Raw genomic sequence first — 72,089 nt, forward strand, 5'->3', positions numbered from 1 at the left:
CATGTTGAAACTACACTAGGAATCGGTGTCACCATGATCTCATGTCCAACATGGAATCAAAATATTCATGGATTAGGACAAGTATACTGTTTACCTAAACACAGATGCAACAGTAGTTAGAAGATGCCAAGCTAAAAGTTGCAAGGTTGTTAAAGTTTGTTTGTTTTTTGTGCTAGTCCTTGGGCTTGGACTCGGGGCCTGAGCACTGTCCCTGGCTTCTTTTTGCTCAAGGCTGGCACTCTGCCACTTGAGCCACAGCGCCACTTTTGGCCATTTTCTATATATGTGGTGCTGAGGAATTGAACCCAGGGCTTCATGTAAAAGAGGCGAGCACTGTTACCACTAGGTCATATTACCAGCCCAAAGTTGGTAAAGTATTATGTATTAAAAGGCATAATTTAATTAAAATGTGAAAAAATGAAAACTAATAGAACACATCTTGAACAGGCTTCTTAACAAAAGCTAAAACTTACATTAAATGTGAGCACTGTTATGAGAGCAACACAAAAACGTAATCTTGAGACTTGAGCTAAAGCTATCTTTTAGTTAAAATCAAAGAAGAGAAAAACAGAATCACATATGTTTTGAGGAAATATCAACCCAAATAGGAGAGTCACATGTTTAATAAGAAATATCTACATTTATTTTTTAATGGTAGGAAGCTTCATCAGAGATTCACAATAGGTAGGTTAATCCATACAACTAAAAACCTTACATTACTTGCCTTGTTCTTTTGTGCTTTCCGTCAGTCATCCCTTGCCTCAAAAATGGTACCATCTTTGTAAACAATCTCTACTGTAATTTAAATGATTGTTTACTATCTGAATAAATGGGTTCTTTTGTCTGACTAAACATGAACTACATATCTGAAGCAAGCAATTGATACTAGCATATCTCCATTTGATAGATAGATAGATAGATAGATAGAGATGATAGACAAAAATAGATATAAATGCATATGTGTGTATATATGTATATATGTATATGTATATATACACACATATGGCCTTTTTCACATTTACTGACTAAAAGTTGGTATATAATTGGTCAGTATAATTTGGTCAATATTTTTGGTATATTAATAGTATAGAATCGGGAGAGGGAAAGGGCAAGAGGGATGGGGGAGGCGGGAGAAAATGAGGGAGGAGTTAACAAGTTGGATAAGAAATGTACTCACTGACTTACACATGAAACTGTAACCCCTATGTACATCACTTTACAACAAATGAATTAATTTTAAAAAGAGTATATAATGGCAAAGGGTCTCAGTAAGAGGAACAAAAAATGATATTGCCAGGAAATGTAATGAATGCAAGGCAGCTGTGGATTGGCCCATGTGTGAAGTGTACTGTGATGGCCACATGTCAGCTGCTAAAGAATTTTTCATAAAACTTCCCATGTCTATATTTATCTTCAGTATATACTCAAGAAGAATTTGCTAAATATATTAGCAATAGATAAATGCTTTGTGCAGAAATAGTCTATTTGCAGTATCTGTTAGAAAGGTAGGAAGGTGTTAAACAAACAGATTTCAATTGTGTTATAAACCAGGACTCTATTATGTGATGTTTTGTCATTTGTTCTGTTTTAATGGAGAGCAAAGTGACCTAAACTTCAGAAACTAGCAGTAAAATTTTGATACCTGTTCCATTTAGATAATATTAGATTATTGTTATGAAACACCATGGAAAACACTCAAGGGATTCTCACTTGAGCATAAAAGAATAAAAGATTAAAAATTGAATTTCAAAAAGAATTCATGTTAATGAAGCTTAGACATAGTTTTTGAAATTTGATCATTAAAGACATTTCAAATTTCTGTTTGTAACACCAAACAAACAACAAAAGATTACCCAATTTCAATTTCACAGTAAGCTATATGAATGCAAAGAGACATGTCTCATAGAGAAATAAAGAACACAGGGACTGGCTGTGCTTTATGATGGCTTTATGACAAATGGCACATTCATAGAGTGCAGTATCACAGACTAGAGAGAAGTCAGCTGCTTTTCTTTCTTGTGTCCTTGTTTTTCTATCTAATGTATATAAAAGCACAAATGTTTAAAAGTGGTGACTACAAAGCATTCAATACAGTGTATGTATTTACCAAGAAATAGTGTTTCAGATGAGAGAAATCTGATGTCCTTTTTAACGAGTATAGAATCTGAAGTAGGATATTTGTTTTATTCATGGAAGAATGTAAAATAATTCTTGTGTGACTCAGGGGATAGTGAGCTCATGGGATCTGAATCACACTTATTTACCAGTCAGATCCATTTCCAGGAAAGGAAAAGTTTTTGTTGGTAATTTAATGAAAATGCAAATAATTTCTTTGATGATGCCAGGATTTTGATAGTGAATATTAGCTGACTGCTATTGTGCTATGAGTTCTGTATCATTAAAAGGAATTGAATGTGGGTCCTAGCTTTATGAAGACGGCACTGGTTTCTGAGTAATACCTCATTCGCACACCTCCCTCTGATGTATTGCATTAGTAGATCATCAGAAGCAGTTGTCATTCCAGTGATTTATTAGTGTAATACATGAGAATGAGACTCACTGATGATGTATTTAGTACTCACAAGATGGAAGTGTCCAGAGGAAGAAGGGAGACCAGTGAGGAAGGTATTACAATTACAGTGTGAAACCAGGAAGCAAGAAGCACTTTGCCATCTTTTCCAGTGTACCAAGTTAGTGCATTGATGGCAAAGCCCCTTTTAGGACATTGTTACTGGTGTGATGAGAAAAGCATTATTATCTCTGCTCAAAATAATGGCCACTGGCTCAACTGAAAGATAATATCATTACATATCTTGTTTTGGTGAAAAAATTTTAGAATATATCAGTGTTTACATTGACAAAATAAAATACACAAAAAACAACTATACTGTGTACCTTAATGCTGGTTTCTGGAATTAAAAAAAAACACAAACACCTCTGTGAAGCAGTATTTTCTGAATGATACCCAAGCATATTATCATAGCAGCAGTTTTCCAAATGATGGTTCCTGCCAAAGGGGAAGCTATGCTAGTAGTGTCTACATACCACCAATCCATGGGCACAGGCTTCTGGCAGTGAGAAAGGCAGATATTTTAAGTAAAACATTAAACTTAGGTCTCACTGTCATACATTTTCTGCTAATAGAGCTTGCAACACCTACTATAAATGTAGATGAATTAGAGGCTCCCAGTGACCTCTATCTACCTCCTGCTGTGCTTTTTCTAAAAGGGTAAAAGACTGACTTTTAAATGTTTATAACATAGGGCTAAAAAGGCTTTTTTATGCAATGGAATAGCAGTTACTGTTCACCTCCTTACAGCAACTGATTGCATCATAAATAAAACAGTAGGGCTTGTCATCCCAGAGGTGGAATGGATGTATCCAGATAGCAGCCCAAAAGCACTGGGGAAGAATAGGGAATGTGCTTCCCAGGGCTGGTTCTGTGGATTGCCAGTAGTCTAAGCCTGCCACGTTGTACAGTTTGGAAAGGCTTAGAGAAGGGAAAGGTGAACAGGAAAGAAAGTAGAGATGAGAACGGATGCACAGCAAATGCTTTCCCAGGGCATAAGCAGCTGAGGCATTGTTTGAAAAAAGTTTGTCTCCTATCCAGGAAGGAAAAGGTGTAGTGGAGGGGAAGACATAATCAGAGAGAGAGCAAGATTCCCAGGCTGTACTAGTATACCTTGCACAAGTGAGGCTGGATGCTTTTCTTTTCTGCCTGGGACAACCACATTTGGAGTAGGTGACTAACTTTGGCGAGAAAAGGAGCATTGTTTTTAATGAGTAGAATTTTACTTAGTGGTATATTTTAAATACAAATGCTCATTTGTTAAATTTGGGGCATTTATTAGTAACAAAAGCAATTATTTCAGTAGACTCCTTTATCTGTTTATTTTTATTGTTATTATAAAGGTGATGTACAGAGGGGTAACAGTTACATGAGTCAGGAAATGAGTATATTTCTTTTTGGACGATATCACCCCTTTCCATGCTCTCTCGTAGATTTTCCTTCCCATTCCCATACACAAGTTGTATAGTGTCTAGTGAGTATTATTGTTGCATTTGTTCTCTCTTTATCCCTCCATTTCTCTGCTCACTTTACCCTCCCAAAAACATATAAGTGAACAAACAAGAGAAAAATAAAACAAATACAACAATGAAGAAAAAAGCCTCTTGTTTCTATTCCTTGGAGTTTATTTCTACAAATATGATTTTATATGATCAGATCAACAGATACCAATCATCCTTTGTTAAGCATCTAGTTTATCTTAATGCTTACATGTCACAGAAAAAAATGAATGCCTACTTTACATTGACAAGACAAATATTAGAGATGCTATATTTATTTTTTCTGATTTTTTTGCTGTTGTTCTTTTATTTAAAATTTTTAATATTACTTTCCACTGCCTTTAAATAGTTACACAAAGGAATTTCAATTCAGCATGTCAGTTTATGAATACAATGCATCTCGATCAGTGTCACTCCTTCCAACATCCTCCCATTACTCCTAAACCCAATCATGCCCTCAATTTCCCTAGTTTTATTTTTACATTTTAATATTATGACTTTATTCTCCCACTCTTTCTCCATTCCTCTAACATTTTTCTCTTTGATTTTTCCCCCCTGACACCTCAAGTTCCAAGTTCCTAGTATTTATTTTGTCAGATTTTAAGTTAGTTGTTCAAAGGAAGTATACCATTGGAATTCTCCCTTAAAATTAATTCTGAAAACAATTATTTAAAGTAATGTCTATTGAAATACACATTCATTTAAGCATCTGCCAATTTTCTGAAGTCCTAATCCCAATATTCAGTTATACATTAAACTTCTTAGAAATACTGCTGGATTTTACGGTTTATAAAAAGAAAAGCCCTTCACATCAAGCCCTTAATATCTAGAAATTAAGGTTTGACATATGTATAATATTATATATCTGAATTATTAGAATGTATTTTAGGCCCATAAAACACCAAAAGAAAGAGATGTTTAGAAGCAAACTCATGATGATTGCATTCCAATGAACCAGTAATTTTTTATGAACTAAAAATAACTTTTGAAGTTGGGACATGGTTTGAGTGTTACTGCATGTGCCTTGCAAATATAAGGTCCCAAGTTCAAATATGAAAAGTAGAAAATGTTTTTTTCACATTAATTGACTGTATTTTAACTAATTTTGGCATATGTATACAGATATTCTTATTTTCCCTGAAACATTTTTGTATAAAATATTTAATTATTTACTGGAGATTTTAAAATGTTACTTTGAATATTGAAGTAAATGTTTCTTACCGATTTCTATATTTTTAAAGAAAACATATTATCCTATTTACATAATTTTAAACAATAAGGCTAGAGATATCTGAAAGGCAAAGCCTAAGGATTTTTATCCACTTTAAGTAGAAACATGATTTAGTAATCATTTCAGGACTTCCCTTCCTTCTTCTTTCTTTCCTTATTCCTCTTCCCTCCTTCTCTCCCTCCATTCCTTTTCTTTTATCATTGCCTCTCTTTTATTTCCATATTTCTTGATTAATTCTTTTTTGTGGTTATAGGGAGCGTATTTAACAAGAAGAAAAGGTGGAGCAGGCAATAATAGAGAAAGACATTTTCAGAGACAGAAACATAGTACATCACCAGGTAATGACCACGAAACAATTTTAACCTAAAATTTTATATTTCTGCAGTAATCCATAGATACAATCATATTTTGATAACATTTTCTAGCCTTTATATATATAGGGATAATTATAATTGATGAGAAACAAGAACATAAATGAGCTATAAAATTAGTAGCAAGAAAATTCATCACTAGAAAAATGAAAGCTTTGTTAAAGGCTTTTTATAGTCAACTAGAAAAAAGAGAGGTTTGGGATCTGCAAAGGGGGTCTAAACTTAGTTTTGTTTAAAGCCTTGCGGTATTAAAACATTTATTATGATAAAAATGCAATGATATTTCTAGTATTTTAAGTAGTAAAATAAAAGAGATCTCTGAATGTTTCACATATTTTCAGTTATAGTAAATAGAGATTCATAACAGAAAAATATCTCCTGACATTTTGGGCTGTATGCTCTACTCCATAGCATGTAAGGAAGTATTAAATCTAAGCTTGTTTCTGACTTGTGTCATTGTATAAATTGTAAAAGAAACCAGGAAATTTAAAACTCTCATAAACATTGAAGAAGGTAAACATTAATCAAATTATTCCAAATGGAATGTGTGAATGTATTTCCCTTTGAAGTAAAAGCAAAGGAAATATACTGTATATCTCCCCAATATCTTATAAAGTAAAAATTGTTCAGCTATATAAACTTTTGTATCACCGAAGTAAGGGATAGTGTTGAGGTAAGTATGAGTGAGAAGTCTCCTTGTACTCATGAGAGACAAGTATGAAAAACTAGTTTAGCAAAATCTCAGCTTTCCCCCACACATAGAGCAATACAGAGAGCTCTTCTTTGAATAAGTTTATCAATAAGCCTTTTAGAAAAGATTTTCTAGAATTGTTATTATGCATCAGCTTGGACTGATTGATTGGTAATCACATTCCTTGGCTTAGTGAATTGTGATACTTTACTGACTTACATGGTTTGTATCTTTAAGTTCATCTGGTGGTTTTTCACGGGCTAAGTGGCTGTAACTCCAGGTTAACATGTAACATTTGGTATTATGGTAAAAATTACTCCCACATCTTCCATAACTTGTATTCCATAGTTCCTATGTCCTGTTCTTTATTCCCCAATCCTCTTCTCCCCTCCTGTACCACTCTCCCCTCCCCTCCCCCTCTCTTCCCTTCTCTCTCTGTCCTCCTCAACCCCTCTCTGTTTCTCTCTCTCTCTCTCTCTCTCTCTCTCTCTCTTTCTCTCTCTCTCTCTCTCACACACACACACACACACAGCCACTCTTTTTATGGAAGTCTAGGCTCCCATCTATTTTCAGCTATTTTAAAATTAATGTTATCTTTTCACTTGATGGTAATTGTCTTCATATTGCTTCCCTGTACTTCTCAGTCTGTCTTATCATCTCTTTCTAGAAATCACTATTTCTGTCACTTTTCACATGAGTTCTCTTTTTTCCATTGCTAACCTTCACCTTCACAGTAAAAGAAAAGAAAACAAAAACAAAAAGGAATTGTGCACCATAGCACAAATGGGATCTGAAATCATCAAGTACAAAATTAGCATTAAAAAACCATAAGACAACAAACAATAGAGCTTTATGTGATTTTTGTAACTGAGTGAAACTTGTTACTTTGGCAATGATTGTTTGTGCTTCATTAACATGAAAAATGGTTTTATAGACTATACCACACACAAAAGAAAGCATTTTTTATGAGAATTGTGCTTTGTTTAATGTTAGACACCATTGTATTTGCTTTCCTAATATAACAGTTCTAATTAGTACCTAGCACTCATCCTGCCTTTTTCAGCTTGAGTACTCTGAAGGTGACAATCGAGTCACAATTCCGTGGCACTCTTTGTCAGTATCTGTCAAAATATAGCTAAGCTTTTAGAAGTTGTGATCTAAATACTGGAGAGAAAAAACAGTTAACAGTCCAGAAACAGTATGTCCTAGGTAATTTTAAAGATTTTAAAGGTAATTTTAAGTTTGTACATTAGTCCTTGCTTTAAAATATAATACTATATTAATAGTACCCAATTAATGTACCCAATTAATAGTACCCAATTAAATGTAGATACAAGCCAAGAATGCAGAGAGCAAAGGTGCATGGTCTCCTTGATATATTATTTTTTTGGGGGGGAGGGAGATAACAGTAGAGACCAGGTGTGCAAAATAATAAACTTCTTTTCAAATGGTATTTTCACATTTGAGTCAGTGACTTTACATTATATATTTAAAACAAATCGATTACCAAACCAACATAAAAAGGTCTTATCAGAGGATCACAATAGCTCAACAGCTATGTACATAGGATTATATAAGATGAGGCTAAGCAAAATGAACTCCAAGAGAAGGAAACAGGAGGATTTTATTGTTGTCATTATGTTTAATGTACTTGGTGAATTTCCTTTGGTGTACCCCATGTGATTACTGTATATGATTTTGGCACACTGGATATTGTATATATGCTTACCTGAACCAGGGATAGGAAAGAAAAATGAAGAAGTGTGTAACAAATATGACAAGAAATGTACTCACTACCTTATTATGTAACTGTACCCCCTCTATACACCACCTTGTCAATAGAATTTAATTTAAAAAAGAAGTAAGTAGGTTTTTATTTGAACTGGTCTCTAACTAAAAGAGAATGGAAGCCAATTGTCATGTCTATAATCCTAACCAGGAGGCAGAGATTTACAGCACCACAATTCAAAGACAACCTAGGTAGAAACATCTGCTAGATTCCCCACCCCAAAATTAGACAGCAAAAATCTAACTGGAGGTGAGACTCAAATGGTAGAGTGCCAAGCAAGCAAGCTGTGAGCTTAAACCCTTAAACAAGAGAGAGAGAGACAGACAGAGAGAGAGAGAGAGAGAGAGAGAGACATATCAAAGCAAATATTTGAGAGGGGTTTTCCCAGCTATGGTGCAATCAATCCCATGTCCTTCCTGTGATATGATGAAAGACCACCACAGGTCTGTGGACAATTAAGCTTCTCTTGAGCCACTGTCATTCTGCCTCATCAAAAATATATTACACAGTAAGGCCTGTTATTCCAGGGCAAATTACATAAAACATGAACAGAAACTTTTCAACTCTTATCCCTGGGTGGATGTGTAGGAACTATGTGATCACTGTTCCTATGTTCTAGTTTTGATTCTTTATAATTGATAAATTGAAAATTATATTTTTGGCCCAAACATATGAATTTGCTTGTAGAGTCATTTAATTAACTTAGGATTTGGGGTCTAAAATTTGATAAATATGCTAATTTTGGAAATTAGATTTGTTTTTACATGAAAGGTATATAATAAGATAATCTAGAAGAGTCGATTAGTTGAATAACAGTCGCCACTGATTTAGGACAGCAATCCTCTATATAGTATTATTATTTCAGTTTACTTCTCATTAAAGGCTAATAAAAGTGGCTTAAGTGAATATCATGTTACACCATAGTAACAGGAAATAATGTAAAGTAGCTACATTAAATGTGCATGATACTTTATTATTTGGAGGTTTGGATTCAGAATCACCCAAGTGAAATATCCTATGCTCTTTTAAGCATACAATCTGTTACCTATGCTTTGGAGGGTTTAGGATTCAAGGTGTTTTCACATAAAAGTATTTCTGGTAAATGTCTGCTTCCCAAATACCCTTCAGGAGAAGAAATTTCTTTTTCATTTAAGTTTATATGAGTAAAGAAAAAAATCCCAATCTTCCCATGACAGTACCTCATGCAGAAAACTATGTGTTAGTCTGTCAAATTAAATTCACCTCAAATTCCTTCATTTGAATTAGTATTATAAGATATTTTATAATTAATATATGCATAATATCACATGTATATTTCATTTCATAGATGTGTGTGATAATAGCATAATGAAATTCACCAAAACCTTTTAAATGAGTGGGGAAAAGGAAGAAGGACTTAGAAAGATGGAGTAAATTTGATCAAAATACATTATACAAATGTTGTAAATATCACCATGAAGCCCATTTGCACAATTAATTTACATTGAAAATATTTTAAAATGTAAATTTCAACTAATTCTTGATTTAAAAGGATTTCCTCATTTCTTCCTTTAACATTTTCAACACAAATCCATACTGAATTTTTTAAAGCTATAGACAGCTTAAAATTAACAACTAAAATGTATTGTTGGACTTACCTATTTTGGATAGATAGAAAAGCAAATGTTTTGACAGACAACATAATTGATGTAGGGATAAAGATTTCATAGTTCAGAGAAATGTGATCTTGAGAGTCAGCCCACCACCCAACCAAGATAATTATAGATTCTAGCTGTTCAAATAGTTTTGTTTTTTTTTTTTTTGGCCAGTCCTGGGCCTTGGACTCAGGGCCTGAGCACTGTCCCTGGCTTCTTCCCGCTCAAGGCTAGCACTCTGCCACTTGAGCCACAGCGCCGCTTCTGGCCGTTTTCTGTATATGTGGTGCTGGGGAATCGAACCTAGGGCCTCGTGTATCTGAGGCAGGCACTCTTGCCACTAGGCTATATCCCCAGCCCTTCAAATAGTTTTAAGCTTCTGTTTGCAAGCATTCAGTGATTGATAACCTGCCTTTTATTTACAAGATGCTTTAAGCATAGATATATGTGGAACATTTTCTGACAAAGATTTTTTTTTTATGCTTTAGACACATTTATTCTAGTTGTATCCTTTGAGATAATAGGACAAATTTGCTCTTTTAAAAGGTCCTGTAAGTATGGTAAAGTATCATCCAACATTGTTATAAAATCATTTTCATCAAACTAGTGTTTCCAACATATATGATTTGGAGATACCTTTCTTCTGTGTGTTCTTTACTTTTCTACTTCTCAATGTGTATCTATCTCTGTGTTTGTGTGTTTCTGTCTCTCATTCTCTGTCTCTGTCTCTCTCACACACACACATATTCACTCACTTGCTCTTAGCTTCTTTCTATTACATATTCTTAGTTTTAATATGCATACCATGTTAGTAAGAGTACAAGGTGCTGAGCTATGCAATAAAACACAGTCTTGGTCCTGGTCATGTTGGCCAACCACTAATGGAAGCAGACAATTAAACAACCAAGTTGCTTATTTACAATTATGAGGGGAATAGTCTGTTAGGTGAGTGATAAAAAGGGACTTAATTTGATAGAATTAGGAAATAAATTTATAGGAAATTTTCCTAAAGAAAAAAATTGTTCTATGCCTGAATAATGCAAGAACTAACTGTAAAACTTTTAGTATGTGGAAAACTGTTTTGAAGTTTTGATATTGCAAATAGAAAAGTTGATCGAAGCCTACTAGTCACAGGACATAAAGAATCATGATCAAGCAAGGGCCTTATGGTATCTAAGAGTGCATTCTTACAGTGACTAATTTTGTGTCACAATGGGATGGATTTAGATTCACTACAGTGGAATACATTCCCAGGGAATCCATACTAATTTGAACATGTCATTTATGTGTTTTGAAAATTTCCATAAATGTAACAGAATTTCACATTTACTCTGGGAAGTTCCTCTCAAATTTAGATAATACAAGGGAATTCCATCAGGGATTTATAATACTGTATAATCCCATACTTAGTCTAATTCACCCTACAGTGAATCCTCTGGACTTCCAAGGTTCTCTAGAGAATAATGTCATAGTGTTAGCAGAATATATTCTACAAAAGTTAAAAAGAAAAACAAAGAGCTGCTTTACTTGAGTAGGTTTTCCTAACCAATTAAGAATATTGTTTTCTCCAATTTGGCATGTTAGTTTCACCTCCAGATGACATATTCATTAGTTTTTTTTTGGGGGGGGGTTTGTTTTGTTTTTTGATTTTTGATGACAAAAAGAATCAGTCATCTTATTTTATCTGGATAGTCCCACAAGCAAACATAAATGACATCAAACATCCACTTACTCTTGATTTTCAGTGATATTCAGACCTCATCATTGGTTCAATCCAACTGTGTGAGGGAGGGAGGGGATGGTGGTTTGCAACTGGGCAAATAATCAAAGAAAAAGAATGAGGATAGCCATCTGTATGGAAATTGGGAAACTGAAAAATTGGTCCCTTAACTGGGATTAGGAACAATACATGTTTTCCCCAGCTCTGCTTCTCTCCCAGAATCTCACATACATCAATAACAAAGACTTTTACTTCCTTCAACTGAACATGGAGAGAGAGAGATGCTTTAAAGTTGTCAGTGTCAGGAAGGGATTGTCCTGAATAGTTATAAACCTATTATTTAAAAGAACAGAATGAAAGCTTGTTTCCTGCAGTGAATTTAATACCTTTTCTGCCTTGTGTTACAGTGACAGTGCTGAAAAGTAGAATCACACACCAAAAAAAAAGAAAAACAGTTACATAGGAATGGACTTTTTAAGCCCCTCCCCAATCAAAAAGTAACCATTTCTTGTCTGATGATTGTGGAAAATATTTACCTGTCTATATAACCTTTAAAAGTGCAGTCAAAACCACTGTTTTATAAGCTTTCATTTTCTTTATAATTAATTGCTGTCTTTATGTGAGTTCTCCTAAAAGCCCTGTTTAACACCAGGTATGATAGGCATGCAGATAACAGAACACCTCTACAGTAGGCACTCTTTAAAATGCTCATACTGTGAAGATATGAGCCAAGAGAAACAAATAAAGATAGATTATGGAGCCTTATCACTGATTCCTAAAGTTGAATATTTGGTTAAATCTGAAATGTGGGTATAATTATAGAGAAGCCCTCACCAGCAATTTATGAGTGATAGTTGTTCCCCAACCTTGAATTAAAGAACTAAAATAACAAGCCAGAAAAGCTTAAAAGCTTTGTAGTTTAAAAATCTGCACCGTGTAGTACCACACATACAATGTTGATCTGAAAATGCATCAAGTATCAAGTACTTTGTAGCTAACGTTTTCTTGTGTTCATCAACTTTGCCATTGAGTTTGTCTGCTGTTAGAGCTAAGAGGATCTCCATTCATGCTGATGGCTTTCTACCTCACACACTAACATGCATTGACTTCTATTTTGAAGATTCTCTTGTTTAATCCAGAAACCAAAGTTGATCCCCAGAAGCAAGAACAGACATAGGCTGGTGAAAAATATCAAGATGAATTTCTTCTGAAGCTTGTCCTACTTAATTACGCAAAGGATCCCAGCATCACTGTGTCTAGTTACTCCTTGAAAGGACTTATCCATGATACTGATGTCCATTGTGTTGCTTTTCCCCTTTCCTGTTCCCTTCTTGGGTGCTACAGGCATCTTCTCCCAAATAACTGATTTATCTCAGGCTCTACTTGGTGAAGAGTCTAAGACCAAAAACCTGTTATAAAATAACTATAAAGGTTTCATCCATTCATTCACTAAATTTCAGTAAATATTTATTACTTCCTTGTGATTTTCTAGGTGCTAAGAACAATACAGGCTTCATTGTCTCCAGAAAGCTGACAACTAAGCAGAAAGGACACATAAAACGTTGGACATAATAAGTCCCTCTTCCTTATTATAGTTCGCCTTAAATGAAGAAACTCGTTGGACATATGCTACTCAGAAAATATTGAATGTTAATATTGAGAGTAAACATTTTTTTTGTCAAACTGATATACAGAGCGGTTACAGTTTCATAATTTAGGCATTGGATATATTTCTTGTACTATTAGTTACCTTCTCCCTCATTCCTCTCTCCTCTCTCCCCCTTTCAATTTCTCCCCATGAGTTGTTCAGTAGATTTACACTAAACAGTTTTGCAAGTATTGCTTTTGTAATCGTTTGTCGTTTTTACCCTGTGTCTCTCGATTTCAGTATTCCCTTACGGTTCCCTAGTTTTAATACCTGTATACATGGTTTGAATGTACTCAGATAAGATACAGAGATAGTGAAGGTACTACCATAGTAAGGGCATACAAGAAGATCATCAATAATAGAAGCTACGGTTTCACATGGCATGTTGAAAGTAATTACAACAGTGATATAACACTCATTTCCATAACATGGAGTTCATTTCATTTAGCATCATCTTTTGTGTTCATAAGAGTATTGGGCTCTTGTGATCATCTGCTGTGACTAGCCTAAACCTGGGCTAATTAGTCCCTATGAGGGAGACCATAGAGTCCATGTTTCTTTGGGTCTGGCTCACTTCACTTAGTATAATTTTTTCCAAGTCCTTCCATTTCTTCACAAATGGGGCAATGTCATTCTTTCTGATAGAGGCATAAAATTCCATTGTGTATATGTACCACATTTTCCTGATCCATTCATCTACTGAGGGGCATTTGGGTTGGTTCCAAATTCTAGCTATGACAAATTGTGCTGCGATAAACATTTTTATGCTGGTGGCTTTAGTGTGTTCTTGTTTGTGGTCTTTTGGGTAGATGCCCAAAAGTGGGGCTGCTGGGTCATAGGAGCTCTATGTTTAGCCTTCGGAGGAATCTCCATACTGCTTTCCAGAGTGACTGAACCAGTTTACATTCCCACCAACAATGAAGTAGGGTTCCCTTTTGGCCACATCCCCTCCAACATTTGTCATTGTTAGTTTTCTTTCTTTCTTTTTTTTTTTTTGTTTTTGGCCAGTCCTGGGCCTTTTACTCAGGGCCTGAGCAATGTCCCTGGCTTCTTCCCGCTCAAGGCTAGCACTCTGCCGCTTGAGCCACAGCGCCGCTTCTGGCCGTTTTCTGTATATGTGGTGCTGGGGAATCGAACCTAGGGCCTCGTGTATCCGAGGCAGGCACTCTTGCCACTAGGCTATATCCCCAGCCCATGGTTAGTTTTCTTGATATAGGACATTCTTACTGGGGTGAGATGGAGAGACTAAACATATTTTTAAAGTTACAATTACTGATTGAGTTCATAAGATGGAATCTTTAAAAAATAAATGGAATTCAGAAAGCTACACCAGGTACAATCATTCTCTGAGTTACAAGAAAACCAGGAGTTAAGCAAACAAACAAAAAAATCCCAAACAAAAATAAACCAAACACACAAACAAAAAACAACAACAACAACAAAAAAACACCTACTACAATATTAGGCTAAATACCCAGGATTGGTCTATGGTTTGCTTTTGGACTTCAGGCTGTGAAGGAAAAGGGATTTCATGAGTCCTTGGAACATAGTCATATGAACCCCGAAATGTTTTGCTTTTGTATATTTAACTTCTAATTTAAGGCTCAGTAAGCTATATGCATCTGTGACATGCCAAGAAGAGTATCACTATATATTAATTTGTCAAGGCTATCATAACAGAAGACTACGGGGTTGAACAACCGGAACTCATTATCTTACAGTTTTAGCATAAAAAGTCTGGTGTCATGGTCACCACAGGTACATTTCCCCTCTGAAGGCACTAAGGAAACATATGCCCTATGCCTCTTCCAACTTGTGGCTTGCTGGCATGTGCTGGCGTCCTTCCACAGCATGTTGTGTTTGTGTTTCTTTGATGGGATGCTTGTCACAAACAGTTTAAGGAGAAATGATTTATTTCAACTGACGTTTTCATAGACTTATGTTGGTAGTTCTTGGTTCTACTGCCCTAGGTCATGGAGAGACAGAAGGTGATAGAAATTGGAACATGGAGAGGAAGAGAAGAGACAGTTCACCTCATGGGAGACAGGCAGCCGAGGAGAAAGGGGGAAAAGGAGCAAGAGAGCACAGAGGAATAGACAGTGTCAGAGAGCACAGGCCAGTGATAACCATTAAACTGGTGCTCCCAGTAAACTACTTCTCCTAGGCTCTACCTCCTAAAATTTTCACAATACTAACAGTTGAGGATCAAGTTTTCAACACAAAAGCCATATTCCAGCCATAACACTTGGCCTGTAGATGCACAACCATCATATTTTTACATTCATCTTAAAATATAATGCTCCATAGTTTCCAAATTCTCCTATTCGTTAGAGCAACATGCACATTGGGTTAAAGAACTATCCTACTCTAGGATTGCTTGATCTTTCTTTCTTTCTTTCTCTTTCTTTCTTTCTTTCTTCCTTTCTTTCTTTCTTTCTTTCCTTCCTTCCTTCCTTCCTTCCTTCCTTCCTTCCTTCCTTCCTTCCTTCCTTCCTTCCTTCCTTCTTTCTATCTTTCTTTCTTTCTTTTTTCTTTCTTTTGACAGTCCTGGGGCTTGGACTCAGGGTCTGAGCACTGTCCCTGGCTTCTTTTTGCTCAAGGCTAGTGCTCTAACACTTGAGTCACAGCGCCACTTTGAGTTTTGACTGTTTATGTGGTGCTAAGAAATCGAACCTAGGACTTCATGCATGCCACCATTAAGCCACATTCCTGGCCTTGATCTTCCTTTTTTATATGAACTATTTTATTTTTTAACATCTTGATTTCCTAATAACATCACACTCTAGGGTACAAACAGTCAGCATGTCAACATATGAATACATGAGGAGAGGCACAATTTCACTGACATTACCTTTCTCTTCTGTGAACTCTGAGCTGAGAGAGGTCAAGGAAGATACTCTAGGGGAGGCGCTGCTCAACTCTGAAGATTTTACCATCTCAGCATTTCAGTACAATTTACATAGATTAAGGGCTTCATATTATCACATGTAATAAAAATAGACTGTAATTATCTTGCTTCTGAAAACTCAATTTAGATACTAAAGGAAACTACACATTTTATAAATACTCAACTAATAAAAATTTAGATGCTCAGTTAAAAATTGTCAAGAAAAATTAACCTAATTTTGGGATATTTGTATTATTATTACTCAAAAATTAATTTAATCTCATATTGTTACTGTTGAAGATTCATTTAAAAATAAATTCTCCTCGGGGCTGGGAATATGGCCTAGTGGCAAGAGTGCTTGCCTTGTATACATCAAGCCCTAGGTTCGATTCCTCAGCACCACATATATAGAAAATGACCAGAAGGGGCGCTGTGGCTCAAGTGGTAGAGTGCTAGCCTTGAGCAAAAGAAGCCAGGGACAGTGCTCAGGCCCTGTGTTCAAGCCCCAGGACTGGCAAATAAATAAATAAATAAATAAATTCTCTTCATGTATTCTACAATATTTGAAGTAAATATTAGTTAATAGATTCTAAGCTCTTAAATTTTATCACTAGTTCCCTAGAATTTAGAAAGACCATTTATTAAATTAATTTGAAATAAAACATGATGATATTAAGGATAAAGTATAAGTGACTATTTGGTAATAATGATAATCATGCTTTTTCTCCAAGACAGTTAAGAATAGGAAAAGGTATGTAGAAGAAGATAAAGAAGGTTAAATATAACATAAATGAACCTAAATTACTGAAGTATTTTTCATAAGGCTTACAAAGTATCTTGGTATAAATGATATTGCCAATGAAAATCAAAACACATTTTCTTGAATAATTTTTTCTTTAATTTTGTTGTACTGGAATTTGATCTCAAAATTTTATACTTTAATTCATCTTTCTTGTTCAGATTCCTCATGTACCACTTGCGCCATACCTCCAGCTGTGCTTTTTGGTAATTAAACAGAGATAGAATCTCAAGAAATTCTTTTACCCAGGCTGGCTTGGAAACATAATCTTCTAGATTCTACCCTCCTGAACAGCTAGGAAACAGGCAGGAGGCATTGGCATACAGGTGTAATCTTTCTTCTGAAAGTTACATATAAGTATGGAGCCTGTATTATAGATTGCTACTCAGAGAAATTCAGTTATATTCATTAAAATATTCTTTTTAAGCATTCATTTTCACTTAGGCAATATCTCAAAATAGACATAATGCAGATAATTAACAATGATTTGGGCAGCTGATTATTAGATATTGTGTAGCTTGTTACCTCCAGAGTTTCAGACTTCAGTGGCATATGCTCATTATAAGAAGAAAATAAGGGACTGGAATTTTATCTAAGTAGTTGTCCCATGTATGCAAGGACCTGAGTTCAATGCCAAGCACTGTAACAACATAAAAACTTCATTTATATAAAGGATAGGTTATCACAAGAATGCCCAACAAAACAACAACCCATCATATAGCATTTACTTCAGAGGTTACAATATTGCTGAACATGACTTCTTATGACCTAGAATTAATCCAAAAATTGATGCAAGAATCACTGTAAATAGAAAAAAAAGTAACAGAAACTTGTCTCCTTGAGGTTAACTGAGTTTTAGTGAAGTAGCCTGTGATGTCATCAAAGGGCAGCTTCCAGAACAAAGGTCTCAGAGTTTGCCTCACTCTTTAATCTTTTGATCTCTGCTCAATATATGAATGTAATTACTCAAGAGTAATAAAGAAAAGTCATTTTTCCCTTTAAAATTTAAGCTATTTAATTTTGGCTTGCTTTCATTTCTCTTCCTGTGGTAACAATTCATCTCACTTGCTAGTCCCAAGTTTTCAACTCAGCAATAAATACATACCTATAAGATTCTCTCCAAGATAAACAATTCTCTGTTGTTCAAAAAAAAGAAAACCTTTGGGCTGGGGATATGGCCTAGTGGCAAGAGAGCTTGCCTCCTATACATGAGGCCCTGGGTTCGATTCCCCAGCACCACATATACAGAAAACGGCCAGAAGTGGCACTGTGGCTCAAGTGGCAGAGTGCTAGCCTTAAGCAAAAAGGAAGCCAGGGACAGTGCTCAGGCCCTGAGTCCAAGGCCCAGGACTGGCCAAAAAAAAAAAAAAAAAGAAAGAAAAAGAAAACCTTTGTGAAATTTGCAGCCAAATAAAAAGTGGTTCTTACCCCAGTTTTATTTCTATTTCTTGAGGTGGCCAGATCAATTACTGAAGTTTAATTCAGCTTTAATAAATGGCACATAAAATTGCATTATTCTTTCTGTATTTAGTTTCCTTCTATGTAGTATTGATCTACACTTTGAATGGATGGTTGCTTTGGATTATGCTAGGGAAGAGACTGTAACTAGACTAATAAAATTTTTAAATTTTTTGATACATATTAGCCTATACATACACAACTTTTATAACTTTAAATTCCATATATCTCTAGTGAACATTCCATATGAAGTGAAACTTGCAAGTCTCCCTGGCAATCCTACCAATATAAGACTAGCTTGTCTGATACAAGTGAAAGAACTAGACATTATCTATTGTCTAATTACTGATTGTATCACTGGAATTCTGAGATAGTCTAAGGGAAGAGATAGAAATAGGGAAATGCTAATATCAAATGGAAAGATTCTGTGGCAAGGATGCCTTATCTACTGAAGAGGAGAGTGTGGAGATAGTGCTGAGCTCTACCATTCTCAGGAATAGGAGAGCCAAATGCAGTTCATATCAGACAGAAACTCTGAGGACTGGGTTAGAGGAGCCTGAAGCAAAAGTGGGCCTGCATGTGTAGACATAAAATTCAAAAGTTTCAACTAACAGCAGCAACAGCAGCAACAATAAAAATGTATTCAATGAATATATGACCAATATATTATACAATTACTGAAGATGAAAAGAATTAATTTTAATTAATCTCATTTTTAAAAATCACAATCTAGAATGTTGTCTGTACCCCATGTTGATGATTTTAGTACTCAGAAGTCTAAAATATGAGGATGGTATTGTGAAGCCAACTGGGGCAAGAAAGTTCTTGTGTCTCTTATCAGCAAATAGGCATCAGAAAGGAAAATATGAAGCTGCAGCTCAAGTGATTGAGCACTAGCCTTGAGCAAAAAACAAAAATTAGGTGGCTTGATTTTAAGCCCAGTGTGTACACATGCACACACATGCACACACGCATGCACACACACACACACACACACACACACACCATAATCTTAAAAGGGCAGATTCGAAAATACACTTGAAAGTCTAATGGTCAGATGGTCTTTTTCACAAAGTATTTCTATAAGTTATTCAAGAAATTATTAAAATATAACTAGTTTAACAAATAATTTTCAAGAGTTTATTGTATTTCAGAAATGTCATTTGCAATTGAAAAAATATTTTCCTGTCTTTCTCTGTTTCCTTGCTTATTGTTCATGTTTTAGGAGTTTTTTAATTAATTTGGAGTCCTAGAATATTTTCTCTTAACTCCAGTCTTTTTGTTCTTACATCCTTATCTCTGAATATTTCAGCTTCACCCTTTTGTATCATCTCAAATTTAACCTTCTTGCAGAAACCTCCCCTTACTTCCTGAGATGTATTGAATATCTCATTCCTTTATGCATATTCCATACCAGAAACATCCCTATGACCTTCCTAAACAGTAATTGCGGACATGTTTATTCTCAGTCCTATTATACCAGGATTACCTTATTTTTCTTTTTTACCCCCCTTTCCTAATGTTTTTCTTCTACTACAATGACCCAGTGCCAAATAATAGGATTTGTCAAGAGATCCCTTTGCTAAATGAGAACTTTCATAAAATTCTGGAATATAGTCATTCACTTTTACATAGGACGGTGTGGGGCACATAGAAAATTAGTATAAGAGTCGGGGGTTTTCTCCCATGCAACCTAATGAGTGAATTATCTGAGTTATCTGAAATCTCTAATACATAAATTAAACAATGAAAAACAAACTAGAATGTAGTCACGTTCACTAAAACATTAAAACATAGTTTTTGATGAATGTGTACCTGAAAAGAACCAATCAGGAAAGGAATTCATTGTCCTATTGGCAGTAACACATAAATGATCCATTCTATTCCTTTTAGTTGTAAGTTTAAATTAAGATGCTTGGAATCATGTGCTGTTAAATGTACTTTAAACATGAAATCCTATTAATGTAGAATTATGTATTTTTTTCTGTTTTTTAAAATCCCTGATTTGTGGTGAGATAAAATAACAATGTGTGATAATATTTTCATGAATTTCTATAGTGGCTCCTACCTGAACTCTCTGTCTTAATCCCCTTTTCTCTTTCTCCCTGGGGAGCCATTCTTCTAAAAGACATACTTCTTCAAGAGAAACAATTTCATTTAACGAAAGTCAGGGACTAATGCTATTACTATGTATATCCTTGTGCATTGATAACTAAAAAAATCAAATAGATAGATTTATAAACATTATTGCCATTTTACACTGTAGGAATCTTGCAATTTAGTCAAGATTCACATTTAATTCCCTACTTTATATTCAGATCTCAGTTGTATGTTTATCCTCATATCTATAAAAGCTATTTTGTACCAAAGAATTGTATTAATAATGAATTAGTCTGCCTCTATGCTTCATTACAACAACCCTTATTGTTATAGGTTGGAAAAAAGATGGGTTGCACCACGATTACATAAAGGAAACAACAGCATCATATTGTGTGGTTTGTTGCTCCACTGAAATTACATCCTGTATGTTACATGGAGGAAATTTTAAACATGTTTCAATGGTCAAAACCTTGTGATGAAAACAATATATGCAACTCACAGTGTCCTTTCTATACTTTTATAATATTCCTTTTTGTGACAATAAACTATTAACCTATTCTTTATACCTTAAAAATTCTACTCTGATTATTGTATATGTATGCTAAGAACCATGCTTGCACTGATAATGTATATTACTTTTTTCAAGACTGGACTTTATGTTCCAACATTGTGATAAATGATTAAACTCTTGAACATATGTATTTTTCTGCTACTGATAAAATGATACTTTATAAAAATATGATTTAGCAATATATACCTGGCTTTCAAAATATAAACATCAAACACAGAACACATATAATGCTATCCAAATCGCTCCACAAAATATTATTGTGAAAATATCAGTATAACTTCATACTAAAATGCACCAATAACTAGTCAAAGTTTAATTTTTAACTTGAAATTATATAAATACATACCCTTTGTTTAATCAACATGAATTCTATGTCACCATAGCAAGGAAATGTAGATTTTTAAAATATTTCTTGACATTTAAAACATCATCCCATTAAATGTCAAAATAGACATTTAAAATTGTTATTACTTAAATCTAAGAAATAAGACAAAGTAACTATATTTTAGCTCTAGCAATTGGTTAAAATATTTATCAATGTAAACATCTCTATATACATAAAGTACACATAAATTCTGAATATATACATACACATGCACATATGTAATATACATATATCTGAATATATTCCATTAACTTTAAATGCATATCAATTCCATAATATATGATATAAATAATTATTTTCCCAAGAATTTTTGAAATACCTTTAAGAGTTGATCACTCCCAATTTATTCTGTACCAAAGCTGATTATTAACTTAGTTTTAAATACATGCTATTATTTGGTTCAACTTTTAGCACAAAATGTGTGGTAGCACTTTCCCCCTCAAAGCTGAACTAGACTCACTGAAGAAAGTGTGAAAATAAGATTTCTGAGATAGTTGCAATTTGGAATTTATTGCTAATCAGAAGTGAAAATGTGCTCTCTATTATGAGAAGAATTATACCTAACACCCCAAATATGTGCATATTATAGTAGGACCAAATCACATTCCAACCCTTGAGCAGTTGGTTCCAATCCAGTCCATTTTGCAAAGGAGACTTCTAAGGATAATCCCCATCAGAGTGACTAAGAAGTCGGAGGCATTAGGGTGCATCAACCTTCTTCCTAGCTCTCTGAGTATCTCAGGGCTACAGATATGGGAGAATGATTGGTTAAACCTTGTATGGTTCCAGGGAAGTTTCCTGATTAGCCAAATTTGCTGGTGCAAAGGGCATGCTTCAGATTTTTAACTGTGACAGCAGCTAGCTGCATGCTACAAAGGACCTACGGAGTAATCACCAGCTCCTCTGTGAAGACCAAAAGGAAACCTCTTTATAGGAAGCCCGGAAGGGTTTCCTGCCTTAACACAACTAAGGTTGTGCAGTTGGAATAATTTTAGAGAAATTTATAAGGAAAACTTCATTATGAATCTCTCATACATGATGTCCCCAGCCCCTCCCCAGAAGCTTATCACTGTTTGTCAATGGCAACAGAAGGCATAATGCATTTTTATTAATATGGCTCTTTTTTTCCAAAGGGATTGTGGTAAAATACCATGATTAATTGAAGATTTCTTTTTACTTGTGATTTGCCTGATTGACACAAGTAACCCTTCTTAATTTCCCCAGATGCCTAAAGCAGCAGAAGCAATGGAATACAAGATGATGCATTATTTATTTTGATATTCATTGGTCATTTCCATCCTCATCACAAGTACTAATTTAATGAGGTCATATTACCATGCTACCCGCCAACCCTGACATTGGGCAATATTGAAAAAAATGATTAAACTCACCAGATTAAGCACTGCTACTCGTTTTCATGTCTAAATGATTAACACTCTTGCAAGCATTACACCACGCAGATGTACTCCTATTACCAATTGAATTGAAAAAAAATTAATAGAAAATAATGTCAAATAATTAGAAAAATCTCACCAAGTGCATCCTATCTTTAATGGCTTGCTTTTTGAAATAATTTTGAGCAAAGAGGGCTGGAACAATGGCATGCTTACAATTTTTTCACCTTGGTAAATTTTGGTCACTTATTTAATAACAGAGCCTACAATTTTATCATTTTTAAATAGATTTCAGCTTTATAAAAGGCAACTATGAGAATTTTGTGAACGACATTGTCAGATTTATTTTCTTAAAAATGAAAAAATGTACTAAACTGTTATTAATATTTACTAAAATATGATTTATAATATGTCTACTTGTGTTATAAATTCTAGACTTCCTCCACAAGCACAGACCTTCATTTTGAGATATATGTAACTACATGTTCATTATAAATATAAATAAAAAAATCTACAGACTTTCTACAGATATTTCCTTAAACATGATCAGGTTATGGTGAATTTTTCCAAGTGTAAAATTCATGTGAATAGTGACTACTTTGTTATCTTCAAATATATATAACAAAACATTTTCCACCAGCAATAAAGTACTATTCTTAGAAATTGTAGGACTATGTTGCTCATTAGAAATATTTAGATTTTGTATAGTTATGAGGCTAACATATGTAGATTCCAGTTTGTGTTTTTTTTTTTTTTTTTTGTGTGTGTGTGTGTGTGTGTGTGTGTGTGTGTGTGTGTTGCTTTGGAGGCTTACATTCAAGGTCTGGGTGCTGTACTTGAGCTTTTGTTCTCAAGGTTAGAACTCTACTTCTTGAGCCACAGCTCTACCTCCAGATATTTTGCTGATTCATTGAAGATAAGAGTCTCACAAACTTTCCTTCCTGGGCTGGCTTTGAACTGTGATCCTCAGATTTCAGCCTTCTGAATAGCTAGGGTTACACACATGAGTTACTGGCACCTGGTAGCTTCCAATATTTTAAATTATATCTGTCCTCCTTGTAACTCTCAGAACTATCTTTATTTTATATAATTTTATTCATTATTATTATTAGTGCTGATACTAGGAATTCACTTTTATTGGGCAGGTGCTCTCCTGCTTGAACCATACCCAGTCCATTTTGCTGTGACTGTTTTCAAGATAGTGTCTCACTTTTTGTCTAGAGAGCCTGGAATGTATTCATATTTATATATCCCGCTATTACTGGGTATGACAGACATGTACTACTAAGACCAGTTTTCTTTTCTTTTTCTTTTTTTCTGTTGAGATGGGATCATGACAACTTTCTGCCCATGCTGATTACCTCCTGAATAATTAAGCTTGCAGATGTGAGAAATGTGCATATGGCCTGAAAAAATGTCTTTAGAGTAATATCACTCTTTCTTATCAAGCATTAAATTGCCTCTCCATTAGTAGCATCATTTCTTACAACCGGGATATCTGAAAAAACAAACAAGTCTATGTCATTTTCAATGCCACTGCCATAGACAATGGCAAACCTTCTTTTGTCTACTTTTTCAATCTGAAAAAATGGTTCAAATATATGCCTCCTCTGTGACTCTTTATGAGACCTGCTATTATTTCGTTCCTTTCCCTTCAAGAGCTCAAAAGGACCTTGAACTCCACACCGAGGCATGACATAGTGGATGTGTGATAATTCACTGGGAACCGACATTGATTCTGATTTTTTCTAAAGCAGCTAAAAGTCCATATTTGTAGTACCAAAGATGCTAGTTGGCATAGAGAAACATGGGTAAGAAAAATGACAACATAGCACCAGTTATTTTAGTGTTGCCAGAATGAATTACTGGAGTGTTACTTCTGAAGGCTGTTTATAGAAAATTTGGGGAAGTTTATCACATGATCTCCCACAATAAATAAAACAAAGAAGCCTACCATCAATATATAAACTGGTAACCTACTGTTTCTTCATTCCTTAGAATATTGCATTCTTTCCCATTGGAGGAAGAATGTTTACACACAGGGCATAGGGCAGATAAGAGAAAATCTAGGCTGCCAATCACTGAGGAAGGACATGTCAGAAGGGACAGAGGGCCAGGAGTCTGGAGCCCTGAACTACACTGGGAAATGTACTGAATGCCATGAGTTGAAAGGCACAAGAAAAGTGCATGGCTTTTTTGCTCTCCCAGCAATGTGCTTTTGTTCTCTCTTAGGGAGCTAAATTAATCTAAGAGCAGCCTCAGCTTCTCATGCCTGCCTGTCTCACCAGACTTCATGCCACATAAACACTCCAGCTACATTTCTTTCTTATCACTATTTCTCCCCCTTCAAGCACAATCTTCAAGTATAGCAAGAGTTACATGTACGGGTTGACAAGTCATAAGAGATAATGAGTATTGAATGTCCTCTAAGTGCCAGGCACTGTTGAGACACTAAGGTCATTTCTGCAACTGCCAAGGGAAGTGGCTGCTCTCTTACTTTTCTTTTATTTTTAAATGTAGGTGAGTACTCTACCACTGTGCCAACTCCCTGAGACATTGTTTTAGTCCTATATTTTTCAGATACGTTTTCAAATTTTTTTGTCTAGAGCTGGCATCAGGTCATAATTTTTCCAAGCTCCGCTGCCTCCCATACAGCTTGGATTACAGGCATGATTCAATAAACCTGGCCTATTTGTATAGGAAAAGACTGAATAATATATTTGTGTGTGTATACATATTCAGTCATATACATATATTCAATGTTTGAATATATATTAAATACATATAAAAAGTGGAATATGTAGAGAATTGAACATATGCATCTGCAAATAATATGCAAATTAAATGATCTATATTTCAAGCATGTATGTGTTCTACTGTCTGAAGCTCCCAACCATGTTAGCTCTGCTGTGTCTGGCATTTTCACTCTGCACCAATGTACTGTAGGCAAGAACAGTTGCTTGTCCAAAAAACCTTCTGTTTTCCTTAAATCAGTGTATGTGCTGTCATGTCTACACAGCAATTGCCTTTCTGTTTTCCTTCCTAGTTACTTTCCAAAAGCTCCATTGCCTATACTGCCTAAAGCAAGGTGTATGATGTTTGGCTGTTTCTAATCTTGCCATTTTTTGGAGTAACAGAAAGTTGCCAAGTCCTGGAGTAAAAAGAGAGAGATCTGCTGCTTAAGATGGAATTATAGTCTTTTTGCTTCTTCTTGAACTAAAAGGATAGTGAGGTAAAATGAAGGATAGTGGCAATAATATACATGTAGAATTTACTCAGCATTCTGTTGCTCAACAAATACATCCTATCCACATCCTTAGTTCCATACATGATTCTAAACATTAGTATCTCATCCTGAAATCCAAGACATGATTTTTACTCTTAAGCATTAAATTCTGTACCAGTGTCTTAGTTTAGAATACCTGGGGTTTTGGAGCCACTCTCTGCCTTAATTGCTCACTGTATTCCTCGAATTTCCCATCTTTGCAGCCACTCTGTTACCCCAGACCAAGCTCTTGAAATTATAGTAAAACAGCAGTTTGAGGGGGTACAGTGACTATCCCTGCCTGGAATTGAGAGGCAACATGATTCACTAGTTTGCACACGCACTTGTTTGGGACATTGTCATTAGACGGGAAGGAAGACTTCCCTTAAACTTAAGGACTGTGTTTAACAATGAATGTCTTATAATACTGAAAATGAATATGTTTAATTGGATATTAGACCTTGCTTGTAAATAAACTATCCTTTCTAATATGTAAAATTTATATAAAGTTCTAAATGATTATAATGTATTCTAATTTATGTCTCACCACACAATTATAATAATTCTAACAAAAATCTAAACATTTTCCTACATTTTTACTTCATATTTACTTTATAGTATCTAGCTGCACAAAAAACTATTAAAATGATAGCTTTCTTCTCTTTCCTTTTTAAAATATCTTAAATTTATTTTAAAATTATTTTTAACTATTTGTACAGTGGATTGAAGTTGAAAATATTGATTTATGAGTACAACACGTACTTCTATTATCATTAAGTATTTGTACAAAGGAGTTACCATTTAACAAATGAGTTTATGAATACAATACATCACTCTCTCCCATCACTGTCAACCCTGTCCATACCTTCATTTTTCTAATTTTTTAGGATACATTAAATTTTATAACTGTATTCTGTCTTTGGGGTCATCTATTGTGCTGCAGAAATTTTCTACCTTATTTTTATTGTTCTGTGGTGTATTTGATCATTTTTGTGAATTCCTAGCTCTTTAGTGAAGACATTTTTCCAAGTCCTTCATTGACTATTTTATTGATTTGTTTATGCCTTGTTTTTTGTTTTCATGAGGATTTTTCTAATTATCTTTAAGTAGTTGTACAAAGGCTTTGCCATGTAACAAAGTAGTTTATGAATGCCATATATCTTGATCAGTGTCACCTCTTTCAACTTTCTAATCTATTCTTCCTCTGCCTTCCCTTTCTCTCACTCTTCTTGATTTTGTAGGACACACATTAGATTCTTGAGTGTATTATCCCCCTCTTTTCCTTTGCATTTGTTCACACATTTCCACTTGACTCCAGTCTACCCTTTCCATGTACCTGCTTCCCAGTGTTTTATTTTGCTGAACATTGATTTTTGCCTTTCTAATGAACTATACTATTTAAATTTCTTTTGTCTCCTTTAACTGTGTGGCTGTGTCTTCATTGAACTCCTTTGCATTCTTTGGAAATTCATTTAACTTTTAGTCTTCTCCATCAATTCTTCCATTACTCTCTGATTAGCCTCATTGCATTTACAAAATTACATGTATAATTTTTCTATCTTTTCTTCAAAAGTTCTTTGAACACAGTGTGCAATCTTTTCTTAACCATTCTTTTCTTTTGTTGTATGGTTTATTATCTTCCTGTTTTTTGTTTGTTTGTTGGTGGGTTTCTGTTTTGTTGTATGATTGTTGTTTGCTGGTGGGTGTTTTATTGTCCTAGTTTTTCATATTTCATGAATTTCTGCAGTGGGTCTTACCCATTTGAAGATCATTTTAGTACTGACTTTTGGATACCTGATATCTTCCTATAGACTAGATGGTTAATTGCTTGATAAGGTGTGTCTCTCTACTGGTGTAGGGTGTATGTCATCTCTAGTACTGTACCTTATCCTGATCTAGAGAAATTTAAATCTTACATATAGTAGGGTAACAGTGTCACTTTATCTACACCTCTAGTCTCATTATGTGTTCAAAAGATTATTTTTGAGGGGCGGGGGTAAAAGTTAGGGCTGTAGCAAAGTTCTTTGGTGTAGGAGGTATGAGTCAGAAAATATGAGATGGGTAGTGAAACTTGGAATAGAATGCACTCAGTATTATTGTAGAGAAGGTATAAAAGAAAAAAATAAAAATGAAAAATCTTAATCTCAGTTTGAATTTTCTGTAGGTATCTCGAGGATTCTCCACTCCTTCCTCCCCCACACACACTATGTTCTCTTTTCAAGATGCACATCCATTGTGAGGCTCATCTCTGTGGGACTGCCTTTGATGAGTTGCCGTTCCTGTATCTGCCTTGGATGGTGGAAGTGCTCTGTAGCTGTTCTTGCTGCCTGTATGGAGCTTAGGGTTGTGGCAGTCACCCACAGGCACCCATTGTCGTTCCACTTATCACTGCTTGTATGGGGCCCAGGTGGGAGTTGCTCTCTCATACTAGGCATCTCAGGCCCAGGTGAGCTTCTGGATTGGAATGACGTTCCACAGCCCTTCCTTCCTTCCTTCCCAGTGTTCCCATGGGAATCAGGGATGGGTTACTCACTATTGTTAGATATCTGTGTGTTCTTCCCATTCCTCTTCTGGAATAGTTTTTCCATGGTAGTGAAGCCGCTGGTTTGAAGTTTCTTTACTTCTTCTCTGCAGTCTTCAGATAATGGCAGTGGCCAACTGTTCCACTAGTCCTCAAATCCAAAGCTCTCTAATTTAGGGCTGTGAAGATGAGGCCAGTGACAAGGTGGGTAGGTACATGAGTCTTGGGAGAAGAAATATAAAAAAAAAAAATGAATAAATAAAAGAGAAGAGACATAAAATCACAGATCTTAGTCTAAACCAACCTGTGAAAAGCCATGGGTCATGATCCATTAAGTGGTATTTTTGTTTGCTTTTTCTCCTCTTCCAAAAGCTTATGATTTGATACATCTCGATTGCCCCTAAACTCTGAACTGCTTATAATTTGTCTAGAAACCTCTCTTGTTCTGAATTTCTTGGGTAAAGCCCCATACATCTAGATGACCAGAGGAAGTTGAGACTTTTCCCTGTCATTGTTCTGCCATCTTCCCAAATCCCTGTCAATCACAATGCTATCTTAAATTGCTTTGTGTTGTGGGGATAACTAGACTGTTAGTTACTTAACTGTTTCTTCAAAAAATTAACTATGATTTATCTTATTTCTGTTTTGATCTTATCTAGAATATTTATAATCATATTCATGGAAAGTTACTCTAGTGCATATTTACCTGTCAAATGAGTTGTCTTTCTAATATTTCATTTTTTCTTTTTAAAAATAATTATTTATTGTCAAAGTGATGTACTGAGGGGTTACAGTTTCATACATAAGGCCATGGCTACATTTCTTGTACTATTTGTTACCTCCTCCCTCATTCCCCCCTCCCCTCTCCTACTTCCCTTCTCCCATGAGTTGTTCAGTTGGTTTATATCAAATGGTTTTGCAAGTACTGCTTTTGGAGTTGTTTGTCTTTTTATCCTTTTTCTCTCGATTTTGATATTCCCTTTCACTTCCCTAGTTCTAATACCAGTATATACAGTATCCAGGGTACTCAGATGAGATACAGTGACAGTGCGGGACAACCGCAGGAAGGCAATACAAGAGGATCATCAACAAAAGAAGTTAAGGTTTCACATGTCGTGTTGAAAGTAATTACAACGTGATATAACACTCATTTCCATAACATGGAGTTCATTTTACTTATCATCTTATGTGTTCATAACGGTATAGCTGTTGGGCTCTTGTGATCCTCTGCTGTGACTAGCCTAAACCTGTGCTAATTATTCCCTATGAGGGAAACCATGGAGTCCATGTTTCTTTGGGTCTGGCTCAGTTCACTTAGTATAATTTTTTCCAAGTCCTTCCATTTCCTTACGAATGTGTCAATGTCATTCTTTTTGATAGAGGTATAAAATTCCACTATGTATATGTACCACATTTTCCTGTTCTGCTAATATTTAATTTGATATGTGTTTTAGAAAACTTTAATGAGGCTGTAGTAGTTTAAAATTCTGCTTCTAGTAGCAACTGGGACAAATTTTTGACATGACAAAGTTAGACATCATAGAAATATCAGACAAGCCAAACCTGAGAACCAATTCTTGTAATTCATTTTGGGTTTAAATTTGGTCTCATTGGCACTGATAAATCCTAAGTATTGGAGGAAATATGTATGCTTATTTGTGCTTGGAGAATGTCCGAGATTAAAAACATCTAATGGTACTTCAAAACATTCATAATTTGTATATCAAGAAATAAGAAAAAGTCAATCTAGGTACCAGTGACTCATACCAGTAATCCCAGTTACTTAGGTAACTGAGACCTGTAGGATGGCAGTTTAAGGCCATCTCAGATAAAGGTTCACAGACTTTATTTCTAATTAAACAACAAAATGCAGAGTCAGGGTAGCTTTTGGCATGAGGCAGCATACCAAACATGAGCAATAAAGCTACTAAGTCCTGAGTTCAAGCTACACTACCAGCCCCTAGCCCCTTGGGAAAAAAAGGTACTAGTGGCTCACTCCTGTAATCCTAACTAGTCAAGAGTTTGAAATCTGAGGATTACAGTTCAACTGCAGTTCAGGAAAATCTGTGAGATTCTTATCTCCAATTACCCAACAGAAAATGGAAGTGGTAAAGTGGCTCAAAGTGATAGAACACTCGCTTTGAACGGAAGGAAGGAAGAAAGGAAGGAAGGAAGGAAGGAAGGAAGGAAGGAAGGAAGGAAGGAAGGAAGGAAGGAAGGAAGGAAAGAAGGAAGGAAGGAAGGAAAAAAAGGAAGGGAAGAAAACTAAGATCTTATTTAGATTAAAAAACATGTAACAATTCAATTAATAAAATTGAACAACTTCGTTCAAAAAGAACAAGCCATGCTAAAAGTCAATAGGTAGAAAGAAACAAAATGTAGGTTGTGGCAGAATTTACAGAAATAAAGATACTCAAAGAGAACAATAAAAAGAATCAATGAAATGAAAGCTTAGTGTTCTGCAAATAATTTGGAGAAACTTAGTCAAGCTAACCAAAAGAAAGGAGAAAAGGAGCTAAATAAACAAAATGAGAGATGAAAGAGTGGTGCTTGTCTTAGTGCTGGGGATGACACTGAAGGTGGAAACTTCCCCAGACCCGCTCTTATCTTCTTTTGGGACCATGATCAGCTGGACTCCTAGGCAATTGTGACCCTGTGCCAGTCAAGGCTGAAGCAGCTCAGGCTATCCTGTCGAGGATCCATCTTCCATCTCCCGTGAATCTTGGTATGGGCACCCAGAATCATTCTCCGGGCCTATGACAAACATGGGTAGAAAGGAAGGCCTTAGAGGGATGAGGCTGATGGGATTACAAAGATAGAACTTAAAAGTGACCAGTTATCATAGAAAGATCACTGATAAGGATTAGAGGAGCAAATGCACTGGTGGTTTTATAAAGTTTAGGGTAAAAGGCAAACCAATGCAACAGCAATACTTATAAGACAATATGTAGTAAATCAACTGTACAACTGGGGGGGGGCGATGGATGGGGAGGAGAAAGGGTGGGAGAAAAATGAGGAAGTAAGTAACAACTTTGACAAGAAATATACTCACTACCTTATTGAGGTAACTGTAACCTCTCTGTACATCTCCTTGGCAATATAAATTCAAATTTTAGAAGTTTCATATAAATTTACTATGGAGTTACATTGTTTTATTTTAGAATATTTTTATTCATATATAGTTATACTACATTACATGACAAAATAGTCATGAGTCAGTATTTTTCAAAATGCATTGAATTACAATTCAACCAGCAACAGGAAATTTTACTGCCTGTAAATGATGGGCCACAATAAATAAAAGATTTTTAAAGCTGATGTTTTCTTTTTTTCTGAGCCAGCCATTCAGATTTTCAGAGCACATAATAATAAATCTCCAACATAATTAGTTTTAAAAGACAGGGAGGAAGAAAGAAGGGGAGATCGTATAATGCAGAGCGTCCTTTGCTCAAATTCACTCGATACCGTGATAGATTTTCATGTGAATACTTCTAAACCTGTCAATGATCAGAAAGAAAAAAAGATGCCCCCCAGTGAAAAGCACTATGTTGTGAAATGAAGGCATCTCTGAAATGACTGTCTCCAAAGTGTTTTCCTTTTTCCAGGTGTGAATTAACCCACACAATCTGATGATTCAACAATTTTATATTTGTATATAAACTACAAATGCTGCATTAAATGGCTAACATAAATTAAGCTTTCCTTTTAACTGAGTTGAGGAAATTTAATTCTAAAGGAGTTATTTGGAAGTTACAGTGTGAGATAAACCTCTGTCTTTCTAAGTATGAATGATCCCTTTGCTAAATATACTGAATATGCTGAATTGAGATGACTGTGTGCAAAGAAGGCTGCACATTCAGGATACCCTACAGAATTTACATGATTTAGTCTTTTTTTTTTCAAATTTTTATTATCAAACTGATGTACAGAACGGTTACAGTTTCAAACGTTAGGCACTGGATACATTTCTTTTACAGTTTGTTACCTTGTCCCTCATACCCCCCTCCCTCCTCCCCCTTTCCCTCCCCCCCCCCCCACGGAGGTGTTCAGTTCACTTACACGAAACAGTTTTGCAAGTATTGCTTTTGTAGTTGTTTGTCTTTTTTTTACCCTGTGTCTCTCAATTTTGGTATTCCCTTTCAATTTCCTACTTCCAATACCAGTATACACGGTTTCCAATAGGCTCAGATAAGATTACAGAGATAGTGTAGGTACAACCACAGGAAGGTGGTACAAGAACATCATCAATAATAGAAGCTACAGATACACATAGGACGTTGAAAGTAGTTACAACTGTTTCCATAACATGAAGTTCATTTCACTTAGCATCATCTTATGTGTTTATAAGGGTATAGCTATTGGGCCTTGTGATGCTGTGCTATGATTTGCCTAAACCTGTACTAATTATTCCCAATAAGGGAGACCACAGAGTCCGTGTTTCTTTGGGTCTGGCTCACTTCAGGAAAATGTGGTACATATACACAATGGAATTTTATGCCTCTATCAGAAAGAATGACATTGTCCCATTTGTAAGGAAATGGAAGGACTTGGAAAAAATGATTTAGTCTTTCTAAAGAATTATACCAGAAAAATGAAGGAGGAGGTAACAAGTTGTATAAGAAATGTACTCACTGGCTTACATATGAAACTGTAATCACTGTGTACATCACTTTGACAATAAAAATGTCCATAGCAGAAAAAAATAATTATAATATTTGTCTTCTCCATATATTCTATTATACTTCATTCATTCATTTACAACTCCTTGGATACCTCCAAGTGTGCTTACTTCTATTTTTATAGCATATTCTAGTTCCTACTAATGAGGGAAACCATGAAACCTGTGTTTCTCTGGGTCTGGCTTTCTTTACTTATCATAATCCTGTCAAAGTCTCTGTATTTCCTTAGCAATGGCCCAATGTCATTCCTTCTGAAAGAATAGAATTCCATGGTATGTATGTATATGTATGTGTATATAGGTATATAACATTTATTGATCCATTCATCTATTGAGGGGTATATGGACTGATTCCGTATCTTGACTATGGAAAATAATTCTGCAATAAACATGGCTGTGAAGGTGCATTTAGAGGTTAATGATAACAATAAGTTTTGTAAAGAATAGGTCAAATCAGTCTCAGAACTGATCCAAAATTTAGGAATATAGTGGAAGCTAAGAATTTGAATGTTTTCAAAACCTATCATCTTAAAGTAGACTGAGAACAGCCTATGTGAAAGTTGGGTGAGAGGACTGGCAGGATAATTTTGGATTGCATGCAGACCCTTTTCATCAAACTAAGGATATTTAGCTAATTAGTGCATCTTCATCAGAATTTGTAATAAGTAAAGAATTTGGAATATATAATTTCTAATATGTACTCCCTGATTGCTTCCATAAGTAATTTCACTTTGCAAAAAGGAATCAAATACAAAATTTGTGGCCAAAGGAGAATTAGGGTTTTCAAAATTAACTTTTATTTCTTGCTGGATATCTATAATGCTGAACTTTCCATTTAGCACATGTAAAGACTTACACAAACTTCTCTTCATACTGAGCAACTTCTTGCCACAGAGAAGTTTCTCTTTTGCTTCTTCCTTCTGCACTTGTTTAACAATTTTATACTCAAATAAGACCATCAACACATGAATTCAATAAATTGGAGCACAAGTCCAAAGAATGTTCTATATATAAGACTCTTATTTTATCTCCCTTATATAATTTATAAGAAATAAAGGGAAATGATAAAGTTCCTCAATATAACAGATAATTTGCATTTATTAACTTTATAGGTAAAGTATTTGATATATCACTTCTCAGTTTAGAAACTAATAACTAAAAGCTCTTAAGGAAATCGTGGATAGAGTAGTAAAGTTCATATCAGATTAAAAATAAGGAAAGTCTTACAAAAATTATCAAGCCAGTTCTGACATATAATAGATTATTAAAAGTCACATTATTCATGATGTAAAATCATGGAGGGTTTTTTCCTTTATTTTATCGTTAGCAGTGAATTTCTATTGTACAAATTAGGTACCTCTATGGTATTTTCTGCAAGATTGCTCAGCAGAAAAAAAATTCTTCTTCATGGATATATTATGGAACAGATAATAAATATTTATTAAAATATTTATTAAAATTTTTACCATAATATTCATGGTATAAGAGCCAAAATTAATAAATGTAGACTTTAATATACAAGTAATCAACATTAACTCTTGTGTTGAAGATGAGTACAAGTAACAAGTATCTTGGTATTCTTTGCTTTATGAGCAAGGTGGAATTTCAGTGAACTTAGAAAGGACATTTTGATGATGATTGTTGAGAAAGTTTGACCACTATAAACAAGACTTAGTCTGAGTTGTTCTTTTTTTATTTTAAAAAAAAGTCCCAACAGATTCTTCCTTTGAAATACTAAAAATTGCTTTGTGGTTTGGGGAAGCTGTAATTCTTCTAGGAGAGTAAAGATCTGATGGAAAAACTTACAGAATAATCATTTTTGGTTTATTTATTTTTGCTTTGCACAATGTTTATGTAGTGGTCTGGTGGTTAGTCACACCATCTGTGAAGTTCAATGTTATTTAAGTAGACTACCTTTGAGAAAAGAAGAAATAAATATCCCTTGTCTACAGACTAAGCACTGTAGAATTCTAAATGACACTTCAATAGAGTTAAATATTTCAATATCTATCCCCAGTTGTACCTCTTTTCTATAAGTTAATGGAGTGTAACCAACTGATCATACATCTATGTCCCAACTGGACACTGAAAAGAAAGTGATTAGGAAAAAGACATGTGTTAGTATCATTTCAGGCCAGCTGGGTGCTATTGATCACTTTATCCTTGTACCACTTTGCTTCTCTTAATTTTCTGACATTATTGGTACTCATACATTAAAATCTCTTTACAGTTTATTTGCATATATAGTTGTCAGTAGTATACAAATATTTGATAAATTCAAATAATGATATGCCACTAATTTTTTTTTCATGGATCTGTTCAAATAAAAGTTATTTATAGTCAAAACTATAACTCTAAAAGTTATCAGCTTTTGCCAGTGGATCTGTATTATCTCACATGATTTCTGTGGGTCAAGAATCAAGAGCTGCTTAACTCAAGTCATTCTGGATGAATATCTTTCATGAAGTTGCAGTCAGATTTCTCAGCGAGAGCTACAATGCATTGAAAAATTTCTCTCACAAGAGTGACAGGATTCATTTCCATGACATACTCATGTGACTTCTGCCTGTTGAGAAATGAAGTGGTTCTTCACCAGATGGTTTCTTTCTCTAAGTTTTCTCATGATATGGCAGCTGAGAAAGAACAAAGATGGAAACAAATTTTTAGACTAATCTTGGAAATGGAATAACTCATGAGCGCTGGTGTAAAAGGGGAGGACTCTACACAATGCCAGGAACACCAGCATCAAGAAATGATGTCATGGGGCTGGGGATATGGCCTAGTGGCGAGAGAGCTTGCCTTGTATACATGAGGCCCTGGGTTCGATTCCCCAGCACCACATATACAGAAAACGGCCAGAAGTGGCGCTGTGGCTCAAGTGGCAGAGTGCTAGCCTTGAGCAAAAAGGAAGCCAGGGACAGTGCTCAGGCCCTGAGTCCAAGGCCAAGGACTGGCAAACAAAAAAAAAAAAAAAAGAAAAGAAATGATGTCAGATGATATTAGCCACAATTTTTGCAGGGGAAAAAAAGGACAATAAAGAACACAAAATCTGGGGTGGCAGGGGAATCTACAGATCAAAATGTATCATATAATTACTGAGGTGACCATATTAGGAGATGGAACCTGTGATGAAGTGATACAATATAAATTACATCATAAGGAAGAGGCCCTAGTCCAATATGATTTATGACCAAATAAAAAGTGTAGATATTAGGAATCATTTTGCACATCTGGGAAGGACTCAGTGAGAAGATAAGTTGGAAAGAAGCCCACTCTAGAAATGGATATTGAATAGTCCCACTCAAGAAATGGACCTTCTGAATTATGTGAAATATAATGCTGTTGTTTAAGCATTCCAGCATGTAGTGTTTTGTTGTATCAGTTTGGACAGACCAAAACATCAGTGATAATAATTTTTAAGAAAACAGAATTAAGGACCCAAATAAAGATGTTTTCAGAAGGAATATTAAATAAAGAGGATGTTTTGAGAAGGAAAGTTAAATAACAGTGTCAATTGCCTTGTATATTATTGTTTTGAAATTTACAATCAGTGACTACATGACCTAACTGATTTGGGGAAAAGGGTTTTGAGCATAATTTCGGGTTGTGTTTATAGGCTTATCTATTTTTACACATGTGCATAAAGTGCTTTGATTTTTTTTTTTACCATATTCACCCTCCTTCATCCCTTTCATTCATCCTGCCATCTCCCACTAGTACCCATTACCAAATAAGAGCCGTTTAACACCCTGTTATTCATTTTGTGTTTTTGTGCCTGTCTGAGGCCTTGAACTTAGGGTCTGGGTATTGTCCTGTAGCTTTCTTGCTCAAGGTTAACACACAACTACTTCAGCCACAGCTACACTTCTTGCTTTTGGTGGCTAATTGGACTTTCCTCATGGACTTGCATGCCAAGGCTGGTTTTGAACCATAATAATCATCTCAGCCTCCTGAGTAGCTAGGATTACAAGCATTAGCCACCAGTGCTAGACTGTTATTAATTTTAGTTATTCCAAGTGATTTCACAATGGTCTTTCACATATACATATACAGTATTTTAATCAGGTAGATCACTTCCTTGCTTTTATTTTCAGTCTTCCCATTACTCCAACAGCTTTCAGTGGGTTTCTTTATTCTTTATGCTGTCTATATTGACAGATGCAATGTATTTGTGTGTGTGTGTGTGTATCAGTATATATTGGTGTGTATTCATGTATGTTTAGCATTCTCATAGGAAATAAGGTATGTGACCTTTGCTCTTGAACTGAATTTACTTAATAAAATAATCTCTAGATCTAATTTCTGTGGTTAGAAAATCTAAATTTCTCTTCCTATTTGACGGTTTTACAATGACTCAATGCTGTACTAAATTTGAATTCTCTTGTGTGTATATTATTATTTTTCTTTTTTACTCATGAAACAGTATCATTAAACTTGCTAATTATTGTCTCATTTTTTTGGAGGAAAAAGGTCTAAACTATACATCCGTTTAATGAAACTTTCTCTTTAGGTGTTAAATGCAATGAATATATTAGTCAGATTTTAATTATAAGCAACAGGATACCTTTCAAAAATGAGATATTGTTAAGCCTATATAGCATTCTCAGACTTGATTATTTTTCAACAGATAAAAATTAGCTATTGTTGAACATTATTAAATGCTCAAACACAGTAGTGGAATATCTTAAGTTCTTTGACTAATTAGCTACTGGTCTTCTTCAGCCTACCTGAAGGAAGTAGCTTTAAGCCGTGCCTTTGGACTGAACAGCAGGTGCAAGCCTTAACTGCTTCTGAGAATATTTAAATTACTCAATTCTCTTCCTCAGAGAATGTTACAATCTGGTTTATATGACTTATGCAGTCTTTATACCCCCTTTATAGGGGGTATTCACTTCTGTTTTATGTACTCCTTAATGCTGTATAAGATTACAGCTGAGATTTTCTTGTTTCTCTACTAAGTAATTATTAGCCTTCATCACAATCACAATTTATTGAGTGAAACACTTTCTCCATTGGCTGGCATCTAGAATTGCAAATCTTCTTTGTAAGTACCATGTGATTATTTTGAAAATTATAAGGATTGTACATGCTTCAAATTACCATATATTATGTCAAATGTAGTCACAAACAACTTAATGACTGGGCTACATTTTGAAATGAATCATTAGGTTATTTGTCATTTTATGACATCACAGAACTCTGAAAAACTTCCAGGGTATGGATCAGTAACTTGATGTGGCCACTTGATTAATCCAGAAATTTGATCAACATCAAATGATTTAAGAGGATGCCCACATAACACATGCAATCTTTTACACTGACCTTCTTTAAATATCACATTCCAAAACAGTTATAAGGGTGAAATGTAGAAAATATATAAAGCAGTAAAAGTCATTTATTAGCTTTATCAAATATTACTTATTATATATCAGTCTATGTACATTATAGTCTACGTATATTATATTTCTCTATGACTGTCAGTGCAAACATATTTGTTTATAATACAGCATCAAAAATACAAGAGTGTTTCATTAGGCAATAGTAATCTCCAAATTCTACAATAATCTTACTATTAAATATACAGTCTATTCTGAATGGTAGGTCATTATTTAGCATATGATTACATCTTTTTCTTTTTTTTTGATGTGTTGTGGGGCTTGAACTCTGGACCTGGGCACTGTTCCTGAGTTCTTTACCTCAAGGCTAGCACTCTACCACTTGAGCCACAGTGCCACGTCAGCTTTCTGGTGATTAACTGGAGACAAGATAATTACGTTGTAATGAGTTCTTTGTATGCCTATTTACTGAGGTAAAGGATGCTGTTTGTTCTGGAATGTTCATCTTTTAGACAGGTTTGTCTCATTAGCAATCATGGTGCAATATAGTGTAAATTTCATCAGTCTTCAGTCAGCAATTTTATTTTTGTCATAATAAATAATTTTTCATTAAAAAATAAGAATCCAATGGACTTTCCTTCCCAAGCTGGCTTTGAACCTCCATCCTCAAATCTCAGCCTCCTAAATAGCTAGGATTACAGGTGTCAGTCACCAGTGCCCAGCACATGATTCTATTTTAAAGCTTCAAAAGTAGGTAAATATATATGAAAAGTGAGATAAGTTTTTCTATATAATTTATGAAACAGCTAAATTGAATTGAATAAAGCACTAGGAACTACATAGTTTGGTCTGTGCCAATATACATTCAAGTAGTAGAGCAATTGTTTGCAAATTCAAACTATAATCCAAATAGATAAATATTGTGCAATAATTTAAGAGATTATTCTCTTAGTGGCATCATGTAATATATTCTTGAACTTTTCTACCAAGTAGAATGCAGTTCAACAATTACAAATTCTCAACCATTTCATGCTCTTCTTTAGAAACTAACTATGCCTTTAAGAATAAAATCTGAAAAATAAACATATATCTCCTTATATGGTGCTTGGCTTTGGAGCAGAAATTTCAGAATTGTGACTAGGTCTATGATTTTAATATAGTGACTTCATCTTATAAAAAAAGAAATAAGAATCTTTGCATTAGAGTTAAGTGAAGGATACTGAGAATTGTAACAACTTATTATAACCTAAGATATTTCAAATGAGCTCCTAAGTGGGCCATTCTTACACTATTATATCATTTTAAATGTCATCTTCTTGTCTTTTTGTTGCAAACTAAATTGTGTATGTGTGTATATTCATTATGAAAGAAAACGTATTTTGCCAAAATAGAATAAAATTAGAAAAAGCAACTCAGTCTTGATACTAGTAGGTACTAATATGTTGAAAGAGTTGAAAATGTAAATGATAATTAAGAGGTTATTTTTTTTTTTTAGTAGATTAGCTACACTCCTGAGTAAGCAGAAAAAAATAAACCTCCCTGATGAGGAATTTTGAGATTCTACCTGTCCCAATTCCTTTCCACAATGGCCCATGTGATTTCTTCTTTGGCTTGACATTGAATATTCCTCCAAGGCTTTTGTGTTAAAGTTGATGTTAGTGCATGGTGACAGGCTGGGATCCACTTTTAGTCTTCTGTATGTGGCTGCCCAGTTTCCCAGCACCAATAGTTGAAGAGGCTATTTTTTTTTTTTACGCAATGTATGTTTTGGGCTACTTGTCAAATATCAACTTATTGCTTGTATGTGGTTTTATTTCTGGATCTTCTAATCTATTCCATTCATCTTTGGGTCTTTTTGTGTAGATTCAATATTGTAAAAATGACCCTATTGTCAAAAATGATATACAAGTTCAATGCAATCCCCATCAAAATCCCAATGACATTCTTTACTGAAATAGAGAAAAAAAATAAAGAATTCATATGGAACAACAAAAGACCTAGAATAGCCAAAGCAATTCTAGGCAAAAGAAGCAACGAAGGCTGTATCACAATACCGGAATTCAAGCTCTGCTACAGAGCCATAACAAAAAGAGTTTGGTATTGTTTGCATTTTTATATTATTATAATAATTTTGTTTCCCACTATATTTTTCCAAGATTCACTAATCATTAAGATGGAAATGTTCAGTCTGTATGCAGTTGAATATTTCATGTAGCTTCTCTTATTGATTTCTAATTTTATTTCATTTAATATAATATTTAACATTATTCTCTAGGAATTTTTGTTTTTAAGAATAGTGATTTGTATTTGTTCCCTAAAAATAATAGCAAATCACATATGAAATGTGATTTAAATATTCTGTTTCTTATGTATCTGTATAGAACATTAATTATATAGTTAACTGTATATAAAACAGATATAACTTTTCCATGATATCTATGTTCATTTACAATGAAGGATCACATTCTCTTCTAAGACCTGTTTAATTGTTTAATTGGTTTTATTCCTTTTTTGTGAATTTCTTTAATGGCTTTCTGTCTTCTCAAGTATCTTTCATTATTTGCTTACAACTCAAACAATAAAATCCATGATTATATATCTATGGGTAACTGTTTCATAAGTTATCCACAGATAATATTTTATTTTATAATGTATTATATTTTTACATGTTGGGTTTTTATTGTGTGTATGGTCATTTATTAGCATGTACATAATATGTATATCTTAATCGTGCTCCGAGAATTTTTTCTCTACTTCATACACTGTTTACACAAGTCCACATAATTTGAGTCCTCTTTATCTTTATGTAATAAATTTAACCTGTTATGTAGTTAAATCCATCTCATTTTTGTGTTAAAGTAAATATTGCTAGTTCTTGGTATAGTTAAGCAGCAAATCCCAGTGTTTTATTACAATTTAAATATACCTCTATTTCAGATAAAACCTAGTGATTCAGGTTGCTTACTCCACCATTATGTCAATGAACAATGTAGAGGAGGAAGTGCCTTCCACATCCACAAAAGCAGAAGAAAATGGCTGAGAAGGTATTTGGCACCTAACTGTGCTGAAATAGAAAAACCCAGGTCACTTTCTCAGAGAAACCTCTGAAAATTAGGGTAGGCAAAGTTGGAGAACACAGGTCATAGGTTTGGTTATATCTATTTTTTTTTTAATTTTTATTATCAAACTGAAGTACAGAGAGGTTACAGTTTCATACATTAGGCATTGGATACATTTCTTGTACTGTTACCTCATCCCTCATTCCCCCTTCCTCCCTCCCTCTTTCCCTTCCCCTTCCCCCCCCAGGGGTTGTTCAGTTGTTCAGTTCATTTTCATCAAACAGTTTGTAAGATTACTTTTGTAGTTGTTTGTCTTTTTTTACCCTGTGTCTCTCGATTTTGGTATTCCCTTCCAATTTCCTGGTTCTAATGCAAAATATACACGGTTTCCAATATAATCAGATAAGATACAGAGATAGTGTAGGTACAACCACAGGAAGGTGATACAGGAATATCATAAATAATAGAGGCTACAGTTAAATATGGCATGTTGAAAATATTTACCACTGTGATATAACAATCATTTCCATAACATGGAGTTCATTTCACTTAGCATTATCTTATGTGTTCATAAGGGTATAGCTATTGGGCTCCTTAACAAAGGCACAGTTTACTTCTACTGTGAACGTTTAACCCACTACTGCAACTTAAGGAAAAACATTTTGGACTGAAATTGTAGACTATTTCCTTAAAAATTATCTGCCTAAAGATAAGAACTAGGCTTCAGCATCCTTTCAACCATCTTTATTTTTATCTTGATTTTTCTAAAATGTAGTTTTTGTCTAGAATTAAACTGTCAGGTCATTAAAGATGACATTTTTACTTAAGTAGAAATATCTCCTGAGGGTACTTACCAATGTGTCATATACTGTCGTGGGAGCTCAGATGTTGCTTTTTTTTTTCTCATTTATTGTCAAAGTGATGTACAGAGAGGTTACAGTTTCATATGTTAGGCATTGGATACATTTCTTGTACTGTTTGGTACCTCCTCCCTCATTCCCCCCATCTCTGCTCCCCCTTTCCTTCTCCCCCCATGAGTTGTTCAGTTGGTTTACACCAAACAATTTTGCAAGCATTGATTTTGTAGTCCTTTGTCTTTTTATCCTGTGTCTCTCGATTTTGGTATTCCCTTACAGTTTCCTAGTTCTAATACCAGAATATACAGTTTCCAATGTACTCAGATAAGATACAGTGATAATGCAGGTACAACCACAGGAAGGGGATACAAGAAGATCATCAACAATAGAAGCTATGGTTTCACATGGCATGTTGAAAGTAATTACAACAGTGATATATCACTCATTTCCATAACATGGAGTTCATTTCACTTAGCATTATCTTATGCATTCCTAGGGGCATAGCTATTAGGCTCTTGTGATCCTCTGCTTCCAGTTGTTGCTTAATTACACATTTCAAAGGTTTTTATTTGACAGAGAAATATCTCATGAGTTAAAATTTTTGTTTCAACATGAGCTTTTCCATGTGTGACCTAAATCATTATGACTCTTATTATTTGGTAGATACTAATATTTCTGTAAAGTAAACAAAAACATTGGCTGAAGGACAAATTCATCTGAATGAGTCTCTAAAATGGAATAGGTAAGTCAAACAATACAGTGTATCTCTTCTGGATCTCTATTCACAAGAAGACTTTGTACCATCCTAAGACTATCATTACCTGCTGTGGCTGATGATGACAGTGTCAGTGTACACTGCTCTCTTACAGTTTTCAGAAAAAAAATGTAAAGAATAACAATTTACCCATAAAATAAATGCAAAGCACATAAGTCACGTGAGGAAATATAAAGATTAATAACTATGAAACTTATCATATACGTTTAGCCTAGACAAAGACCTCAAAGATGGCCTAATTCAAATTTCCTTTCCAGTTGAGAAATTCCCTACTCAAATAATTAAGTGACTTGTGCAGGATCCTATGAAGAAAGAGGGCATACAACAGAATTAGAGCTGTTCAAGCCCAGTGATATTTAGATCACATTATTTTGCCTTATATATATTGAAGTACAACAGAAAATAGGCATTGTTGAAAAAAAGCTGTTTAACACAGCATAAACATGCAATGGAGCAAATGCCAAAAGGACTGAATATATGAGCTAGAGTTTTGAATGTCTTTTACTTCTTCCTTTCATTAAGGTAGAAATACTTGGGGGAAAATCAAAAAGAAGAGGTTTTTCTTAGGAAAGAGTGTTTCTATTAATTTTAGACCTTTATTACCTTTGGTTTTGAATTGGATGCAAAACATGTATGTTAGTTTGGCTTCAGTCTTAATTTTACCTAATCCACTGACAATGCTAAAGAAATAGAACAAGTAAAGATAGAAGAGAATATATTAAGGACTTGTGTTAATGTTAATGGACATGCCCACATTTGATTTCTAAAATATTTGAGAGGATTATCATAAAGCTGTAAGTATAATTTGACCATGAATTATTGCATCATTATTTTAAAACTAGAATACTGTTGGTAGTATTTAATATTAACGCACTCCATGTCCTAGATTCTGTATAAAACAAGTAAAATGTGCAGTCTGTTTTCAGGATGGTTTCATTTGCATTTCATTACACTTTTAACCCTCGCTTTTTATTCTTTTAGAGGCTATTATAGGCACTGGCAATCGTACCTTATATATACTATAAACAACACTTAGGTCATCTAATAGATCATGTGGCCCATTCCTCTGAGTCTAAACATGACACCCTACGATTATTCAAACTATTTTGCCTCTCTAATTTTTCAAAACACCAGTTGTAAAGATCAAATCAATCAAAAGAGTTAAAAGTATATTTTCTTAGGAATTACTATGTAAAAATAATTTGACCTATATATTTTAAAGAAGAATTAATTAGTATTTTATCACAGGCTTACAAAATAAAAAAAAATTAAACAATGCAAAATGTAAAATAACATTTTAATAAAGCATTAGTGAGTTTTAAAGTAATATGTTATTTATTTCCATTGGTTCAATCAGCCAACATATGTCATTGCCAAATGTCTCCAGGTTCCTTTTTGTTATTTTTCCTTTTCTTGATTATTCCTACATTAATCATTGTATGCCTTCTTTTAAACTTCTCCTTTAGGTTTCAGTTGAGTATCTTTAATCTTTGTTGTTTTCCCTCCTGATTTTCCACTTTTTTTTGGAACTGGGCTTTGCACACAAAGCCTTGCACTTACTAAGCAAGCATTGGATCACTTAAAAGACACACAATACACATATATTCCTTCTTATTTTCAATTGTATTCATGTTTAAGCAGCTTAGTTAAGTCCATGGGGTTGTCCCTTTTTGGTCTTCAAATCAGTTTTAGCTTATTTGAATCTGGATTGGCCTTTCTCATCTCAAATATATACAGCCCTCTCTTGATGTAATGCGATCTGACTCTATAAGTACATCTTTCTCTTTAAGCAACTTGATTCAATTCTGCTCAGATATATTAACATTTCCATCACAAATAACTCACTCGGCAGGGACAGAAAAGTTCACGTGTCAATGTGATTAGAAAAGAGGGTGAGGCACTAGAGGCATGAGAATAAGTGAAAGAGGTATTTTGGAATTAATCAAGATAAGAGTACTGGCATCTCATATTTCACCCTAAGAAAAACACAGAGTATAGGTATTATGTATTTTTCTTTGGCTTTATTGTTATTTCACTCTATATCTGATGGGTTATTTGTTTAATTAAGCAATTATATTCCAAGGCTCTATAATGTTAGGTAGAATATTGTTTTGGCTTTTCTCTTGGAGCATTCTCTTAGAATGCCAAGATATTGCTAAAGCCGAAATAGAAATATGTGGTTTGGGGTAGGAGGCTAATATTAAAGAATATATTGTAAGGAAAAGACTGTTGTAAGGCAGAAGAACTATTTTTAGTACAAAATGCACATCTAAAAAATTGTATTGAATTAACTGGAAGATATTTTCTTTCCCAGTGATGAAATGCCCATAGATTTGGTAATGTATACCATTGTGTTCATGGGACTGGCAGGTGTGAAATGCTTATTCTTTTTCTACTTTCGAAGTCATTCTTATAATATGAAGTTATCACTCTACAGTAACAATACCAAACATCCAGTTAAATCTAATTTTAAATGTATTTCTTGGCTTTTTTTGTTGTTGTTTGATTTTTAAACAGCATGTCAAAAACAGGAAGGAGAAAGATAGTAGTATTTCTCTATCCAAACTTCCCTGCCTTTTAATTGTACCTCTCAAAGGGGCAAGAGGTTTGGTAAGAAGAGAGAATATGTGGAATGGAGACCCAAAGCTGTGAATCTTCTGTATTTTCTATTTTAAGGTACTACTGAACTTTCTCTATAGAAGAAACAATACTTCTCTCATGGGTACTGTGAAGGATGTGAATCAATTGTTACAGAATAAATAACGTCAATGAGGAACTAGCCAATACTCTTCACACAAGATGTTAGTTCAACTAAATAATCCTGTCATTATTTTAATGGTATTTAAAACAGAAAAGACTATAGTGAATTTGAAAGAAATGCTAATCTAGTGTCTAGGTTAACATTTTATATAAAACACTCATACCATGCCTGTGGTCTTAGCTTTTCAAATCATCTCACTCAAATTCCTAGCATTCAACTTAGGTATAACAAATCCTCTTACCAACAACAAGAAAGAGCTGTTCAAGGGAAAAATCAGAACCTCACTCACTCTTCCATACCTCTATTAATATTGAACCATGTTGATTGTTATCTTTGTTTTACCCATATGCTATGGAACTAGATATAATAATAGGCCATCCAGTCACTCAGCAAAAGTTAAATGTTAAATAGATGACAGTTACTAGCAAATGACAAATTTTAAAGAAGCTGCATTCCATCACAAATGTCAACTCTTTTCTTTGTACCTGCATTAAACTACAAAAAGTGCTGATTCATAAGCCCTATTGCTAAGTAAGGGCAGGATAGCTAATAGATGACGAAGTCATGATTTTCATTACAGAAGTAGGCAGCTATTTGGATCAATCTGACATTGAAGACATAAAATCATCATTCCATGTTATTATTATTACTCAATATTTGCCATGAAGATTCTTTGGAGTCAGAAGAATACATGGAATTGTCCTTAATGACCCAGAGCTTAACAATTAATAATGGATAGATATTATATAGATAGATATTATATATGTATATATATGACATATTCTTTCTAATTCACATCACCATTTTAGTAGAAACATTTTTAGTATTAAATACATAGGTTGGGTGTTCATGTGCTATTTATGCTATTTTATATGTATAACTATGTATAAATACATATTTTTAAATGAATCTTAAATATAATAAAAGTAGGAATGTAAGAACAAAATCTATGAAGTGCAAAACTTTTATAATAAACCCATATATCTCCAAATTCCACATGTAGGAAATATATTTCAAAAGCTTATTGTCAGAACTGTAAGCCTTACTGCCATTAGAGCAATGAGCTTATGAGTCATTTCCTTGGGTTTCATTTTAAGAAAGTTTCAATTGTTAGAGAGAATATATGTCAGTTGGGATATGAAAGGATTTTTTCTTGTGTGTCACCATGACCACATTCTTCCAAGAAACACTAAAGAAAGATGAGAAAGTATTCTTATTGTCTAGGAATAAAACTCAAAGTACATTTGACTTGCCAGGATTCACAGACAGATCCTCTCAGCCTCCTGTATAATATTCAGCCATTTTAAGAAAATAGTTACCACAATAAGAAAAACAGTTGATTGTAGAGTTTGGGATTATTGTATATTCTTGTGAGGGTTATTACACTCCTTGCTTTTATTTGATTCTCTTATTAACATAAATTTTAAATTTAAATTTAATTTTAACTTGAAACAAGAAAAATGAATTATAGTATGAACTGAATTTTCTTATAACGACGTGTGGACTTGAGGCTTCCAGGCTAGTTTAAGACTTACACTGTCACTGTCTCACACACAAACTTACTAACCTAGTTTTCCATATGCTTCTTTGAGTGATTGTTTCTGATGACTTATACTGAATGACTGTGCTGATTAAATTCTGTGATCTTTTATTCACATTTAATTCATCTTGTCAGGTATGGAAGACCAATGGCTTTGTTTCAAAAGAAAAAAATAGACAAGAAAAAAAAAACCCAAAATCAAGCTTTTGTTCCTTGACCTTTAGCTGTGAAAAAAAAAATGTGAAAACACCCAAACACATCCAGTAACAAACATGTGCAGCTAATTTCTCTATTATGAGGAATATGAGGGATTTTTGAGTATGAAAATTAAGTTGACTTTTGGTGTGAGCTTCTTTTTCCCTCTCTGCTTTAGACAACTGTTGGAGAAATAGCCTTCTCTCTTTCTGTCAGATTCGCATCTAAAGCCTGTGAAGTTTCTCTGAGTCCAGGCTGGTTATCTCACAAATCTGTGTTAAGCTCCAGTGAATAATTTATATCAGGCATGAGGTGACAAGTTAAACACGCCCATTTTGTCTAAAATGCTATGAAGGCATCAAGATGGAGCCAAGCTACAAGGCTAGGGGACAGGGCTGATGGGAACCCGAGTATGTCTGGAAGAGAGTATGCTGCTGTAAAGAAAATGAAATGTAATGAGATCCTCTTTCATGCATAATTCATAAGTTAAAACATGACTGCATAAAAAGCCATGGATTTTAACAAGGCAAGCCTGCAAATCATGCACATTATCTTCCCAGAGGAACTTTATACAATGTTGGTCAAAAAGGAGAGGACTCTTGAATACCAGTACAAAATAAAGCTGACGGGTTTTCAAATGCGGCAGACTTTACTTTCATATACAATGCTTATAAAGGAAACAATTTCTATTTACACTTGAAAATTCTGCTTAGCCAAAAATTCACTTGAAAGAAAAAAAAATGTGCTATCTCCTCTTCAAATATAAAAAAAAAAGGAGACTAGGAGATTCATGTGGATAAACATGAATGAGATACTAAAGCCATATTAACTAGATGTTGTGGGGTTAGGTTAAACTGGACTTAGAAGCCATTCTCACTCTCCTGGCAGGAAAAGTTTGGATAGGAGCATAGGCAGCGAAGAGGCTTTAAAATGATAAAATGTTAGCTATTGTCCATGTAAAATTTAATTTGTGTTATAAGAGCAAATGTTGTAATTCTGCTTTGCAGATCTGTTTAGGGGCTAACACATGCATGATTTCAAACTGCTTAATGTGGACTTTTCATCAAGGGATTAAAGAAGAATGTTGATTAAAGTTCAGGATGTCTTAAATTTATCTCAACCAAACATTTAAAAAAAAGCCTTAGCTTAAAATAATAGACTGGTGGCTATAGGGGCTCCTTTGTTTGGTTACTGTGGAAATACTCAAGAAGAAGAGAATGAGTAAAAAAAAAAAAAAAAAAAAACTGCAAAATGTACAAGCTGAAGAGCTGTTCTTGGCTTGCCTGACTGGCTGACACTGTTCTATTGTATTGGAGAGCAAAGCAAAGTGCCCACACAACATCCAACTACAGTTTAGAGCTTCTGATGTTTGGCTGAAGGAAGTAGTTAAGTGTTGAAAATGTTTGACATATGTATCGTCTCTTCATGAAAGCCATTGTCTAACACAGAATTGTTTTAAGGGACTCAATTTAAAACACAGAAAGCTTCTATAAAGAACCTTAGATTAAAGTGGCCTCCACATCAACCAATCTAATCCACTTAGACAAATTTGTTTTATTAAATCTGTTTGCTATATAACTCAGGCCTCAGATTTTGACATTAAAAATATACATTTGGGGAGGTAATGATTTAATTTCTGAAGATGGCATCTTAGTTTATGGCCACCAAACAGTTGGAAAATAATCAAACCATTGGCTCAGAGCTGGTGATGGAGTTCTTTTTAATCTCTGAGGACTCATAGCCAGATTGCAGCAGTAAATTCAGAACCTGAGTTCAAACATTTTCATAATGTTTGTTCACGTTAATTCTAGTATGATATATTCTTTGCACTGTTTTGCTTGTAAAAGACATTTACAGTCCAGGGCCCCTTACACAGACAACCTCCATATCAAGAGGGTATCTCTCCAGGGCATCCAGAACTAACCAGCTGGAGTTAGTTGAGCAGCCTTTAATTCTGAGCAGCTTGCCTGTTTGCTTGCTTGCTTGCTCTCATTGGAAAATGGTGGGGGGGGGGGGAAAGAAGACAGTTCAGGGTCACAGGATCTATTCCTGACTATGTCTGAAGGTGAGGTGATCACCAACCATTTCCTCTACCTGACAGATGGTCTCTTCCCCCTCCTCTTGCCAGTTCAGCACACTGCTGAGAAGTTTTCTATATTGAAGGATCAATTTTCAAAAACAGAAAGGATTTGTTTGCTTGTACACCTGTGCTCTAAAGGAAATTTTCTTATTGCTTATGCCACTTGGATGACTTGCTGAATTCCTTAGCATACATAAAAATGCAAAGTGTCGGAAACAGGAATCAAATGATAACATTATTAGAATTCTCTCTTGGGGTCAGATGACACAGACAGCTGCATTAGGAGAAGATGTCTGGGTATAGCTTCTGTGTCTCTGTTTTCCTATCTGTTTCTCTTTCTGTAAAAGCAATACACATGTGAAATAGCACATAGAACACAGAGCACATTTGAAAGAAAGAATGGAAAATGAATTTTAATTTCACCATAAACCAAATTTCATGCGCAAGAATGGGAGAAGCCCCATCTTAACCCTGTAAATTCCACACTTGATCCTACACCTTCCCACTGCACAGACAACCTAAAGCCAACTCGTGTAAATAGGAAGCTGCAATTCTGTAATCAAGTAGATGTACTTTTCTCATTCAATCATATTAAATCAGATTATATTCTCACTTGCTGGAATTCTTAAATCTTTTCATGACACTTATTGCATAGGACTTTTTGAGGGTTGTCCTCAAAATTCATTTTTTTAATCACTCTCTCTTGCTCTACTATAGCCACCTTGGCTTCCTCACAATAGAAAGAACATGGGACTAAGAACCAAGGAAGAGGTTGTGTCTATACTCCCTCAAGGAATAAGTAAAAGATGGGGAGGATACCAATAGTCAGAAAATGGGGGAAATTTTAAATATTTTTCTTTACTTTGAATTAGCATGCTATATAAGGGCTTTTCTTGCGATCCTCCCATGCAGGTATAAAACAATGGTTCACCACCTATATTATCATTCCTTCATTCATATGATCATTCTTTCACTCCTTTTTCCTCCTTCCATATTTTATTCAATATTGGATGGTATGTATGTGTGTATATTCATATTTTGATCTTGTCCATCTGGTACCTTTCCTTTCCCTTCTCCTCCTGACCATCTCCTTCCTTAAAATTTTCCTTTTACATTCATCATCATTATCAGTCTAGGTTCCAAAAGTGAATGAGAACATATAGTATTTGGGCTTTTGATTTTAGCTTATCTCATTCAACATGATGATCTTATTTGCATCCATGTTCCTATATGACACAATTTCATTTTTACAGTTCATATTTTTACTTTTTAATCAGAAATAATTTTTAAAAAGTCACTTGGTTTGTTCCATAGTATGGCTGTGGAGAACAAAGCTGCACTAAACTTGGGTATAAAGATACTTTCCCTGTACATTATACTCCTGCAGATACATACCCAAGGTACATGTGGTTGGTTCATAAGATAGATCTACTATAAGAGTTTTTAATGTTTTAAATTTTTCTGAAGAAACTCCACATCAATTTCCATAGTTTTATATTAGTTTTCATTTCCATCAAAAGTATATGAGAATTCCTTCTCACCCCCACCTCCCACATTGTTACCAACATTTGTTGTTGCTTTCCTGATGATTAACATTCTGGCTAGAGGTATACAGGATCTGAGTGTAGTTTGATATGTATTTCATTAAAGGCTAAAAATCTTCAACATTTCTTTATGTATGTACTGAACATTTGTATTTCTTTTTCTGAGAACTGTGTTCAATTCATTAATTCATGTGTTAATTGGATTGTTTGCTCTTTTCCTACTTGATGTTTTAGGTCTTTGTATACTTTGGATGTTAATGGTTTATCTATTGAATAGCTGGTAAAGATTTTTTTTTCCCATTCTGTGAGTTGTATATTTATTATCATAATTTTTTTCAGTGCAGAAACTTATTAATGCAGTCCAACTTGTCAATTTTCCCTCTTATTTCTGTTTTTTTTTTTTTTTTTTTTTTTGGCTCAAAGCTAGCACTCTACCATTTGAGCCACAGCGCCACTTCCGGCTTTATATATATATATATATGGTACTGAGGAATCAAATCCAGGGCTTCATGTATACTAGATGAGCACTTTACCACTAGGCTATATTCCCAGCCCAATTTTCTCTCTTATTTCTTAAGCAACTGGAGTTTCATTCAGAAAATAATTATCTATCCTTATGTCTCTCAAAGTTTTCTCTATGTGGTAATTACTTTTAATGATATCTGCAAACGGAATCACCTGAGATTTACAAATAATGTTTTGTAATTTTAGTTTTTGTAATTTCAGTTTGGTTCATCAAATTTTAGGGAAACTAAGGTCCTTCCTCGGATTTAGACAAAAAAATAAATGATGATAACTACAAACCCACATGAGCTCATTAACAATAGCAATTTTGTTACAAATTTCATTTCCTTTTCAGATAGTTTTACTAAATGAGAAGACTAAAAAATGTTTGACTTCACGCTCATAAAATTGATAGAATGGAAGCAGGAAATATGACTGTAGAAGTTGATGACCATTTGAAATAATGACTAATTAAGAGGCATCCTCTGCTTCTTGTCTGTTCATAACATATGAACTATTTCCACGAAAAAAGTAGAAAAGTCTTTATAAAATATGCAGATACCTTAAAACTGTAAAGGTAATGATAAATGAGTATTAAAAGAGTCATGGAAAACAGAACATCTGCTTAATTCTTAAATTCCTCCATATATCATCTATTTACTTCCATTTATGAATTTTAGATCTTCAATTCTATGCGTTTAATACATTCAAAGTGGGAATATGGTCAGATCAAAGAGGTCAATTTGTATGTCAAAGTGAACTATGGCAATCTGCCACTATTCCTGAGTGTTTGTGAAGCTATGGGGAAGCAGTAGCCAGTAGTTTTCTTCTACAGGGTGAAGAAAGCTCCATTACCCCTGCTGCATTTTCTATCCAGAGTTTACTTGGTTTTGTGTTTTTAAATACTTTATAATTTTCTCCAATTCATTCTCATTCTTGAAGCTAGGAACATCAACATGTCAATTAGATTGTTTTTATTTTCTTGGTTATATATTTTTGTTTCTAGTAGAATCTAACTACTTGCCAGAAAGCAATTTGACATCATTGAACTAAATACAAAACTGATCTCACTACTATTCAACTGTGCAATGAATATGTGTGTGTGTATATATATACATTTATATGTGTGTATATATACATATATCTGTGTATATATGTATATGTATATAGATATATACATGTATATTGTTCTAGTCAACAATGGACTTTGAGTAATGAAGTGTGCACTCCAACAATTTTGAAGCTTCTGATTTTGCTTTTTTTTTTTTTGTAATTTTCCTAAACCATTCCCTATTTATGGGATACTTGAATTACAAACTACAAAAAGATATTTAGTTTATTTTAATATGTCTAGTACTTTATGTCTAATATGTCTAGTTCTTTAGAAACCACCTGTTATTTACTTAGCTGCTTCTATCGATAAAGGGCTTTAGACTTTCTTACTCATGTAACAAGATGTTTAAATATGCTGAATTGTCATCTGTGAGGGAAAACAAGGGCATTGTTGATTGTTGAAGGAAAAATAAAAGCAGCTAACGTGATGCACTTTTGTTAAGAGCCCTTCCCTTGGAAATTCCAAAGTACGGCTGGGTTTAGATGTGCTGTTCTTCCCCTATGAGATTTAAATCGAATTCTTCTATGTAAAGGGTACAAGCTTCTTTTTAAATTTACAATAAAGTCTTTATATATACCAAAAAAAATTCAAATTTGGAATGCACTGAATGAATGGAAATGAGAGGTGACACTCATTTATCATTGAAGAACAGTCTGGAGCTAAAGGGACAGAAGTTCTCACTTTTAAAAACCGTGGAACTCTTAGTTGTATATAAAGTAAGAGTTTACGAAATAAATTGTTGTGCTAATTACATATTTGATAATTATATATTTCAGTCCTCCTTTTGATTTCCTTATGTTAAATATAATACACGAAAAGGGAGAAAAACAGGATATTTTTCAAAATTTGTAGTATTATTGAAGAGTTAAAAAAAAAACACTGTTCCCTGTCATGTACGTGCTTGCACATCTTTCATAAAGCATACCTAGTCTTTGAAGGTTCACTAAGAAGAAAATGTCATTAGTGAATGGATAGACAAAGAAATCTGCCCACACAATGAAGTAACAAATGTTAACTAATAAAAGCTCAAATTACTATTTAATGCAATGAAGCATGTGGGTGAATCTCTCCAAGTTGAATGAAAGAGGTTATATACAAGTTCATCCATCCTGTATGATGTCATTTATGTAAATGTAGAATGTAGTAAAAACAACCATTGGCTTCAGAAAGCAGATTGGTTTTTGTTTCCTTTTCAGCCACAACTCAGAAATGAGTGATGAACTGTGGCCTGAACAAACTTTCCTGGGTAAAGGGGATGATACTCTGAACTTGACTATGCTGCTGGTGATCAACGTGTTAAATGTATACATGGGACTGTATTTAAAAATCAGTGTGGTTTGTTCTATATAATATAGTATTGAAATAATATTTAAATAACATAATAAAATAAAAGGTCTAAACATATGCATTTCTTTGCCTAGAATGTTTGAAATTTAGCTGCTCATGATGGTAAGTACTTTGTGTAACTTTAGGATCATCTTCCTCCAGAGGAAGTTTTCCTGAACCAGAAATCCAAAACATACATACAGCATTTTCCCCCATTTAGTTGTAATTTTTTTGGTAGTACTAGTGTTGTAATTTAGGGTCTAATACTTGCTTTTCATTCACTTCTACTGGATTAATGCTGCTTACTCTTCGTTGTTTTACTTTCATTCTATTTTACTTATTCTCCTGTACTTTACCAGGCTAGCCCTGGAGCTCAATCCTCATAACTATTGCAGAATGCACAGCTTGAATCACAGTTATGTCCCATCATATCAAATATATTGATTGAGTTGGGGATTTTAACAACTGTTTTTATTCAGGTTGGTCTTGAATTGTGATCTTTCTGATGCTCACCTCATGAATAACTGGGATTACAGACACATGGCACCATCCCCTCACTGTTGACCAGTCTTAAGATATACCTATTCATCTCTGGCAACATTTAAAGATCAACAAAAAAGGTATTCACCTGACTTTGATGCTATGTGGATTGCAAAAATAATTAGTTCCTCCTGAACTCTTTGTCAACTAGTCAACTTAATCAATTTACAAAACAATGAAAAATATTGCCTAATGTTTCAGAAAATGTTTCTAAGAGGTGAAATGAGGGCAACTTATAATGAAGAGGTATACACAATGACGTTGTTTTCAGCCTAGCATCAGCCTCATTTAGACCTTATCTGTTTAATTTATTTAATTAATCTTGATTAGGAGTACTTTGACTCTAAGCCTTGAATGGCTTATAAAAATATCAATTATTTTCTTTTTTTCAAAGAGCTTATTACTAATCCTGACCACCAGTGACATTTAAAAGTGGAATCAACAACAAATATCATAAATTCAATTAAAATACCAGGAGTTTGTGACTGAAGTAGAAGCTTTACTATATTACTAAATGCCATTTGCTCTTTCAGGGGTCAAAACCAGCCCTAAATGCATTAAAATCTATTCAATCTACCTCCTTCAGGGTTTTTTTTTTAAAGGAGAAAAATTAATAGGAGTGGATGATTACTGCTTTTTTGTAGGTGGGAAGCTAATATATCTGCCTAAGTGCACTTATTTGAATGGAGGATAGGTGAATACAAGATATTCTGAAAAGAAATACGACTAAGACTTTGAACTTATAAGAAGCTGACCCTATGATAAAGGTTAACTATTTCAAAAATAATATTATTAAACTAGCTACAGTTTTAATTATTTGGGAGTAAATATACTTCTTTGGATAATTAAATTTAGTCTTTGGAAGTTCATATAGACAGGACATTTAATTTTCTAGATGAGTTTTAGGAAAACAGGATGCCTTTCCATCTGAGACATCACTATATTCATAAAACCACTATGTTAGATATGCTGGGGTTCTTTGGCAAAAGTAAATTATAATAAATATAGCACATATATTTTAATATCTGAGTATAATTATTAGCTTTCAAGTTACATTTCAGTTTGATATCTATATCCTTTTTTAGTGTTTTAAATCATCTAATACCGATTTTGATCTGCTATAACAGATACATTAAACATTAAAGAGAAAAGATGCTGATTCAGAGCATTTATTGTTTGATCTTTAAAATGATCCATTCAAGCAAATACCTAATGTTTAAATTGAGCCATAAAAGAAGTATTTCAAACAGACTCTCCAGTTTTGGTGATTGATAAATACACCATAGAATCTCACTTTCTTACCACATAACTCATTGTTAATAAATAATTTGTTATAAAGAATACTGTGTCAGAGAAAGATGGAAAATACTGAAATAGGCACTTTAACAGCAATGAATTGATTATGCCATAAAGGCACCAAACTGTAAGGCAATAATGATAATAGCAAGAAAATAATATGAGCCTATTTTATTCAATGCTGATTTAGAGCCAGGTTTTCTCTGCAAATCTAGGAAATCAGTTACAGCACATATATTTCTACCTAATTTACAGACACAGAAACTACAGTCCTTTTTTAATAAAAATCAATAGACATATTTGAAGTTCAATAATAATGAAGTAACTTTATTTTTGAAATATGAGTCATGAGTAGATCATTCTAATGAAGGAATATGCTTGTTCTCTTACTGGTAAAAATAGATATCCGTTTTTCTTATGTGAGTGATTGATTGGGCTGGGAATATGGCCTAGTGGCAAGAGTGCTTGTCTCATATACATGAAGCCCTAGGTTCGATTCTTCAGCTGTGGCTCAAGTGGCAGAGTGCTAGCCTTGAGCAAAAAGGAGACAGGGACAGTGCTCAGTCCAAGCCACAGGACTGGCAAAAAAAAATTAAAAAAGGTAAAATAAAAAGGGTAATTGATTGTTTACTGATTATTTGATTGACTAGTTATGACAATCATTATTAGTCTCATATGCAAATATGTTATCAAGAATGGTCCAGTTGCTAAAAATTTCAAAATGTTTGAAAGTAAAAAGAAAGCTTCTGATAATTTCAGTGGTTTACACTGTCAAAGATGACAAACTTAAATGGTGAGACAAAGTATAAAAAGAACCTGTACATTAGTGATACTCACAAGACAACATGTTGGAAATTAACTGTACAACTTGAAGAGAGGGGATAACTGTAGGGGAAGGAGGGTGGGAGAAAAAAAAGGAAGGGGGTATCAAGTTGGACAAGAAATGTTACTCACTACCTTATGTATGTAACTGTACATCACCTTGACAATAAAATGAAATTAAAAATTAAAAAGTAATGATTATTAAAACATTATTGGCTTAAAGATTTTAGACTTATGCTCTTTGGGGCTTTATTTCCATTGTGTGCATTTCAGATTTTTTCAACTAGGTGAGAGACTCAGGGTGTCACACAGATTACTATGAGAATATTTATGGTAGAATGCTATTTCCCAAAAGATATTCAACAACTGGTGATTGCGTCCTCTTCTCATTATACATATATATATGTATATGTACATATATATACATATGTGTGTGTATATATATGTACATACATATATATATTATCCTCACATAAGATGGCCAGTTGGTCACTATCTTATTACTATTTACTTGTACTCCATTCTCACATTGAGCTCATAGTGAGTACTGAGTAAACAGAATTCCTTTTCACATTTGAACACAGTAGTGATTCATAGATAAAGTTTGTCACCTTGAGTCTAAGATCAATAAAAGCCAGTCATCCAGGGTCCTTACACTGCCAAAATCAGATGAATTTATAACTTTCAATACAATAAACAGCCAAATGCAAGTATATCATTAATCTTTGTCATTCATAATATTTTTATTTAATTGGTATATATTAATTGCAAAAGTGTCATTCATTGTAGCATTTTCATCCATCTGTCTGTCTATGACTACATATTTTAGTATTTGACCATAATCACATACCATTAATAATCTATTCCCTTGTCCTGTGATTCTCTTTCTTCTTCTACTTTCCTCCCTTTTTTTGAGTATTTTTAAATTTTTCTTTAAGTAGCTTAAGAGTACGGTATCTCTTAATCAACGTCACCTCTTTTAACATTTTCACCTACCCCTCTCACCCAACTCTTCCATCACTTTTCTTAATTTTTAGGTTATGTGTTGAATTTTTTTGCCATATAGCAAAACACCAAATATAGGCAATGTAACTTAATCTGTGTCATCCCTTCAACATCTTCACTCCCCGTGGTCTGCCCCCCCACTAATTCTTAATTTTGCGGTGTGTAAAATGCCTTGATGCTTGCATTAAACTTTTTCCTTGGTTCACTCTTCTACTGTGGGCTTTCTGCCTCCCACCCCACTCCAGCAAGTACACATTTCCTGATACTTACTTTGTTGGCCTTTGAATCAGTCTTTTAAAAAGGTTATACTATTTCTGCTCTCCACAGAGTCTATTTTAGTTCAGTTAATTTGTTTATAACCACTTGTATAACCTCCAGTGTGTTTACTTATAGATTTATAGGCATATTCTAGCTCCCGTAAATGAAGGAAACCATGTAACTTGTGTTTCTTTGGGTTTGGATTACTTCACTTAATGTAATTTTTTCCAAGTCTTTCCATTTCATTCTTTCTGTTGTGATATGCACACACACACACACACACACACACACACACACACACACTTTTTTTTTTTTTTTTTTTTTTTTTTGGCAGTCGTGGGGCTTGGACTCAGGGCCTGAGCACTGTCCCTGGTTTTTGCTCAAGGCTTGCACTCTACCACTTGTGCCACAGCGCCACTTCAGGCCTTTTTCTGTATATGTGATGCTGGGGAATTGAACCCATGGCTTCATGTATGTGAGGCAAGCACTCTTGCCACTAGCCCATATCCCCAGCCCCCCCCACCCCCCCCCCCCCGCCCTCACACACACATTCTTGAATCCATTCATGCATTGAGGGGCATCTAGGCTGATTCTATGTTTTGGATATGGAATAATGCTGCAATAAACAGGATTGTGCTGATGGATTTAGTGTATCCTTGTTTGTACTCTATTGTATAAAGGCCCAAGAGTGGGATTGTTTAGTAATGTGGTAGTTCTATATTTACTTTTTTTGAGGTAGTTCTATGTTTACTTTTTTGTACTGCTTTCCAGAGTAGTTGAACAATTGTTTGGGGTTGTTATTTTTGGAGTGGATGTTTGTTTGTTTTTTAATAAACCCATGGCTTTGTTCTCATTGTGATTTATGGCTTGTGTCTACCATTGGAGCCATGCCTTTTTCCTACCTGGGACTCTGATGGTTAAAAAATACAAAATCACAATTTTTTTCTGTATGTGATAGAAGAGATTTGTGTATTCACTCATATGTCTAGTGGAACAAGTTTACCTGGATATCAGGAAGAAAATCCTGGAAACAAATTTTCATCAATATCATGTTCAACAAGGTATACATGAATAATTGAATAAATAACAGATACAGTTGAAGAAATCACAACCTTTCTTCACACTGTAGGCTCAATTTAAAAAACCTTTTTGTATAAGTAGTTATCTTCAAATAAGAAAAGACACCAAATAAATTGTAAATCATACAAGAAATGTGTGATAAGAAGAGATAAAAATCATTATAAATCCCTGAAAATGCCAGATGATAATAAAGCAATACTTACTGAAAGGTCTGCCCCAGGAGGGCTCCATGCAGATGCAGTCCCACCTGGGTAAGTATCCACCCAGTTACCTGGGTAACTGGCATACCTGGAGGCAGTTACTTCCCCCTTCCCTGAGGCCACATCCTAATCCATCTGGCCACACTTCCCTTCCCCTGCACTAGACAAGGCAGGGCCAGGCAGGGATTAGCCCCTCTCTCTGGCCAGGCATCATTTCAGCCACAGGCCACCAGTTCGGTAATAAACTTTTCTCTCCTGCCTGAACACGGAGTGAGGTTCTCCTTTATCGGTTACCTACTTTAATAAACCTAACACTTACTATACAAGGTCTCTCAGACATTCCTTTATGTCATGTATTTTCAAAGGTCTCAGTTCTCTGACCAAGCAGTGTGTCCAGTTTTCTAATTATTGCAGTTAGAAATTACTTTACTTTAGTATTTTCTCTACTATGACAGATTTGTAAGAATTTAAAAAGAATCTGTGAAATCAGCTAAATTTATTTCAGTATAAACAATATAGAGATAAAAACTGTGATATTGTTAAATTTTGAAAGAGTATACAAAATGGTAAAACCCAGAACATCTTCATTAATATATTGTTTATCTCTAACATTCCTAATTAATTGAAAGGCTCTAAAATGTATTTCTAAAAAGAATTTGTAGAATAGAGGTGTATGCCTTTAACAATCTGTAACCACATATTATGTAAAGATATATAAAGATATTTATGGTAAGGGATCCTCTCAATTTCTATTAATGGAAAGATTTCCATACCTAAAATATAACACATTGCGCTGAATTCAACCTAAAGAATGGTATTGTCAAAAAATATTCCATGGCATCTTCTCTTGAGATATTTTAACTCCTCAGGGAAAAACAAATGTCACAAAAATCTTACTTGTCTTATAATAGTGACAATCTTATATAGCTTCCTAAATTATAGCTTCGAATTATTTGTTCCATTCTACTAATACAAGGACTTTTCCAATCTCTGTATTTAATAATGTAGCTATTACACTTAAATTAACCTTTGATAAATATTAAAATTGATAAGGACAACAACAAAATATGGTATCTAGAGATATTTCAGTGGTATAATAGAAACATGAGTCTAGGTATCATTATTACTATGTTTTGTATTTCTCGACTTAATTACCTAACATGATTTGTACCACTGTGTTACTAAATTTCAAGTTTTCATATTTTATATTATTCTTACATAGTATCATTTGTGATAACGCTTTGATGTAATGGTAATCGTGGAGAGATTCTAACCTTTCTGTCTCTGAATATAGATGTTAGTGGAAATAGATTTAGCAATTTTGATTCTGTTTCCTCACTGTTAGCTATGAATATTTAGTATAACTGGGCCTTTCAAAAGGGATCTGGTAGAGACTGAGTTATAGACAATTGCCTACTCCTCATTGTGTACATTGCCCAGATAACAGCTTTGATTTTCTCTTTGTTTTGATGAGCCACATATTTATGAAAATAGAAGGCTCACTTTCATGTGTATTAACTTTCTAGAAAGAGCAATAATGATTGTCAGAATAATTTTGCTTGAGAAAAAAATTAAACATACCTTTTAATTAGAAAGAAACTATGGTTCTGTTTTGTTTCTTTTAAAAAACTTTGGAATAAAAAATGTTTTCTACATCAGAACCATTTGTCTGATAAGAACAAAAGAAGAAAGTGAAGTTCAATCATGGAGAAAAAACAGGCTGAAATACTTGAATTTTTAAAATATCTGTGAAAGTAGAAATGCTGAAGCATCTCCTTCCATGAGTTGTTTTGTATGTCCCTTGAATTACTGAGGGTCCTATTTGGCATATAGATTTGTGTGCTATATCTACATTATCTCACCTTTGTCCTGGAAGACTTGGCAGTTCTTCTGTTCAAAATACTAAATGTAAAAGTCAAATCAAACAGGACCCTAAACATTCACACAGTGAGATCAAAGGAGGGTATTCCTGCGAGAGAATTACAAGAGCTCAAAGGCTATATGATCATATAAAATGATGCTTATCCAAATGAATTCTAAGAAATGGAAGCAAGATGTTTTTTATTTTACCTTTTGTATTTTGTGTGTTTATTTTGTTTTCTGTTTTTTTTTTTCCCTTTTGTTGCTAATTCAGATATCTGTACCTTTTGTTTTTCATGTAAGTTTATCTGATTTGGGGAAGTGAAGGCAAATACAGAGATAGTGGAACAATGGGTGAACTAATTCAGCAGTGATACTCTCTAGACACCATGTTGAAAATGAATTATAAAACTTAGCATGGGGTGGGGGATTGGGAAGGACAGAAATGGGAGGAAATGAGGGAAGTTGTGACACTGTTCCAAAAGAAAGGTAGTTATTAACTGGCCCATGTACCTGTAACCCCTCTGTACATCACATTTACAATATTTTTTTAAAGAAGTCAAATCAAAGGATATATTTTTAGTATAAAAAGAGGACAGGACAAGGTTTCCTACAATAGACTGTTATGGTTACTACTAAGTGTACTACAAGGATTGTTAAACATGTGCAAACTTATGAGTAGAAAGGTTTACTACCAACAAATAAAGAAGTCATAATAACCTTTGGCCTTGAAGAATTTCAATTGAAGATATTACAAATAATAACTAATTTAGAAAAATGTTTCTGCAATTTACAAAATCCTTAAGGACGTATTCTAATGTGCAACCATTGTGGCAAAAAACTAACAAGCAAATATCTTTCCTTATAATGTTTGCTAGTATCACTTTGAGTATTAAATAGTAAGCATTAAAACTACATTTTGGGCACTTGATAGATGTACTTAATTTCTTTGAATTTCAATCTTGGAAATAAGGGTCAGATTAGTCCTTCTCTATAAGGAATAAGATTACATGATGTTTTGCACATGTAAAAGGGCTCCAGATGTGACATTTGCCTGGGAACCTCATATCATCAGTTTTTAGTTTCTAGGTGTGTATCTACAATCAATTCTAAACCCAGAAAAATACCACTAGGACTACACAGAAATAAGGATCCTCTTTGTAGAAAATTATATAAGGTTTCTTATCTGGAAATGCCTTTGTCATGGTTTGGGATTAGACTTTCTAATCTGCCTACTGTTCTATAAATTGGTCCCCTATGTACATTTCTGTAATCAGGGAAAAATAAAATTTAAACAGTGTACCTGAAATCTCTACCCCATTGATTACATCTTGGTTGATTATTTGAAGATACACAGCAGATCAAGACTGAAAGGTAAGTTCTAGATACAATTCTTTTTAAATACTATTGTTCTGAATCACTTGTGAGCAAACAATCATCCCCATTTTTCAAAACCAAGAAATTAGGCACAGGATCAAATATCAGCTCTTCTCATTGTGGATATCAATTGAAAACAATATTAAGGAACTCCCCCCACCCCCAAATCAGTGTAATTTTTATTTATCCATTCATTATTATTTATTAATTACTTATTTTTTTAATCAAGAATTTCCTATAGAAATTGGTCAGACTCCTTCCCACCACACTGTTCTCTAAAGAAAACTCCACACAATTTCACCCAAGTGACTGAGTCTGGTACCTGGTCTTCAGGATTTGTATGTCTTCGTACTCTGGAATTTAGCCAATGAACTCTTTATTTTAAGAGAAGGAAGGAATACTGTCCTCACTGCCTATATTGATTGTAAGTTATGAATGGTGTGGATAAAAAGAAAATTAACCATTTTATAATGATGTTTAAATTACCTCTCTCTCTCCCTCTTTTATCTTTCTCTCTGTCTTTCATCTGCATGGTTTATTGACTGAAATTCATGATAAAGTTTTTAGCACAATACTAGTATGTCCATCTGAGATTCTTTCAATCTGAAAACAGAACTGAAGACTCATGTATTCTCTTCCAACAAATTGATTGGCCTGCTAAGAATTAGAATAAATGAAAGTCAGAAGTTATTGATTCAAAATAACTCAAGAAATCCAGAAGGTAATATATTGGTAGTTCCTTCCATAGAAATTTAGGTCTGGGAATCTGTCCACAGCTTCAAGTTCTGCTTTCTGATATATTTTTTCATTTTTCATGAGTAGTAGTTCATACTTGCATCTCAGTATCTTTATAACCATGTCACCTACCAAAAGCTTAAAATCTATGAAGTTCTTTTCACTTTCTAAATTCTCTTCCATTTTCTTCTCAATTTGATATCACTTTTATGCATACAATTCTCTCAAATAATCTTTAGATCATATATATTCTGATTAACATTCACTCCATTCACAAAATGTCAAATCAACAAATGTCTTCAGAATTAGAAATCCCTAATTCGGGTTTCAATAACAACTGGAGAACAGCAATACCTTTTAAATATCTCAAAAACAGCAAAATACCTTTTAAACATCTCAAAAAATACTAGTTCTTAGTTTAGAACTATCTCAGATCTTTCTGAGAGGTTTGTAAATGCAGTACAAAGGTTAAAGTCAGTGACTCATGTATATCTTGGTCAGAACTCTACCACTTGAGCCACATTTTCAGCCTCTTTTTTTCTTTTGTTTACTTTTTTAAAACATGTTCTCACAGTTTTTCTTACAGTGGCTTGGGCTCATGATTCCCTTCTCTGTCTTCTGTGTGTGCAACTCTATGCCCAGCCTCTTGCTATCTTGAAAAATTTTCTACAGTTGTATGCTTAGCACAATCAAAGTTCCATTTTCCCAACTTCTTGTATTTGTTCTTTATCCCCAAATTACTTCTTGAATTTTAGCAGAATTTGGGAGTTTCTAAGTCAGCAAGCTCAAATTACCTTTGTGGGTAACAATCCTTGCTTTAGCTAACATTCATCTTACATTTTGTTGTAAACAACGAATACTCATATAATACCCATAAAAAACATGCCCAAATAATTTCCATGTCAATTAAGTCACTGGACACGTTATCTACTGGGTTATCTATGGGACCCATGTTATCATAAGCAGCAATATTGTTAAATTTCTTTTCTGTTTTTTTTTTTTTTTTGGCCAGTCCTGGGGCTTGGACTCAGGGCCTGAGCACTGTCCCTGGCTTCTTTTTGCTCAAGGCTACTTGAGCCACAGCACCACCTCTGGCCATTTTCTGTATATGTGGTGCTGGGGAATTGAACCCAGGGCCTCATGTATAAGAGGCAAGCACTCTTGCCACTAGGCCATATCCCCAGCCCCAATATTGCTAAATTTCTGCCGCTTCTTAAGAACTGTTATATAACTTACAGTTTGTGGTAAAATGTTATTTCCTCCTATAGTTCCCCAGTGGCCGACACTGATGACATTCAGAAGAGTTCCTAGTATCTTCCAGGGATTTATGCTATCACTATCACTTCACTAAGATCCTTTAACACTCTGGCCACGCCTAGAGTTTCAGATTTTTGTTTCAGGCGCCAATCCTTGTGATAGCAAACTAATATTGAATAATAAATTATACAAAAATATAGTGGCTTAAGGGAAAAAACACACTTTTTATCTTCCCTATTTATATATCAGTAATTTTGGAGTAATGAACAGGGGGCTACTTCTGTCTCCAACCCACCTAAGGAGATTTCACAGTGTTGCTTAGAGATGTGGACACTCCAATCTAGAGGTGACCACTTGGTGGTAATGCAGTAGGAGAATATTGTGTGGGTTCTATAGGACTTTTGGGAGGCTAAAACATAACTACTCCCAGAAAAGAAGATGCTACCTGCTGTGATTTTATGAGTACCTTCAAAAATCCTACAGCAGCAATGAATACAATGGCAATCCCAAGTTGTACAACCAATTACAGATAAAATACATACATGGATAAAATACCAGATTTTCTCCAAGTCCTTTTTTATTTTTATTTATTTATTTTTGTCAGACCTGGGACTTGAACTCAGGGCATGGGCTCTGTCCCTGAACCTCTCTGTGCTCAAAGCTGGCGGTCTACCACTTGAGCCACAGCATCTTCCGGCTTATTCTCTGTATATGGCACTGGAGAATGAAACCCAGAGTTTCATGAATGCTAGGCAAGCAGTCTACCACTAAGCCACGTTTCTAGCCCTCCAAGTTCTTTGTTTAAATCTTTCTTTAAAAAAAATATTGTCAGTGAGAGAAAACATAGAGTCTACATTTCCTTGGGTCTGGCTCACTTCACTTAGTATGCTTTTTCCAAGTCTTTCCATTTCCTTATGAATGGAGCAATATCATTCTTTCTGATAGAAGCATAGAATTCTATTGTGTATATATATACCACCTTTTCTTGACCCATTCATCTACTGAGTGGAATCTGGGTTGATTCCATATTTTAGTTATAGCAAATAATGCTGCAACAAACATTGAACATTATATGCTGATAGCTTTAACATAGCCCTAGGAGAGGATCACAATAGTTCAATGACTATGATATGATGATGCTATGTGAAATGAACTCGAAGATATGGAAACAAGTGGTTTTATATTGTCATTATTTTTAATGTACTATTTGAAATTATTCCTTTTTCATTGCATTTTTCTTCCCTATGATTTATTCCCGGTTGTCACTGTATTTGATTTTGGTACCCTGGGTATTGCATATATAGTTATCTGAATTAAGGAAGGGAAGGGAAACATCAAGATGGTGAGACAAAGAATAAAAGGCAATCCAATTCAACAGTGATACTTATAAAACAAAATTTTGGAAATTAACTATATAACTAGATGGGCAGGGGTGAGAAGAAGGGAAGGTGGCAGAAAAAAGATGGGAGTTATCAAGTTTGACAAGAAAAATATTTGTCCTTTGTCTCAAAAGTTTGTTGTTCCCCTTCACTTCCCTAATTCATATAAACGTATATATGATACCCAGGATACCAAAATCAAATACAACAAAAACAGGGGGTAAACCATAGGAAAAAAGAAACTAAAGATAAAAGAAGTAACTTCACATAGTATATTAAGAGTCACAGTAATAAAGAAAAACCTCTTGTTTCCATATCTTGGAGTTAATTTTTCTTAACATCATCTTATGTGATCATATGTACATAGCTTTTGAGATATTGTGATCCTCTGCTAGGACTATCTTAGACATATACTAATTATGAGGGAAACTATAAAATCTATGTTACTTTAGGCCTGGTTTACTTCACTTAATATGATTTTTTCAAAGTCTTTCCATTTCCTTACGAATGGGGCAATATCATTCTTTCTGATGGAAGCATAGAATTCCATTGTGTATATATTACACATCTTGATACATTCATCTACTGAAGAGCCACACCTACCACCTTTTCTCTTCAGGAGGAACTAAGCAATATCCTGAATCCCAGGAGACAGATTGTTGAGGTCCACTGTAAACTGTTAATACCAAAGAACATGTGATTGGAGAATGATGAAAGGGGTGACATTGATCAAGTTGTATTGTAGTTATATACTGCTTTAATAAATAATAACTCTTTTGTACAAATACATAGAGATAATAAAAATATATGTTAAAAAGCAGAAGGGCATTTAATAGTGACTTGAGCTGTTACAGGAAAAGCAAAATCTGCTACCTCAACGCAAAAAAGTAGAATCACCTGTTTTTCACTTTCAGCCTTACAATCAATTAATAATAGCAATAGAACATTTGATTTATTCATTTCCTTCATATCAAATTATTTGGTACTTCAGTTTTTCTGTTAAATCTAATTATATAACTGATTTGTATTTCACTTTTGCTTAATATCTCCTGTTTTATTTCTTTTCAATTTATAATCTTGGATGTTTAAATGTAAAGGTTTGGGCTTCAGTCAGCCCAAGGGAGGAAAGCTAATGCATCCCCATACATGATTGATATGATAGTAACATTGAAGTCTTATTTGGGGCTACTATTTTGTGCTATTTCAAAAGAAATATAAAAACAATTAAACATAAATATATGAATTGGAGAATTCATGAGATTTTCATAACTTTCATTGTAGTATGTTTACAATTTGATTACTAAATTATAAAACACAGGAGAGGAAATGAAAGCAATAGTTTGGATTAATAGAGTAGAAAATGTTTGATGAAAGTTTAAAAGACAAAAACAACAGTAAATAAAATTCCAAATACATAAGATAAGGATCAAAAGCTGCACTAATTATAGATAATATCACAAAATATCATATATTAATAAATATCTAAGATTCTTGAGGATAGCTCCCCTTGCCCTTAGTCCTCTTGCACGTATGACAGGCGGTGCGTTTTCACATATAATTTAGCTAACAGAAACTTGTGACTATTTAAAAAAATTATTGTCAAACTAATGTACAGAGAGGTTACAGTTTCATATGTTAGGCATTGGATACATTTCTTGTACTGTTTGTTACCTCCTCCCTCATTCCCCCATCCTCCCTCCCCTTTTCCCTTTGCCCCAATGAGTAGTTCAGTTGATTTACACCAAACAGTTTTGCAAGTATTGCTTTTGTAGTCCTTTGTCTTTTTACCCTGTTTCTTTTGATTTTGGTATTCCCTTTCAGTTTCCTAGTTCTATTACCAGTATGCATGGTTTCCAATGTACTCATATAAGATTCAGTGACAGTACAGGTACAACCACAGAAAGGGCATGCAAGAGGATCATCAATAATAAAAGCTACAGTTTCACATCACCTGTTGAAAGCAATTACAACAGTGATATAACAGTCGTTTCCATAACATGGAGTACATTTCACTTGGCATCATCATTTGTGTTCATAAGGGTATAGCTATTGGGCTCTTGTGATTCTCTGCTGGGACTAGCCTAAGCCTGTGCTAATTATTCCCTATAAGGGAGACCATAGAGTCCATGTTTCTTTGGGTCTGGCTCACTTCACTTAGTATAAATTTTTTCCAAGTCCTTCCATTTCCTTACGAATGGGGCAATGTCATTATTTCTGATAGAGGCATAAAATTCCATTATGTATATGTGCCATATTTTCCTGATCCATTCGTCTACTGAGGGGCATCTGGGTTGGTTCCAAATTCTAGTTATGACAAATTGTGCTGTGATTAACACTGTTGTGCGGGTGGCTTTAATGTGTTCTTGTTTGTGGTCTTTTGGGTAAATGCCCAAATGTGGGGCTGCTGGGTCATAGGGGAGCTCTATGTTTAGCCTTCGGAGGAATCTCCATACTGCTTTCCAGAGTGACTGAACCAGTTTACATTCCCACCAACAATGAAGTAGGGTTCCCTTTTGGCCACATCCCCTCCAACATTTGTTATTGTTAGTTTTCTTGATAAAGGACATTCTTACTGGGATGAGATGGAATCTCAATGTTGTTTTGATTTGCATTTCTTTTATGTCCAGTGATGTAGAGCACTTTTTCCTATGTCTCTTGGCCATTCTCATTTCCTCATCAGAGAAGTCTCTTTTTAAGCCATTAGCCCACTTGTTGAGGGGGCTGTTGGTTCTTTGCAGTTTTGTTTTGGAGGAATGTAATTTTTTTTAGTTCTGCATATATTTTAGATATAAAGCCTTGTATGTTGCATGGCCCATAAAGATCTTTTCCCAATCTATGGACTTTCTGTTTATCTTGCAAGCTATGTCTTTGCCCTCCAAAAGCTCTGCAGATTGATGCAGTCCCATTTGTCCATCCTTTCTTTGATTTGTAGCATTTCTAGATCTTTCTTAAGGAAGGTCCGAACTGTGCCAAGGAGTCCAAGTGTTTCTCCTACTCCTTCTTTTAGTGTTCTCAGGGTATTTGTTTTAATTTCGAGGTCTGTGATCCATTTGGAATTGTTTTTGGTGCAGGGTGATATATAAGGATGTAGTTTTAGTTTGTTGCATGTGTTGAACCAGCTTTGCCAGCACCATTTGTTAAAGAGGTTATCTTTCTTCCAGACTATTGTTTTAGCTTCTTTATCAAAAGATTAAGTAGGCATAATTCTGTGGGTTCATTTCTGGGTCTTCAATTCTGTTCCATTGGTCTTCAGGCCTGTTCCGGTGCCAATACCAACCTGTTTTCATTACTATAGCTTTGTAATACAGCTTGAAGTTTGGTATTGTAATTCCTCCAGTACTGTTCTTTCTGCTTAGGATTGTTTTTGGTATTCTGGGTCTTTTATTGTTTCTTATGAATTTCTGGATTGCCTCCTCTATTTCATCAAAAAAATGGTGTTGGGATATTAATGGGTATTGTATTGAATTTGTAGATAGCATTTGGCAATATTGCCATTTTGACAATATTAATCCTCCCAATCCAGGAGCATGGGAGGTATTTCCATTTCCTTAGTTCTGCCTTAATTTTGTTTTTCATTTTTTTAAAGTTCTCATCAGAGAGGTCTTTGACTTTTTTGGTTAAGGTTATTCCTAGGTATTTTATGTTTTTTGACGCTATTGCAAAAGGAGTTGCTTTCCTGATTTCAGCCCTGGTTATCAGGTCATTAGTATATAGAAGGGCCATTGATTTTTGAGGGTTTATTTTATATCCTGCAACTTTGCCAAAGTTTTGGATCAGCTCTAGTAGCTTGGGAGTAGAGTCTATGGGGTTCTTTAGATACAGGAGCATGCCATCTGCGAGGAGAGAAAGTTTAACTTCATCTTTTCCTATTTGGATACCCTTTATACTTTCTTCTTGCCTAATTGCTCTGGCTAGGAATTCTAGTAATATGTTGAAGAGAATGTGATAGAGCAGACATCCCTTTCTTGCTCCTGATTTTAAAAGGAATGCCTTAAGTTTTTCACCATTTAGAATTATGCTTGCTGTTAGTTTGTTATAAACTGCTTTTATTATATACAGGAGTATTCCCTGGAATCCCAGTTTTTCCAGGGCTTTTAACATAAATTTATGCTGGATTATATCGAATGCCTTTTCCGCATCCAGAGATATAACCATGTGGTTCTTTACCTTGCTCCGGTTGATGTGGTGGATTACATTAATTGACTTGCATATATTGAACCAACTTTGCAGCCCTGGGATGAATCCACTTTGATCATGGTGTATGATTTTTTTGATGACCTGTTGAAATCAGTTGGCCAGAATTTTGTTGAAAATTTTTGCATCAATGTTCATCAGGGAAATCGGTCTGTAGTTCTCTTTCCGTGACGTGTCCCTGCCTGGTTTGGGGATGAGGGTTATACTGGCTTCGTAGATTGTGTCTGGTAGTTAACTTTCTCTTTCAATTTCATTGAAGATTTTGAGAAACATTGGTTTGAGTTCTGTTTGAAGGCCTTGTAGAATTCTGCTGTGAATCTGTCTGGCCCTGGACTTTTCTTGGATAGGAGAGCATTTATTGCTGTTTTTATTTCATGCTGGATATGGGTCTGTTTAGAAGGTTTAAATCTTCATGGTTGAGTTTGGGGATATCACTTTTTTCTAGGAAATCATCCATTTCTTCCAGGTGCTCAAATTTGTTGGCATAAAGTTTAGCAAAATAGTCCCTTATTGTGTTCTGAATTTTGGTTGTTACTGTGGTGATGTGTGGGGCTAGATCTCTGGCAGGAGATAAGTGTGAACGACACGGACATGGAACACACGCAGGGAGGACAAGCTTGAAGCAGGTCTCATTTATTGTTGCACAGATCAGGAATTATATAGCCCCAGCACCCCAACCTTCTGAGTCCTCCCCATCCAATCGCCTAGTGGGGAGTTGAAGTAAGGCACTTGTGGCAGGTACCGGTTGGTCCCCCGGGGGAGTGTCAGGAACATAGACAGCTCATGGCCAGCAAGCCAGGAAGATGTGCCTGTGGGCCATGTCTCCATGAGCAGGAAGTGTGCTTCTATTGCTGCTCTTGCTGCCTCAACCATATCTGACCAACTCTACCCACAAATTCCCCCTTTTCTTTTAAAAGGACTGTCATTATGATGACCCGTTGTTGGAGGTGTTTTTGTCGGGAGTGGAGGCATTTAATAATCCCCAGAAGAATAAGCCCTAATAGCAGAAGGCCTCCCCAGATAACCAGAGAGGATCGAAAAAAACATTGTTGTAACTTTTTAAGCACATCTTCTAAAAAGGAGGCAGCAGGAATAAGCTGTATGGTGGTCCTATTTAAGCGGGTAATATCATGCAGTAAGTATTGGGTAAAGTTTAAGTATTAAGGGACCAAGGGCCTTGGATGTAGTCACTAAGTGCAGTGACATTGGGCACGGGAGTAGAAAGCTGACAGACAGAAGTAGTCATAGAATTGCACAGTCCTCCTTTTTGTAGTCAAAGGAATGTAATCTGTTCTTAGAGCAAGTCTATTTGTTGTTGGAGCACAAGGAGGCCTCCTTTAAGATGATTGGCAACCTGTAGATGCTGCAGTTCTATGGATGACAGCTGAGGGATGAGCTGGTTTATCTGATGCACGGTGGACACGCTCTGGGACAACGATATAGTGGCAGTGGTAGCAGAAGCCACTGAAGTGATGATTGCCAACACGAATGCGATGATCAATCCTATTGCTCTCCTAGGGCATGGACAAATCAGTTGAACCTGGGAAAACTGAGAGTCGTTAGTAGCCAAAACAATAAACGGTGGAACATGTACCAAGCCTGCAAAGGGATATGTGTCATTTGGTTGCCAGTGATTACTGAGGGTGCAGGTGTCAGATGAGTTGTCTCCTAGACAAAAAAAGAACAGGGCTCTAACCACTACCATCCCTGACATTTGGTCGCACGCAGCACGGTTGCAGCGACGAGTGTTGGCCAATAGAAAGGGGGACAGGTCCAGGCAGGAAT

Source organism: Perognathus longimembris, chromosome 12 (assembly GCF_023159225.1).
Source record: "Perognathus longimembris pacificus isolate PPM17 chromosome 12, ASM2315922v1, whole genome shotgun sequence".
Classification (NCBI taxonomy): domain Eukaryota; kingdom Metazoa; phylum Chordata; class Mammalia; order Rodentia; family Heteromyidae; genus Perognathus; species Perognathus longimembris.